This window comes from Candoia aspera, chromosome 3 (genome assembly GCF_035149785.1).
Source record: "Candoia aspera isolate rCanAsp1 chromosome 3, rCanAsp1.hap2, whole genome shotgun sequence".
NCBI classification, from domain to species: Eukaryota; Metazoa; Chordata; class Lepidosauria; order Squamata; family Boidae; genus Candoia; species Candoia aspera.
The window spans coordinates 140,877,702-140,949,790 of NC_086155.1; the positions used below are offsets into that span (position 1 = coordinate 140,877,702).

The following is a 72,089-nucleotide window of genomic DNA, read 5'->3' on the forward strand; positions in this document are numbered from 1 at the left end:
GGCAGTCAATCAATCAATTTCTTAGTGTTGAGTAGGTCTCCCTAATTTAGAGCTGTCCTGATAACACTGAGATTTTAATTCCAACAATTCCCACTTGCCCATGCTGGCTGGGAATTTCAGTAGTTGCCTTCCCTACATGTCTGGAAGCAACCAGGATAAGGAAGAACCGATTCAGTTGCTGAATACGAGCTGGCCTGTCCTAACAGCCAGGAACCACACTGAGACAAGGAACAGGTCTCTGTGTTTTATTGCTGCTACATAACAGGAAAATCCTAACAAACTGAAGCAGCGTGGGAAAAACCCAGACATATAAACCCCAAAGGTTAAGGCGGGCCCGATCTGTGTCTCTTGGAATGGCTACCTAATTCCGCAGTGCTACGCATGCGCTTTACAGCCTGGATGGGAGCCCCCTGCTCGCCATCCTTACTCATGACATGGCCTTCTATTTAGATACACCTTTTTTTGCAGATTTCTTGAGCGTCCAGGAAGATTTTTATTATTACAAGTAGCATGATGCAATTAAAGTTGGGCATATAAATTATCTGATTTTTATCAGATGGTAGTTAGGTAAATGCCTGGGTATATTCTGTTGAAATCAGTGGAAACTTGCTGTTCTTTGACAGGATTGTGGCTGGCATCTATGCCTGAAATGTTCCTTTCTTTGAAACTTGCTCTGTTTCCCGTTATGTGCAGTTCAGGGCCTCCACAGTGATTGACACAATGAATTCATCTATTCCAACTGCAACTTTTCCTCCTTGCCAGATGACTGTATTGATGCAATTTTGGGGTGGGGCGAGGTGCGGGGGAAACCATGGTGGTGGTGGTGATCAACACAATAATTATTGCTATCGTCTTCTGGAGAAGTCCAACAGTTGCAAATGTTGTTTAGAATATCCTGAGGCAGCAATCCTCTCTCTTTCACTCATCATGTAACATGAAGATATAGTAATCAGGGAAATATGTGTTAGCTATTTAGCAAAAGGGTCAAATCCATTTAGTTGGCATTCCACTCTTGCCATAATAACAATAGCAGGAAACCTGGGAGAGAGGGGGACTCCTCAGTTGGCTTCTGCCTGCAAGACTCTAGCAGAGGGTTGTTGAAAGAGTTGGCAGGACTTCAGCTGCTTTGTTTCTTTGTGCCGAAATACCGTGATTTGTCCAAATACAATGGTAGACCTGGGGCCTCAAGCCAACTGAAGCAAAATTACAGGAACCTCTTTTTTATGATGAAAAAAATTTGGCCAGGTACACTGCGTGGCTATGTGCCATTACATTCGTCTGCAAAGGAGACACATAAATCTAAGCCTCTCTATTACCTCTGGGAAAACAGGTTCAAAACAAATGCCCAGGTTAAACATCTGCATGAATAGACAGAGGATGTTTCAGACTGTTTGCATTTGCATTAACCTGGGTCAAAGCACCCATGTGTTTTTCTTCAGTTTCTTGAAGTACCTGGTGAAATTATGCACAACATAAAAACTAACAAGTTGCCCAACTGTAAATAGGACTGATGTTTTTTACCATCTTATTCTGTTATTTGGGCCTGGGCATATGCACTAACCAAAGTTAAGTCTCTTATTAATTATTAATTGTTAAATAGGTAAATGGTTAAACAGGTATTTAAAATTATTCCACTAAAACCAATACACTTAAAAGTATTTAACTCTGACTGGATCACACTCATTTTTTTTCTTACCATGCTTCTTAATGCTGTTGTTCTTTCATTTCAGCTAAGAATTTATAAGACATGTATGGCATGAATAGATTCAGGCTGATAACACATCTGTGGGATCTGTTTTACATTGTGCACCAGATCTATTCAGATGGACATCTATGTCCCATTTATACATTTCTTGCCAAAATGCAAGGAAATTGGCATCAAGAAATCATTCTAGACTCCTGACCCTCCCAGTTGGCAGCATCACACAATGAGAGGGGAAAGCATGGAGGATGTTAAAGGGCAGAGCTTGTGCCATAGAGTCTTCCCTGAATTCCCAGCCAACTGCAGAGTTAAAGCAGGATTCAACTGTGGATATCTTGTTCTTTGCTCCAGGCAGTAAAACATTTTCCCTTAGCTCTTGTGCTCATCTCTCTTTGGCTGGGTCAGAGAGAGAGAGGTTCATACGGACCTACAAAACAGCTCATGGCAATATATGTACAAAATCAAAAACTGAAATGGCAAACTCCGACAAAACTGCCTGCAGTTAAGCCAAAAATAAAGTTTGAGAGTGCTTTAAAAAGAACCTGTCTTCCTTCCAACACCTAAAACTTGACATTTTGGCTTTTAAAAAGGAGCTTTGCCAGAGTTCTTCAACACTTTTTATTTTAAAAAGATGGCAACGAGGGCAAGATTAAAAAAAAAAGATGACTTAAAAAAAATCTATTGGGGTGACAATGTACACTCACGTATCATGAAATCCCTCCAATGTATTTTCCCTTTGCTTAGCTTTGCATGCAGTTTGAATTATATGGACTCAGGTGGCTGGAATGAATGTGAAGGAAACCTCTCCAAATAACACAGATGGTGACTGTTTTAAACAGGAAGATGCCTCACATATACAGCATAGTTGTAGGACAATCCTCCTTTTTCCACTGGAAATTAACGTTCAGATTAAAGATGAATGACTTAAGCAAGGCTTGCTTTCTAAAGTGAACATGTCATTCAGAAAGACACGTATTACTTTTGAACAATGCAGTAATCTATTAGTAAATATATGACACAAAGAAGAAATAGAAATATAGTTACGGAATAAAAAAAAGTTTTGCAGATGTTTATTCCAATCTGCAGCAACAATAATAGTTTAAGGTATGGCTTACCAGTAGACTTGCAGATGCATGTTAACATTTGCGTGGGGCATGAATGATTTATTTAAATTAATTACTTATTCAGTTATTATCCCAGATGGAATGAATTTGCTGTATTTGTGTGCTTGAGCAAAAAGAGCAGAATTCTTTAAGTAAAGGAAAGCATTCTAGCTGCCCTTTCCAATTTGATTTTTCTTAGGTAAAACTTTTATTTATAACTTCCCACCGATTTTTATTTTTCATTCCTCCACCCCTTTCCTTGAATAATTGTCCCTAGCATTTTTAAAAACTAACTTCGTATGCGAGTTAAGATGCATAATAGCCTCCATATAAAGTACCACCCTGCTCTAGAAGCTGTTTTGTTTTCAAGAGTTGTCGCTGAGCCAGGAGTGGGAGCATACACAGTAGTACCAAATATTGGTTTTGGCACTTCTTTGAGGCACGCACAAGGGCCATTGTTCACTTACTGGCAACAAGGAAGAGCTGAGAATGTGTAGCTGCTTAGAATGGAGGGCATGTTTCTTATCAGAGCATGTCTTACTTTTTGGTCCACATACAGCATGAAAGAAAAGGACCACAAAGTCTAACAAAATTAAGTAGACGATCAGTTAGTAGAATAAAGTTTTTGTTGATTAAATGGCACAGAACAATTTCAATAGATGGGAAAGCACATTCTATCCTCTAGGACTACAAGGTAAGAGATCGCATTTATTTTCTGAGTTTATTCTACACTATATTTAATAACACAGAACAAAACATTGCTCACACCACTGAATTGTCTTTTAATGTCTTGCCTCCTTCACCCTCTTGCATGAATTGCAAATATTTCTCAGATGGTCCTCAACCCTCCAGAACAGGTTCTGGGCGAGAAGCAGAGGAGTTCTGCCGGCAAATGTTGTGATGCAAATAAAACAAAACTACTGGCTACAACAATTTAAAAGCACTTTAAAAGTACTTGCATAGAAATATTGGTCAAATGCACAAAGATTAACATGTTGATGTTTTATTAATGACTTAAACTGCAACTCGGGAAGGTGTCTTATACCAGGGTAGAATAATTCTTCACGGTATTAGTTAGTAGAAACTCCCTACAATCCCAAGCAGAGGATCTTCTCCATTGCTTTGGAACTGGAGAGACCTGGGACTGAGCTGGTCTCCTTCTCTATGCAAATCTTATGCTCAACTGAGAGTTAGTTTGTTTTCTATCCTGCCTTTATTATTTTTTATAAATAACTCAAGGCGGTGAACATATTAAAAATATATCAAAAATAGTAATTAAAAATGCTAACCAAAAGAACTCTATGAATATTAGTCACACTCTGAGAAATAGGTTCCCTTTTAAAGCCTAAATAAAATGAAAGGAGGCAGATTTCCCTATCTATTCTAATGGCACTGCACCTTCCTTCTGGATGTCTATTTGTTTATTTCAATAGATTTCTAGGCTACCTAGAAATGGATCTTTATCTTTCATCCTGCCTGGGACAAGATGGCCCTCCAAAGACAGGGCATCATCAACAAGAGTGTCATGCCTATCTGCAGATGTTTTACGATCTAAGAAGCTGACCGGACTGCAGATTGAATCGTACTTTGGTGCTAACTTTCCCAGCCACACCTGAGAACAGGGAAAGGTTAGCTTAGAAGTTAACAAAAAGTTGCAAAGTTGGCTGTGGGGATACACACATCACTTGGTCACTCAAAGGTCATCACTCCTGCCAGCCCTGCAAAACCTGCTCCATGAGGCGGCCCGTTCCTAATGACAGGGCAAGCCTTGAAGATTGTAACCCTAAAGCAGTTCTATGCTATCTTCAGGCTTGTCAGCAGCATTGTGAAAAAAATATTAAAGTCTAGCCCTGCATCCCCAACTTTCTTCATGAGTTCTTATTTGCTCTAAAATAAATTGTTTCCATGTTACATCATTTTTTAAAAAATTCTATTACATACTGAGGTCTTACAATAGACTAGCCTAGTCATAAGGAAAGGAGGGAAGAAGTGAAGGAGGGGATGTGGCAAACATATATATTTACTATAGATTTGAATACTCTTTAAATAGACATGCAATAATAAAGTGTTACAATCACATTTTGCCTAAGATAGTACTGTAAAAGTATCAGAGCACAAGGACTTTGGCTAGTTTAGCCAAAAATTGGTTTCCTGAACTGTTTAAAAATAGAAAACATACAAGAAATTATTTTACTTTGAGAATAGCTCCAATTTCAGTCTTAGTAGTGGCAGCCCATGATCAGTCTTGCTTGAATCTGGGAAGCTACAGTAAGTAGTGGCAGGCCTGTTTAATAGTTGGATGGGAGACCACTAAGGCATTCCAGGGCTATAGATTAAATGGAGAAGTTGAAAAACATCCTGGAAGAAGAAGACCATGTCACATGGAAAACGACTTCTATGTGGCTGCCAAGAAAACTATATGGATGTGTCCATGAGATTATTAGGAAGTCAACTTTGACTGGAATGAAGTATTTTCTATGATTTAAAGGAAAAGGAACTGAAGTTTTCTAGACATAACTTCTCTTTCCCATGTTCCAACCTTTGCTAGCAGCTACTTGCTCCTGGTTGTGGATACCTGGCTTCAGGATAAATAATCATGTGGTGTAAGCATTGCTAACGATCTGTGGGTTGAATGTCTGCTTGAAAAGTAATGCCAACGTTTTACCAATAGATGATGCTAAACAGTTTCACTTGAATCACTCCTTCCCCATTTCTTAACATAAAGCTTTATGCAGACCATTGACAGAGAGAATAAAATAAGAGATTTTAGACCAGTGAAGAAAGTAAGAAGAATATTTTCATTTACACTGGATTCCTCTTAAGCTTTGTTTCAGCTGGACATTTAACACAACAACAAGCTTCTAAAACTGGAAAGGGTGCAGAAAATGATGGCCAAAATAATCTTAAAGTTTGTATTATTTAGTTTTTCAAAAAACTAAATATTGGGGAGGTGGAGCCATGATATTTATAAATTTAAGGGGTACGTAGAAAATTGTCTGTCGTTCAACTAAATTCCAATGAATAATGATGTTGGTAGCTTCAGGGAAAACATAAGGAAGCTTTGCTCACACATAGCAGAGTCAATCTATAGAATTTGCTCATCATGATAATTATCTGGTTGTTTCTTTAAGGGGACGCAGTGGCACTGCAGCTTAAACCACTGAGCTGCTGAGCTTGCCCATTGGAAAGTTGGCGGTTTGAATCTGTGTGACAGGGTGAGCTCCCATTGCTAGTCCCAGCTCCTGCCAACCTAGCAGTTCGAAAACATGCACATGTGAGTAGATTAATAGGTACCACTTCAGCGGGCAGGTAATGGTGTTCCGCTTAGTCATGTCGGCCACATGACCACGGAAGTGTCTACGGACAAACACCGGCTCTTTGGCTTTGAAATGGAGATGAGCACCACCCCCTAGAGTCGGACACAACTGGACTTAATGTTAAGGGAAACCTTTACCTTTACCTTAAATCAATTCCTGGTGAATGTCTGTGACTGCCATATTGCAATATATCCTACCCAGCATCAGAAATAGGAGTACAGCTCCAGCAAGAGGATAATCAGACATTCCTATCCTGCTTACTGGCATCTGGCTGGTCTAGGAACAAAATGTTTTACTAGGGAGATTTTTGATCTGCTCCAGTTCCTTCAATAACTAAGACACCACAAGACCTGACATTGCAAAGAAGATAGGAATTTGCAGTTATGTGGCAGCTCTTTGGAGTCACATTCAATCTGAAAAACTGCAGACTGACCCCACCCTTCTCTCTGAAAGATGCTCCAATCTCTGTTTTACAGGTAGTCCTCACTTACGACCATCTATGACCTTTGCAGCATTCCTCAGTCACATGATCACCATTAGAGTTAGTACGCATTGTCCTGCGCCTGTGTTTTTTTCTTTTCCCGCCCCTTGCAGAGCAGAGAGATTGGAGAGGAAGGAATTGCAAGGGAGTAAGCTGTTTGCTCTCCTACACATGGAAAGCAATGCAATTGCGACAGCAACCTGGGGCTGGGAACTGCGGGTGTGCTACGCAAACAGCTTACTCACTTGAAATCCCTTCCTCTCCAATCTCTCTGCACTGCGGGAGAGGGGGGGAGAAAAAGTGATTTCTGTAGGCAATCCCTCCTTTGCCTGACCCTTCCCCCCTCCATGCAGAGCAGAGATAATGGAGAGGAAGGGACTGCAAAAGAGTAAACTGTTTGCTCTTCTACACATCAAAAGCAATGCAATCACACTGGCAATGATAAAGGATCAAAATCGCTTGTTTACCCCCAACCCCAGCCTCACAGACAGACTGGAGAGGTTTCAAGAGAGTAAGCTGTTTGCATAGCGTGGTGGCGGTTCCCAGTGTGACTGCATTGCTTTCCATGTGTACAAGAGAGTAAGCAGGCACTCCAGCATTCCAAAGGGCAGGGGAGTGGTTAGGAGGCAAACAAAAGCTGAAGGTGTGAAACTGAGTAGTTGTCATGTATGTAATGACATCATTACAGTAGTCTTGTCAGTTTTGAGCTGGAAAGCACAGTCATGGTCACATGATTTCCCAGCTAGTGGCCACTTTGCTTAGTGGGGGAGTTGCCAGTCTCAGTTAGGGTTGTTAAGCGAGGACTACCTTTATTGTGGAGTTTAGGGTTCAGGCATTAATAGCACACTCAGTCTCCTGTGAATAAAAAATGGATTTCCACAAGAATGGTTGAGGCAAAAGGTAGTTGAGTGCATTCACTGTTATAGGAGCTGCATAAATATGATTTCTTGAAACAAGTTTCGTATGGGAATACAATGCATTGCCCTTCAATCTGATTTTGATTTTTTTCCTATTATAGCTCTTTAATTTTTAAAAGTAGACCTAGCTACAATTTCTTTTCTGTAAATTAACTGAAATTGATCCAGCTCAGGACCTAAAAGTAAACACATAATGTAATAAGAAGCCTCCAGCTTTTATATTCATCCTCCTAGATATGTAAAATACAAGAACAAACTATTCATTAACTTATTTATACCTCATGCATTAATTTTCTGTTGCTAAGTAAGAGATCATTTCAGTTTTATCTTGTTGATTTATACTATATCCCCACCCCAAGTTCTCTGAATTTCTGGATTGTTGGCTCCTTAAAGGATATACAGGTAGGCCTCATTTAATGACCACTCGTTCAGCGACTGTTCAAACTTATGACGGCGCTGAATGAGTGGTAGTTATGACCAGTCCTTGAAGTTCCGGCCCTCGCAGCACCCCCCTGGTCACATGATCATGATCTAGGCGCTTGGCAATCAGCTAGATTTCCAATTGTTGCAGCATCCCCACATGCCGTGATTGCAATTTCCAATCTTCGTTCCCTGCTGGCTTCCCACAAGCAAAGTCAGCGGGGAAGCAGTCAGGAAGTCAGGAATCCTGATCATGTGAGGTCCTTGCTTAACCTGCATTATCCTCACTTAACAACAGCAACTGGGGATTGCTGGGATTGCCATCGCTAAGTGACGCAGTCACATGACATTGTGCTTTATGAGCGCATCACTTAGTGATGGAAATTCTGGTCTCAATTACTGTCATTAAGTGAGGACTTTGTTGTTTATTCGTTTAGTCGCTTCCGACTCTTCGTGACTTCATGGACCAGCCCACGCCAGAGCTTCCTGTCGGCTGTCAACACCCCCAGCTCCCCCAGGGACGAGTCCGTCACCTCTAGAATATCATCCATCCATCTTGCCCTTGGTCGGCCCCTCTTCCTTTTGCCTTCCACTCTTCCTAGCATCAGCATCTTCTCCAGGGTGTCCTGTCTTCTCATTATGTGGCCAAAGTATTTCAGTTTGGCCTTTAATATCATTCCCTCAAGTGAGCAGTCTGGCTTAATTTCCTGGAGGATGGACTGGTTGGATCTTCTTGCAGTCCAAGGCACTCTCAGAATTTTCCTCCAACACCACAGTTCAAAAGCATCGATCTTCCTTCTCTCAGCCTTCCTTATGGTCCAGCTCTCGCAGCCATACGTTACTACGGGGAACACCATTGCTTTAACTATGCGGGCCTTTGTTGTCAGTGTGATGTCTCTGCTCTTAACTATTTTATCGAGATTTGTCATTGCTCTTCTCCCAAGGATTAAGCGTCTTCTGATTTCCTGACTGCAGTCAGCATCTGCAGTAATCTTTGCACCTAGGAATACAAAGTCTTTCACTGCTTCTACATTTTCTCCCTCTATTTGCCAGTTATCAATCAAGCTGGTTGCCATAATCTTGGTTTTTTTGAGGTTTAGCTGCAAGCCAGCTTTTGCACTTTCTTCTTTCACCTTCATCATAAGGCTCCTCAGTTCCTCTTCACTTTCAGCCATCAAAGTGGTATCATCTGCATATCTGAGATTGTTAATGTTTCTTCCAGAGATTTGAACTCCAGCCTTGGATTCCTCAAGCCCAGCTTGTCGCATGATGTGTTCTGCATACAAGTTGAATAGGTAGGGTGAGAGTATACAGCCCTGCCGTACTCCTTTCCCAATCTTAAACCAGTCCGTTGTTCCATGGCCTGTTCTTACTGTTGCTACTTGGTCGTTATACAGATTCTTCAGGAGGCAGACAAGATGACTTGGTATCCCCATACCGCTAAGAACTTGCCACAATTTGTTATGGTCCACACAGTCAAAGGCTTTAGAATAGGTCAATAAAACAGAAATAGATGTTTTTCTGAAACTCCCTGGCTTTTTCCATGATCCAGCGGATATTGGCAATTTGGTCTCTAGTTCCTCTGCCTTTTCTAAACCTGTACACAAACTTCTAAATTATTGTATTTGTAGCTTGGGCTCATCTAAAGAGGTCAGGAGAAGGATCAGATGTTATTCCATTTTATCCTCAAAGTAGTCCTAGTTCATTTCAGCCATTTTTGTGGGTCTCAGCTGCCATACTGGACTCTCATATCTATTATTTAACACTGAGCATTTTATAGTCTCAGATTTTATACTACAGAAAGCCAATTATCATAAAAATACATGACAGACAGTGGAGTGTTTTGTCCAGTTACAGTCTAATAATTTATACAGGCACATGCTGAATAAAGAATATGGCTGGAAATGCATCTAAATAAATTTAGAATTGCAGTTGATTAAAAAAATCAGAATTTAGCCTCATTTGTAAGGCACTTGGGTGGCAAAATCGTATTAGTTGTCTTGTGTTATAAGATTTGTCACTCAATGGTTTTTGATCATCCTACATAACAATCTGAATCTCTGAACAGTGGCAATACTTCCTTGATAGTGGTCCATGTGTTTCCTGGATCGCTGTTCTTCTGCACTGGCAGAACTTTTTCTTCTAAGGAATTCATTTTGGTTTTATACAGAGAGATTTCCATTAGCTATTTTCTTAGTTTCATCATTTGTCTAGATCTTGGGCTGACACTATCAACATTTCATTTGCTTTTCTTCTTGTAAACATCAAGCATGACAACTGTGTCACCTGCACCAAGGGATAAAAGGTAAGTGCAAATAGGAAAAATGAATAATGAAGATTTAAACACAACATAGTTTTGTTGTTTGTCAAAGAAGAGGAGTAACTATCTTAGGAATCAGCAATTGACAGTCACTGAACAAAATTTGGTATCTTCAGTGGTGCTGACTTTCACATGTAATGAAAAAAAGAAGATTGTGGAAATGGGACTTAGGAAATAGAGAGAGATTCTTACCTCTGCTTGCTTCTGAGCATGGTTCATGAATGAAGCTAAGCATAATGTTGTTAATTTGTTTTGGCTTAGTATGATGTGTGAATCTACTCATTATGTCTAGGGATTATCCGTAAACAAGACCAGCATGGTTTGCTCAACAAATCCTGGCTTAGTATTATAGAGAATTGAACCTGCAGCAAAACTAACTATTTGCTAGGAAAGGGACCTTTAGTAACCACAAACAGGCAACTTTTGGCTGAGGACGAAGACACTTTCCCAGAGCATCTCTGTTGGTGGGACACACCAGGAGACTCCAATCTAGGTCTCATAACATTCTAGTTTTATGCCGATTAGCCCACTTATTCAGCCTGGCAAAGTCTTATTTTCATACACTTGGTAACATACACCAGTATGTTCTTGTTCTTGTTCCTGTTCTTGAAGATAATATTTATCATGTCACATAGGCATATACCTACTAATTTCATTTACTAGTTTTTTTTTTAGTCTCATTTTCTAATTAAAATTCTGAATAGTGGAATGAATGTACCCTATCAGGAAAAGGAAAAAGGAAAAAGTTGGGCAAGGTAAATGAATGCACAAATCAATTCATACCTGAAAAACAATGACAAATGGACAGAAGCCTACCAATTAACATTACCTTGATTTCCCAAAGAGGATGCCCTACCTTGAAGTAGCCAGTAGAAAGCTGAGAGAGATCATTTTATTTTGTTAGCTAATATGCCACAAATGACTAAAACATAAACAAACAAACAAACAAACGTGCACTGATAACTTAAAAGGATTTCTTTGCAAGACTCACCCCAAATCATGAGGTGGAGAAATCTTCCTATCATGTAGCAAAAGAAAAGGATGATAGCAGCAATCCCTCCAAACACTATCTTGCTGAGAGGACTTAGAATCTCGAAGACAGGATATACCCACTTCTCTGTTTTAGCATAAATATACAGGATCCTAGAAAAGGAATTAATTTATTTTATTTAGGATATCTCATCATGAAACAAACATGATTGATTGGACTGAAGTTTAATTACAGTTAGAATACACAGTCTTCCTAAGAATGATTAACTCAAGGATTCAGTATATCAACTGTCCAAGCCCATGCAAGTGTCATCTGTCTGTCCGTCCATCCATCCATCCATCCATCCATCCATCCATCCATCCATTATATACAGCATTTATATTCCTACTTTTCAGCCAGAAAGGCTCCCAAAGAGGCACTCATCTCACTAAGATTCTTATAGCGGCTATCTATCTTCAAAATGGGCTACTATCAGTTCAAATACAGATCTTGATGAGTTTTCCCAAAATAACTTGGTGATCTGGTGACCTTCCTGTAAGCAGCTTTACATAAGACCTGATGTGGCCTGGTAGAATCTGCAAGTAAGACTAAAGGAGGGGTGGGGTAATGCTCTTCTTCCTACCAGGGCCATTAGATCTGCTGGCCTCTTTGAGGGGGGCATAGCTCAGCTGACAAAAAAAAAGCAGTAAAAGGAGACACCAGTTCCCCACCTGCAGTATATTGTCTACCTCACAGGACAGCTAGAATATAACAGACAAAGGTGAAATTACTTATAACAGTAATAAGACCATTTTACATAGAAATGTTTTAAAGAAATATTCCTGCATTTTTCCCCCAAAGGTCCAGATTCTTGTGGGATCTTTTGGTGCCTGTAGAAACAAGTCAGTTTAAGGAATCCTATGAATATGGTTGAATGCATACTGTTTTCCATGGGAGCCTCAACTCTGTGGGATGTGTGATCCCATGGAAACCTTTGATACACTAAGCCTTCCTCAGTACAGACATCCACACTGTACATACAAAGGCCTGTCATTCAATGTCGTCACTCACGCAACATCATGCCACATCCTTCCTATCACAGCTCAGTGCTAGCGGGGAGTTCTAGTTAATGTATTGCCTGAATAGAAAATATTCAGGAAATAAGTTTCACAGATAAATACAAAGAAATAATAATTTTAAAAAACTGTACAGAAGCATCATGGTCACAGGAAATGGGAAAAAAACAAAATACAAATATCTCTGATAAGTTTAAAATTGCGTATCAAGTTAACAGTGCAATCCTGTGCATGTTTAGAGCCCAGATGGGTCTTGTGCTTGCAGAAAGAGGTAGAGCGCTCTTGCCCATTGCACATAAACCCTTTTAGGACATTGCACTGAAATGCCAATGCAAGCATGGGCCTTCCACTGTGGGAAAAAGGCAGTTAGATCCCTTGAAAAGTTTTTGTTTTTTAAATGAAGGGCATGGTTTATGTCATGGATCCAGATTTTTCAGTCTGCAATTCTTTTTTTGAGTGGTAAGTAGGAAAGCCCAGGACAAAGCATGGGGAGGGGCCAATTCATTTTAATTTTGGTTAAATTACAATGGAAATGAATTAAATAAAACGAACACATGCACATTAGAGAGAGGCAACATGATGCTTCCAGGCATCAACGTGCTCCCAGAAGCTTCCCTTGACATACGACAGCCCCACCCCAACCTCACTTTTTAATGTATTCATTCAATAACATGAAAGTTAAATAGGAAGCTGTCATCCTGCAAAGCAAAGCATTAGCTTCTAGCTTAATATGTATTTACAGGAATGCCTTTGAGTGCCATAACAATCCCATCAAGATGACAAAGGGGATTCTGGTAGACTAGGTGCCCATCTGATTAATGAGTGTATTGGGACCATAATGCCAGTTATTTTGCTAGTGACCCCACCATGCACCCCCAGAATTCCTAAAGTGCCCCTTACCACCAAAGCTTGCCTACATTTGCATTTCACAACTTGTGTGTTTACATACTCAATCGTTTTCCCTTTCTCTTACATTTTTTTTTTATAATTCAGGGGTAACTTTTGGAAATATTCTATGGTGCTGTCCCAAAGGTTCTCTTGTGGGGTATGCACTGCATTAAAAGTTGTCCATGGGATGTTGGAAGGATATGTAAGGCTCTCAGATATCAAAACACATCTGGCTGATCTTGGATGTCTTTTCCTTATATCTGGAGAATCAAAAAAGAAATACACGTAGTCCTTGTTTAGTAAATTGGGACTGGCACCTGGGTCGTTAAGCAAAGTGGTCGCTAAGTAAAACTATGACTGTGCTTATGATCTTACTTCAGCTTTCCTTTGCTTTACAGACCTGTGAAGGTCGTAAATGTGAGATTGGTCGTAAAATTATTTTTTCATTACTGTCATAACCACAAATGGTTGCTAAACAAGGCAGTCACTAAACAAGGGCCACCTGTAGTGGAGAAGATGGACAACTCTGATTCAGTATTTCTCTTTGGAGACTTCTGATGGTAAGGCTGAGGAGTATTAAATCTTCTAATACTGAAAATATTGTTGACTGAGGCCAGGGACATCCATGGACGGTAAAAAAAAAAAAAGTCAAGATGGAGGCCATGGCTGCTCATTTTTGCTTTTCCAAAACTTTTTTCTCAAGATGGCAGTGCCTCATCTGGCTGCGGCTGCGTTGGTTCTCAATAGTTCAGCAGTTGAGCAGCATTATGACTGGCAACACATACTGGAATTGCAGACGTACAACAGGCGTCCTGCTGTTTTGGGGAAACTACGTGGCCTTGGGTTGCTGCGTCGGCAAGGTCTGGAGACATACTGGACAGCGGGGCCTCTTACCAGCACTGGCTGCTTTTGGAGGAGATGGAGGAGACAGAGGAGGAGGAGGAGGTGGTGGTGTGAGAGAAAGCGAAGGCGGGGGAGCCAGGGAGGACTAACGGCTAGGCTGAAGGCTAATCCACATACAGCGCCACTTCCATCCATTTTGTTTACTAATGTCCGCTCTCTGGAGAACAAAATGGATTATCTGAAGTTGGATTGTGCAACAAGATGTGAGGTGAGAGGCTGTTGTGTTGTAGTGCTGATGGAGATGTGGTTAGTCATCTGTTCCTGAGGAGGCTGTTGGCATGGAGGGGCTAACACTGTTCCGGCAGGATAGGAGTCACGCTCTTAGTGGTAAAACTCGAGGTGGTGGTGTATGTATTTATATCAATAGTAGATGGTGTAAGAACTCAAAGGTGGTTTCAACTCATCGTTCACCTGATGCAGAGTTTTTGACTATCGAATGTAGACCTTTTTATCTGCCCAGGGAATTTACTGTTATTATTATTACAACTTTGTATATACCCCCCTCTGCAAAGACAAAGGAGATCTTGAAGGTCCTTTATCACACCATCAGTGACTTGCAAATCATCCACCCGGAGGACGTTTTTATTGGAGACTTTAATCAGGCTAACTTGAAAACAGTCCTCCCTCATTTCCATTAATATGCGGATTTTGCAACCAGGAGTAGGAACACATTGGACCTAGCCTGTTCTAACATCATGAATGCATTTAAGGCTTTTCCCCGCCCCAGTCTTGGTTCCTTGGACCATCTTACTATAATGCTAATTCCAGCATACAGGCCTTTGTTAACTAGAGAAAAACCAATGGTAAAGCAGGTAAGAGTTTCGCCTGAGGGAGCAATGGAAGCATTATGAGGCTGTTTTGAGTGTACAGACTGGGACATATTTAAAGACGCCACAACGAATAATCAGCATATTAACAAGGAGGAATACGTTTCATCTGTATCTGCATATATTCAGAAGTGTATAGAGGATGCCAGTGTTACTAAGATCATCATCGTACAGGCAAATCAGAAATCTTGGATAACTCATGAAGTAGATGTGAAGCTGAAAGTGAGGAAAGCTGCTTTTAGATTTGGTGATATGGGAGCACTCAGAACAGCTAGAGCTGATCTGAACTGGGCTATAAGAACAGCAAAGTGGGTTTATAGTAGGAAAGTTCAGAATTTTTTTTACGATCCTACAAATACCAGGCACATGTGGCAGGGTGTTCAGACTATTACAGATTATAAGGCTACTCCAACATCATGTGAGGAGAATATAGATTTTCTTAACAAACTTAATAGGTTTTTGGTAGGTTTGAAGCACTTAACAATACTCCTGTGAGGAAGGTTGTATCCCATCCTGACAAGCAAGCACCGACCCTTGATATAGTCGATGTTCAGAGGCCCCTGAGAAAAATATTTGGAAAGCAGCCAGCCCAGATGATATCCCAGGCGGGGACTGAGGGACTGTGCTGAGCAGCTGGCCAGCGTCTTCACAGACATATTTAATATTTCTTTGCATTAGGCTGTGGTCCTGGTATGCTTTAAGACTGCAACCATTATACTTGTGCCTAAAAAAATCTACAATCACGTGTCCCAATGATTATCATCCGATAGCACTTGTTCCCATTGTGATGAAATGTTTTGAGAGACTAATAAAGGACTATATTGTTTCCAGACTTCCTCCATAGTTCGATCCATTTCAGTTTGCTTATTGGCGGAACCGCTCTGTAGAGGATGCAATCTCCTCTGTTCTTCATTCGAGTATGGTACATCTGGAGGAGGAGAACAATTATGTGCGATTGCTGTTTGTTGATTTCAGCTCAGCATTCAATACGATTGTTCCCCAGCGTTGGGTGGACAAACTGGGTTCTCTGGGCTTCAGTACTCATTTGTGTAATTGCCTACTTGACTTCCTTACTGAGAGGTCTCAGTTGGTGCAAGTTGGAAATAATATCTCCAAGCCTATTTCTTTGAGCATCGGCTCCCCACAGGGCTGTGTCCTGAGCCCACTGTTGTTCACCCTGATGACCCACGACTGCTGTGCCAGATTTACCACCAATTCCGTTTGAAGTATGCGGATGATACAACAGTGGTGGGTCTTACAAAGGATGACAATGAGTGGGCTTATAGGGAGGAAGTGATGGGTTTGGTAGAATGGTGTAATATAAACAGCTTGGTTCTAAATATGGAAAAAACTAAGGAGATGATTATTGACTTTAGGAAGAACCGCCTTAGCCGCACTCCACTCTTTATTAATGACATAGCTGTGGAGTCAGTTAACAGCATCTGATTCCTGGGGATGCAGATAACGAATAGTCTGACTTGGTCTCTTAACACCGCATTTTTGGTAAAACGAGCACAGCAATGTCTGCATCTTCTGCACCGGATGAGGAAAGTGCATCTTCCATCTCCCATCTCTCCTCCTTACTTTCTATAGAGGCACTATAGAGAGTGTATTGACCAACTGTATTTCCATCTGGTTTGGAGGCTGTAGTGCCTCGGATAGGAAGTCTGTGCAGAGGGTGGTGAGGGCAGCAGAGAAGATAATTGGGATCTCACTGCCTCTCATCCAGGATATAGTATATGCACTCTGTCTGTCCAGAGCTCTAGTGACTCCTGCCATCCTCATCATGGCTTGTTTTCTTTGTTACCCTCTGGGAAAAGGTTCTGCTGCATCTGATGTAGAACAGGCAGATTGGGTAATAGCTTTGTCCCCCAGGCTATTAGACTCCCGAATACTCAATAAGTTTTTAAAGTGGAATGTGGAATGTGTAAAGGATGTATATTTTATTATGGTATTTTTCTTTTAGTGTCTGGTTGTGTTTGTGAGCCAACTGCAATGAAATTTCATTTTATTATGCACTTGGTGTATAGTGTATAGTGTATAGTGGAATGACAATAAAGCTATTCTATTCTATTCTATTCTACTCTACTCTACTCTACTCTACTCTACTCTACTCTACTCTACTCTATTCATTCCATTCCATTCCATTCCATTCCATTCCATTCCATTTCATTTGAAGCTCTGTTCCTTGTTTACATGCACCAAGTGTGTATCTTCAATTGGATGGTTAAGGCTACCTTTTTGACTTTCACTCCCTTGTTCATGCCTCTGCCTGGGACTCAGAAATAACAGCAAAAATAGGGCTGTCCTAATATATCCGATATCAAAGAAAAAGGATAAGATGATGTCCGCACCTAATTTCATATTCAGAAGCCAACTGGTATTTCAAATCTGGCAGTGACTCAACATACCTGAGGAGATGCAAAGCAGGCTGGGGATAAGACACAGCTCTACCACCTATCACTTCATGTTATTTCCACCATCCAGCATCTGTGGCCTGAAGTGGCCAGTTCATTTGGCTAATTATTAGGCTGGCCTAAGGCACCAGATATCTAAATAAATAACTATCATTATTAGGCCAGCCTCTTCTTCCTCCTCCTACACCTGGTTCAGAGACATTCTCCAATACATGTAGAAAAAAACCCTTTAAAATAAACGTCCCTAGCTAGCATTCTCTGTGTTGGACTACAAGTCCTATGATTCAGGAGTCTAAGGGAGTTGTAGTTCAACATGCCTGGTGGATACTAAGTTGAAGAAAAGTCATGTAAACTTCATATGGGCTGGGCACATGCTACCATCCACAAATTACAACTCCCATCATTAGCTGTATTTGCTGTAGCTGCTAGGTGCTACAATTCAGCAACATCAGGAGGGCCAGGAGGTGTTTCCCTCCTCTGATTTAAAACAGAAGTTTTGAGGAAAGTTCAAATCACCAAAACTTGTAGAGACAGTGACTAGAGCAAATGGGTATTATGCGACAGCAATTTGATACCCAGCATGAATAATCTGATTAAGTTTAGGAGTTGATTAGACCACAAATTCTCTCATGTGGCTTAGGTATGGACTGTATAATGCAGTTCCAAAGTCTCGCAAGGTCAGATCAGAGTTCACCTCTAGCTCAGTGTTTTTCAGCCTCTGCAACGTGAAGATGTGTGGACTTCAACTCCCAGAATTCCCCAGCCAGCCAGCCAGCCAGCCAGCATTGAAGTCCACACATCTTCACATTGCCAAGGTTGAGAAACTGCTCTAGCTGCATTTGAGGATTTTTTTTCCCCCCTGCAGGATTGAGAGAAGGAAGTTGTTTCCACTGAGGACACTGAGGTTGGATGTTTAATTAGGTGAGAAAAAGAATTCTTTCTTGCCAAAACATGTGAAAAACAAAAAACCCCCTTTATTTATATATTTTTTAAAAACTTACCAAACTTGATAGCACAATGCAGCTGCTCCTAGAATGACGAGGCTTTTACCCATTGATGGATAACGTTGAGGGGTAACAAAGATCTCCAACAGGACCAAAGGCAATATAACAGTGTGCTGGAAAAAAGATAGTGCTTCACACAAAACTGAATTTCTGATGCAAAAAAGGAGGAGGATAATGCGCCTAGTAACACAGAGTTATATATTTGATTTAAGTGGCAAGGATATAGGGAAGTGGCTAACACAATAGGCAGTAAAGTTCTTCTACAGAACCTGGAGAGGTACCAATAAAAAAATGTGCAGCTCTTCCATCTTTTCCTCTTTAATGTGGCTTTTTCATTTAATGGAAAACTAAAGGAAGTTGGGAGAGTTACAAATGGAAGCGTGGTCCTCTGGATTCTATGGATAATTCTATGAATGGGGCAGGGCAATTGCAGAATAAAAGTCCTTCTGGAAGAACCAATGTATCTTTTAAAAACACTATAATTCTTCTGTGCCAAACCTCCAGATGGCAGCAACTGACCAGGCTTGTCTTGATTCAGAAGCAAAGTCATGTTGAGCCTGGTTAGTACTTGGATGAGAGACCACCAGGGAATCTCAGGGAGGTTAAATCAACCCAGAAGGAGGAAACAGCAAACCATCACTGTTGCCAAGAAAAGTGAGTCTACAAAGTGAGTCTACAAAGTCACCAGAAGAGTAAAGACCATCTTTCTTTCTAAATTCTACCGTCCCTCCTTTATTTTTGAATTCACTTTGACAAATCATATTGTTTCTAGAACCATCATATATGTGATGTATTATTACTGCACGTATGCATAAGGGGCATCTGAAGTGGCTGAATGGGAAGTCACAAAACAAAATAAGCGAAGGGTTTCTGGATGATAAAGCTGAGCTGGGCAAGGATTTCAAAAAAATCATTTAAGTTTGCCTCATTTCAGTTTTATCCATTCATAACAGTATACAGTGAAAGAACAATGGAGTTTACAACAGCAAATTAGTTCACAGTGATTAACGTTGATAAAGCCAAAGACCACAATCATCGCATGACTGGCCACTTATTGCAAAGTTTTCCATTTGCCAATGGCTTTTAATTAGCTCTCCGAATGAATTCCTTTTGCTAGACAATAGAAAGCTGGCTGTAGAGATGACATTAGTAATGGACCATATACTGCAGCTTAAAGCTAGTCAAAAGCCCTTTAAATGCATTTTGTTTTCTTCTCTGGAAACTGGTCCCCACTCATAGCAATTTTTAATATAACTCTAGTCAAATTGCACACCATGAGCCATTAAAAGCAATTAAACTTCATTTCCACTATAACATATTGTTTAATTTACCATTCATTCAGATAAATGCAAGCTTTGTATTTTGAGCAAATTAAAAAAAAACTGTTTAAAAAGCAAATCTTCATAATTATGCCTCAACTGACATCAATCTTTGAGGGTTGACAAAAATGGGATGGTGACTCATTTTTACAGTTTTCATTATCAGTTTTCTTTTTCATTTACTTGTAACAAATAAAAAACCAACAAGGGAAATGATTATCATACCAGGAAACTCCTCCTTCTGTAATAAAAGAGGGAAGGGAAAACCTGATCTGAACAAGGCATCTGGCTGTAAATAAACAAAATGCATGAAGAAATTTAGTCTGGTTGCCCACAGACACTTTCTTTCAGATGAATTCTGTATTATTTTGTTCTTATTTATTTATCATTACAGAGGTTTTATTTGTCTGTTTGTTTGTTTTTAAAAAGGTTTGCTTTATTCTGGAAACATATTGGTCTGCTGCTCTTACTGAGATTGCATGAAATGGTACTAGCTGATTCAATTTATATGCAGCAAAATACTGAACAGAAGACTTAACATTTTCTTCAAAGAGGGAATGCCATGTTACTCCTAGGGGAACACTTTACAGTTTGATTTGTTTGCAATGGTGGTACAGGTAGTCCACATTTAGCGACTGCATCATTTAGCGACTGTTTGCAGTTATGACAGTGATGAAAAAGTAACTTTGTGACCAATTCTCGCATTTATGATCTTTGCAGATCTGTAAAGCAAAGGAAAGCCGAAGTAAGATCGTAAGCACAGTCATGGTTTCACCTAAGCAACCACTTCACTGGTCGCTAAATGAGGACTACCTGTATCTGCTTGTCTGTCATAGTGCTGCAGGTTATTTTAGGATGCACATCTAGGTCCTTTCTCATTTCCACTTGTACCTAATGCCCTGGCAATATTTGTTTTCTGCCATGACCCTGTGAGGTTGCCTCCATCTCAACTCAAGCCCGTAAGTGAGAAGGGCTTAAATTATCCTTACCTGTGCCCATGTTAAAGTAGTGTTTTCTTCCTTATTCTGGCATTATCCGAGAGCAGTTTCAAGGAGTACAAATTCTATTAGACTTTGTCACCAATTATCTTGGAGAAAATAGGTGAGTGCAGTGACTGGAAACAGAGGCAACAGAGGAATTGGTGACAGGGACAGCATAATCCAAGTGGATTTAGCTTTTTGCCAGTTGAAGGATGGGGTGAAGAACAGTTCAACTCGGCAATCAGGAAAGGCTTTAAGTGAATGTGCAGCACTGTCCAGCCTTGTTGGACATCACCATCAAACCTCCAACAGAGTGCTGCATTTCACAATAAACCTCCCAATTCCTAGCAGGACTTGCCCTAGAATTAGATACAGCAAGGTTATCATCCCAGATACCTGCTTGTGTATGACGTAAAAAGGCAGCAATAACAGAGTACAAAGAATGACAAAAAAAGAATCACATCTTTGATGTCTTGTCATTGGTTTACGAGTTTCCCAATCTAAACTGTCCAATTCAAGCTGTGTCCAATCTACTACACCAGCACTGTATCTGATTACTTGTATCAATTGTTGTTGTTGTTGTTGTTGTTATTAGTAGTACTAGTAGTGATAGTATTTTGTTGTATTTTTACCTTCTGGGCAGGAGAGAAGTGTTTCTGAGATTGTCTATCACAGGTTTCCAACAGCTTAAACGGTCTGGGATATCTATGGTTGCCATTGCAGAGGAAAAGGGGCACTAGTTGGTGCTTCATCTTTACCATATATTGGGCTAGATTGGGCTGACTTGCAATTTGGCATTTCTGGAGAAAATGGATGATACTCAATCTTAACTTTAATTATTTTCAAGGTGCTCCTAAGGCTCCACAGAGTTTTCTGGAACATAGTTTGATAAACTTGGCTTCAAGCCACATTTCTAATTTATTATGTTAGCCTCATTCAATCTGGTACCCCCACAGCTGGTGGATTGTGGGAACTTGACATTCAACACATTTAGCAGGCATTATATTTCTATATTAAATGTGTAGAAATCACTGGTTTACAAAAAATATCTTATACCTTATCAACTAGAAAAGGATAATAAAATACTAAAAATACTACTCTATTGTTGTAAAATATCATGAAATCTATACCAATGAACATATTGTTTAATTTTCTGATTATATATATACATACATACAGGTGGACGCATCATCATCTTCTGATTATATATATACAATATATATATGTACAGGTGGATGCATCAGAAGTAACAATAGGGGGGTTATTATTGTAGCTGGACCCAGAGGAGAAACTTAGACCCTGTGCCTATTTTTCCTGGAAATTTAATGAAACAGAGCACAGATGGCATGTTTGGGAAAAGGAGGAGTTGCCGTTCAATGGGCATTAGAAAATTGGAGGCACCTTTTAGAAGGGGCACAACAGCCATTTGAGGTGTGGACTGATCACAAAAATCTGGAAGCATTGCAAACCTCAAGAAATCTGAACCCTAAACAGGTCAGGTGGGCTCAATTTTTCAGCCATTTCAATTTCACACTAAAATACTAACGGGGGAAAAACTTCCTGGCAGATGCATTGTTGCACCTCCCGCAACACAACAGCCAGAGGGAGGAGGTGATAAACTCAATCATCCCCACCAAGCAGAGGGGGGCGGGCAGTGGTAACCTGGAGGCAGAAGAACAAGCCTAACTTAGACACAGCGGAGGGTGTGTGGTGGGAACTCAGTGAGGCACAGAGAGCCGACGCTTGGCTACAAGTCAACAAAGACAACTTAGTGGAAAAGCAAGGACTTTGGTGGCAGGGGGATAGGCTGTACATCCCGGACCCCATGAGGAAGAAAATTTTAGAAAGGTGCCATGATGCAAAATCAGCTGGCCATTTCAGGTTCTTAAAAACCATGCACCTATTGAGGAGGCAGTTCTCAATTATATATTGAGTGGCCAACACTACACAAAGACATTGACAGTTACGTGGCCAGTTGCCCGACATGCCACATGGCCAAGATGGTGGGGGGAAAACCAAAGGGGCTATTACAAGAGGTGGCTAACCCTTCGCAACCCTGGAAGCAAATCTCCATGGATTTTGTTGTAGATTTACCAGAGAGCCACAAAAAGATGGTGATCTGAGTGGTAACTGGTCTATTTTCTAAGCAGGCTCACTTCATACCTTGTGCCAGCATCCCAACAGCAGGGCAGCTAGCCAGATTATTCATACAGCATGTCTATAGGCTCTATGGGGCCCCTGAGCGAGTAATCACAGATCGCCGGGTCCAGTTCACCTCCAAATTTTGGAGGGCATTCTTAAAAATGATCGGGGTGGAGCAGGGTCTGAGTTCAAGTCATCATGCAGCCACAAATGGTGGTTGTGAACGATCCAACCAACCACTAGAACAGTACCTTAGGTGCTATGTAAATCACCAGCAGGACAACTGGGCAGACCTGCTCCCCTTTGCTGAAGTAGCTTTTAACAATGTGGTACATCTAAGTACGAGATTTACCCCGTTTAAGATTGTAAACGGCCAGGATTTTGTAGCACTCCCAGAATTGCCTACGCCTGACCCCATGGTAGTCCCACTGAAAGAATGGGTAAATCACATAGTTGAAGGGTGGCGAGTAATACAGAGGGCACTGGAACATGCAAAAGAGACATACAAAAACCATGCTGACCGCAAGAGAGCCCCTGAATGGAAACTGAAGGTGGGGAACAAAGTGTATTTACCCACAAAATTTTTAAAGTCCTCACAACCCTCCAAAAAGCTAGAACCAAGATTCATAGGGCCCTTCCAAATCACTAAAGTAATTGAAGATATGGCTGTGCAGCTGCAATTACCAAAAAACCTTGATAAAATCCACCCCGTTTTTCACTGCAGCCTGCATCCAGTCAAGGAATCAGAAGGTGCCGGCACCAATCATGACAGATGGGGAAAGTCACTTTGAAGTACAGGAAATATTAGACTCCAGATATCATAGGGGGAAACTGCAATATTTAGTGCAATGGAGCCATTTTCCTAAATCACAGAGTGAGTGGGTGTACAGCCAAGACATTCGAGCGCCTCAGCTAGTAAAAGAATTCCACAGAAAGTTTCCGGCAAAACCGACGGGGGGGGGGCCTGTTCTTTGGAAGGGCAGAATGTCATGAATAGCCCCTGGCCAGGTGCTATTCTGACATGGCGCCAATAGAGAATGATTGTTAAACAACCCAATAACAGCAATAACCGGCGGATGTGCAGACTGAGAGGAGCCGATGGTGATTCAGCACCTTGGACCAACAGCGCAAAGTCAGACAGGAGAGGTGAGAGACAAGAGACGCCCCCAGATGAAAGGAACTTTGGGGAGGAGGCGGAAAACGAATGTACAGTATTTATGCTGACAATCAAAAACGAATCATTCAGATCTTTGGTTTGCTTTTGTATCACTGCTCAATAAAATCCTTCTATCTATTCCTAACTAGTCTGGGTCAGAAGTGCTGATTATTGGCAAGGGATCAGGGCCATGACAGTTACCCCCAATCACCCAGTAAGCTTTCGGAATACGTGATTTAAATCTCATTCTATTATTAGTACCAGTAATACTTCAGCTGCCAAAGTACACCGCCTAGCAAAACTGCTAAAGCTACAGCAGGGTCCCAACCAGTCCAATTTCCGAGGTCAAAATGAGGGTTTTAGTGTGCTGCACATTCCTTACTATCTTCTTCCTCAGAGCCAACTTACTAGCTGTGTAATTTGGGTAAAACACCAGTGCAGAATCTGGGCAGGGGGAGGTCATTGCACTCATTGTTGTCACTTGACAGCATCATCCTGAGTTAAGAATCAATAGCCATGGCAGAGAAGATTTTAAAAATCCAGGTATGATTCTTTCTGCTGGGGTGGCTTTTATGACTCAGGATCACATCAAACCTTTCCTGACACTGACCCCCAAAGGTCATAAGTACAGCACATACCTATAGCTCCTGTTTTGCCGGCAGCATTGTTGCCTTTGACCAGCAAATAATCTGTCTACAAATTGTTCCTGGTTGGCTTTGTTTGACAACATACCAATTTAAACAGTAAATTTAGAATATCAGACACATACAGTAAAAACCGTTAGCCATCACTCAGTATCTTCATTTGATGCTGCTACAGACCATAGTTGGCAAGCATCTACACTATAGTTTTTGGATTGTTTCATTCCTTCCCAAATATTGCCAAACAGTCATTTGTATTTCCTGTCTTTCTGTATTTATATAACCTCTGTTTACAGCAAAGCCTTTTCTGTAGAAACTGCAATAAAACCTAGTCAGATCTCTATGCCCTCATGTAATGACTTCACATCTTTCCATCGATTTAAATTTGACAAGCAGTGATCCACTAACATTTCCTCCAGTGTTTCATGGATTCTTTGGCAATTCGTGTACCCACTTTTTGCATATGTTAGTATGTATAGTTAAAGAGAGAAAATGAACACTACAAATGAAAAATTGTGAAGTCTGGCCATGATCCAGCCACTCTGAAGCTCTTCTCATTAATTTCTTGTAGCAGATTAAGTGTGTGATTGATTTTTCTATTGAAATAAATGAAGCTAAATGTGAATAATTAGCTGGATCGTTCTCCATTTGCATAGCTTATGCAATGACTCTTTGTTCCATTCAGTTTTTTTTTTCTTTTTACTCACCATTCCATAATTCATCCATTTAGGAATAAACGGTTCCACATATGTGGGGTAAACAAGCTCCCGATCATAGAAGTATATTCCCCAAAAGAAAGCAAACACAAACTGAAATAAAGCAAAAAAGGAAAATGTTGATTGATTGTGTTTATGATGAATATTTATCTATCTACAGTATCTATCTATCAATCTATCAATCAATCAATCAATCAATCATTCATCTATCTCCCTCCCTCCCTCCCCCCCAAAGCAGCCCACAGTGGTTATCAAGCAATAATAAATAGCAAAACAATCTACATTTCCCCCACAAAGGATACGGGGACAAGTTTTTAAAATGGCAACTTCTTGGATCAATTATTTTTGAAATGAGAGGGTGATGGATTTACTTAGACAGGGGTTTTAGACCTTATACAGGTAGTCCTCAGTTAACAACAGTATTTGGGACTGGGAACTCAGTTGCTAAGCAACAGCATGTGACCTCACCAACTTATGACTGCAGTTCTGATTGCTGTTGTTAGGCGAATCCCATGCGGTAGTTAGGTGTGATGCCAAGTGATTGCCATTTGCAACCTCCTGCCAGCTTTCCCATTGACTTTTGCGTTTCAGAAGCCAGCAGTGAAGGTCAAAAATGGTGATCACGTGACTGCGAGATGCTACAACAGCATAATTGTGAGCCAGTTACCAAGCGCCTGAATCACAATCATGTGACAACAGGGATGCTGCAATGGCCACAACTACGAGGATCAGTCATCAGTCTCCTTGTTCAGCACCACTGTAACTTCAAACAGTTGCTGAATGAGTAGTTGCCTAAAGAGGACTACCTGTAATAACAATGTCTACTTTAATGTTAAAAAAATCTTATAAAAGCAGTCTAGATCTAGATGTCAGTCAACAGTCATTTAATTTGTAAAGAAACAAGATACAAGGCAGGAAGGGGCAACCAGTGACTCTAAGGTCACATGAGGTCCTCAAATCCCTTTTTTGTGGTTCTTGAAGGTTCTCCGACCACATTTGATGAAAACACAGTTTCTTGCTATTCTGAGTTGGGAAAGCAGATGAAAGCTGTAATATGTGGCCTCAAAGGTACATCACAGGTAAAAACCAAAGATGCTTCCCTAGGAACAAGCCCCATCCACATGTATATTTTGCCCACCAGCTTTGCCCCCAGTTGAAGTTTCCATTAATTCCACTTCTCATTGTAATGCTTAATTTCTTCACTAAATCAAGATCACCCTCAGCTTTTGATCAGGTGAGCATCTCTCTAGATCTAATTTACATTTGTGCCCAAATACTGCCATCAATAAAGATTCTCTAAGGGATCAGGCCTTTCAATATTTTCTAGTAACATCTATCAATATTTCCCCCAGTGTCCTTCCTTGTCCTGTTTATCCAGGAATGACCATATCCTCTCAATTCTCTCTGTTCCACTGCTTGCTTTTATACCCACTATATCTTTGCTTTTATTCACAACGAGGAACTCTAATTCCACATCACCACTACCAATCTTGGCTAGGAGGCATCTCGCATTGGCACAGAAAATCCTATCATGTTCTTTTTCAAATGTTGTTGACATTAGCCTTTTTCACAGCCTTTTTATCTCCTGCCTAAATCTAAACTCCTCTGAGACACTGTTGTCTCATACATGCACTGAAACCGCTGAACTACTCTGGTCCTGCACATGGAGCAGGTAGCATTTTTGAGAATGCTATCTTGGTACTCCTTAATCTCTGTCTTATTACCTAGCAGCCCAAATTTGGCTCCTCAGACAATTCTTCCAATGTCACAACTGTTGCCTCCTCCCCGGTGCTATCCAGCACCTTGTAGTACCTATAACCTACATACCAGACAAATAAGTCACTATAACATCTATATTCTGTTTGTAATTATCAAATCATCCACACCTAAAAGACCTCCATTCCCAGAGGAGTATCCTCAGTATGAGAGGATGTGGGTTCATCGCTCAAGAATTAGGTTCTGCCTACAGTAACATCTCTTTTATCCTCGAAATGATGTATTCCTTCCCAAGACCCCTATAGAAGCTTGGGAAGATTATACTAAATTGGACATCTAGCTATAATTCTTCTCCTGCTATAATACTAAAAATTATCTTAAAATCAAATTATTTTTTTTCCAAACCATTATTTATCTAATTCATAAAACATATAATTAATCTTGTTTTGATAAATATTAGTGCAACTTACTGTGGATGTTGGAAAAGCCAAGCTACCAAAGATCAAGTCTCTATAGGGGATCATGATCTTGGCAATTCTTCATTTCTTCATTAGTATAAATGCATCAATCATGAAGGAGACCGCATAGAAAATAGCCTGCAAAACCTAAATTAATTACAGCTAATGAGAAGTTTATCAACTAGTTTTAAGTTGTACAGACCTCACCAAACTGTACGCTTATGCTTTAGAGAATAGTTTTCAGGATAAACAATGAATCATGATTGTGGAAATTGCCACTGGCTAAATGTATTTTACTTACTGAAAATATTTTAATGAATTAGTTTGGGTGATAAACTTTAACACTGCCTCATTTAATGAATTTAAATAAGAGAAGGCAACTTTGGCTTGAATGTGCAAAGATCCAGTCATTGAAGGAGGAAAATCACCTCAAAAGCAGTAATATGGTTTCTACCCAAGGAGGAATTTTAGTACAAAAAGGTTATTTCATAGTATCTAAGCCCATGTGCAGAGTACTACTCTGATTAGCAGCACTGTTTTGCTCCAGAAAATCAGATTGCTTGGATCTGAGGCATCAGAACAACCCAATCCAGTACTCTGATCCAATCTGAAAACCAGATTGAATCCTCAAAGCAGGGCAATTCAATACACAAAAGATAATCAAAGAGAACAAATTAAGGTGAGTTGCTGCTTCAGTCTTGCATTCCATTTCAGTGGGATGACTCAATTGAAGCCTTGATTGATGATGACTTCCAATGGGAATATGGCAGACTGAGCAGCTGTGCCCATGAGCTCTGTGGGCAGAACTGGTATTGTGGCAGTTTTTCTGGGCTCAGGCTGGTTTCTCCTGTAGCCCAGAACACTTTTCCAGATTAAGGAAAATGCTTGGAATCAAACCATTCATCCTCCGGATGGCGAGTTGCAGCCAGGAGATCATGGACAGTGTGCACGATCGACAGGTAAGACTTTGCTGGGAGGCTGGGATTTCACCATTTCTGAGCTGCACTGCAGCCCTTAAAGGGACATTAAGTCCAGCCACCCAATTTCTAAAGCACCCAATTTATTGTTTTTTTTAAGCTTTTGTACTCTAAGAGAGGCTTTCTACAGTAAGTAGCAGCAGACTCTCTTTGTGCTTATCATTATTTCTGGATTAAATTTTTAATTTTTTTAAAGTTTTGACTTGTTTTCTCATTTAAAGTTTAAGGAGGACTGAGAATAAATAATTGCCTTCCTGCTATAATTTTTGTACTGAATTTGAAGGATTGAATATTTTCCTACACTTGAATTTGCTGTTTTGAATCTTCAGCTTTCTATTCACTTTCCCTGGGACCTGCTTGTTAGTACACTTTCTCTTGTTCCAGTTTCACTTGGCTGTTTTTCATTAACTCCTATCTGTGTGGGTCAAGTATCTAGGGGGCACCATAATCTACTTCCTGAAACATAGAGGATTTCAAGGAGGATTTTTCAGAGTTTTGTTGTGAGTTTAAGCAGACCTTCAAAGAGATCTTTTCAGATTGCTGTCAGGCTATTCCGCAGAATATTCGGGACAACAGGGAGGAAGTTATTTCTAAAGTGTCATCTGGCTGAAGACGTTATGGAAGAAGATGAAGATTTTGACAAGGGGAAATCTTTCTACTGACAGCGAAACTGATGAAATGCCAGACGAAGACTACATTTTGGTGCTGAAGGGATTAAACTGACAGTCTGAGCTGCAGATTACAAGGAGAGTTGTTTTTCTTAGGGAATGTTATGGCTTTCTGAGGGAATATTATGGGAGAGAAGATAATCTGCTTTGTAGGAATTTTTTTGCTGAGAAGTTTGAGTTTTTAAGGGAGGCAGTTGGGCTGTTTCATTTTTGCAAGAAAAATGCCTTGGGATTTTTCTTGCAAAATCCCAAGGCATTGTTGGGATTTATGTAATAGTCTTACTATGTCTTACATATTTATATATGTATAAATATGTATATTTTGAAGTAGGGTAAAAATTTAAGAATGTGTAATTGGATTGATAATGAGGCTATTATGATTTCATTTCTCTTTAATGATTTGGATTAAGATTTACCAGATTTTTTAAGGTTTGATTTGTAAGATTTATAAGGTATCTATAAGGTATAATAATAATTGCTTGGTTTTTAGGTTTATTAGGGTTAAGATTGCTACAGTATTAATTATAAAATAGTCACTTTATATATTTTTGTGGAGTCCTTGGTGCTCTCTGGGCCTTGTTTTCTTGCAGACATTTCATTGCCAGACTAGGCAACATCTTCAGTGCGAAGAGGGAGTGGGCCTTGCTCTCTGTTTATGTACTGTGGTTTGTCCAGCTTGTGTTGGTGGAGGTGTTGTTCTCTCCTTGGGAGTTTGTTGATTGGAACTGCTGTTGTTTGCTGCTTAGTTGATTGACTGAGTTAATTGTTCCTTGATTAAGGTGTATTGTGCTGTTTGATTGTTCATCTGGTGTTAATCCTGGTGTTAATCTTTGCATATCTCTGTGTTGATTGCTGGCAAGGAGGTGTTCTGGTCTTTTGGCTTTTCTATTGTCTCTTTTGAATGGTATGTAAATGTTGTTTACCTCTATGTGCCTGTTGATGGCTGCTTTGTTTGAGTGCCAAGCTTCCAGGAATTCTCCTGAATCGCACAACACGTGGACAGACTCAACCACAGTTTCAACTGGGAAACTGAGCATCCTAAACCAAGCCAAATCCAAAAATGCTACAGAATTCCTGGAAGCTTGGCACTCAGACAAAGCAGCCATCAACAAGGCTCAGAGAGCACCAAAGACTCCATAGTTCAACCCTGAGCTACAAATATTCGCTTATATGTTTTTATAATTTGATTTTTATTATAGTGGACAGAAATATATAGAATAGTGGTAGGAAGGAAATAATTAAATAAATGTTGTTTTATGGGGAAGTTGATTTAGAAATTTATATATATGTGTGTGTGTGTTTGTGTGTACGTATGTACGTATGTGAATATATATATAAGGGGAAGAAGCAATTGCATTAGTGATTTGTATATGTGCTAATGGAAGGATTTATAGAAATAATGTGATCTTGGTTTGATATAGAGTAAGGGACTGATTATGGAAATAGCTGTATATTCTTGCTGTTGAATGTTGGAAGTCACTTCTTTATGTAATCTTCAAAAATTCTTTTTTCTTATGTTTCACACTTTAGTTTTTCTTTTTTCTTTTTTGTAGTTTTTTTCTTTTCTGTAGTTTTTATCTGTGTTTCAAACTCAATAAAATTCTTTAAAAAATTGAAGCCCTGATGATTTGAATCATCCCCATGGAAATGCATAACAAAACATTGTACAAAGTCGAGCCTGCATTTGATGGGATGATGCAACTGCTTGAGATGCCAGATCCGATCAGGGAGGAGAGGTAACTTCTCATTGGATTCTCTTGAGCCCCCTTGGCCGTTCCCTTCTACTGGATTGAACTTGCCACAGGATTTGCCCTGCATTACAAATTTGTCTACTTCCTTCAACAATCTCTACAGCATTGAAGTAATATTCAATGGACAGTCCAATTATCCTACTACAAGCCCAGTGGAGGATAGGAGAGTACCATCTTGTTCTCTGCCTCAAGCAGTAGAATGTCTAGGCCAGCTCTACAACTGCATTACAGATACTGTACCAAAAGTACCAATTTGATATAGATACATTAAGGAATAAAGCATTATGTAAGCTGCTGGGAAAACAGTCATAACTTTATTGTATTAGTTTTACTTTCCCTCATATAACAGGAATAGGCAACCTTTGGGGACCAGTGGGTAGTTTTGGAGTCCTGAGTACATAACGGACACTCTTACAAAAAAAAGCTGTCACAGGGGAGACTTTCTCTTTACAGAACAAGTGGATGGAGTTGGCCACAGAATATCTACTTACCAGAAGGCAAACCGGTCAGATCCCTGCCACCCTGTCTAGAAAGGTAGGGGCAAGGGGCAGGGAATATGATGACCACTTTAAATCATCACATCATATCACCAGCCCCAGCTATGTAAGAGTTCCAGTAGGGCACAGCTAGGGCCAAGCACTCAGGCACAGGCCCATAATCTTGCAGGCCAAAGAGGTTATCATGAGTCCCATCATCTTCACCAACCATTCCTCCACTGTAATTATATGCAGCATGACCATTCTTGAGAAACCACAAATCATAGCTGTTTAGCTATTTATGAAATTTATCTGAAATTTCAACTGATTTCAAAGAAGATTTGCTACACACCCTCCATTATGGAAATTTCCCACCCACTGTTTGGCTGGTGCTGACAGATTTCGTTGTGGTGCAAGGTTAAAACCTGGTTATCTCCATATAGCTTAGTGCACTTATTTACTTTTCAAAATTATTAATGCTGAATTGTTCCACAGATTGTACCTTAGATGGCCATGAAGTCATCTTCATGGGATGGATTATAAATATGATAAATAAAAAGTTCTGTAGACTGCTATTTGAGGAACTTTAATCCAGAGTTTCCTTCAGTTTGTAGAACTAGTTGCACGGTCCTTTCTTTCCATTGAATGCCTGTCATATAAGGTATGGTGAGTCCGAACTTAATAATTGCTTATTTTTTAAACTTTTTAAACACCTAAATGTAATTATTTTTATTAATATGTCTCTTTCCTTAGCACCATCAACATATTTGGGATTTTTTATGTAAAAAAGGGCAAGATCTCTGCCCCTGATGTTCATGACACAAATGTCAGAACAAGAAAAACAAAATTCAGAGCAATGGGAGAGATAAATGTTGCAGTATGACAACTGCTGAGATAAGGTACATAGATTTAAGATGAAAATAAACCCAGGTGCAGAATTTGGACTGGTTCCAGAGGGCTCCTCTACTATCCATCAAAGACATTACATGATTATGTCTTTCTTTAATCAAAAATTTTCTGTAAACAAGATAGAAGAGGTGATTAAACAAAAAATAATAAGACCATGAAGATGTTGAAGCATAACTATCGAAGCATTCTAGGCATCTTTTCAGTCCATCAACAGAACAATTTTCATGACAGAGAAGCCTTATTTTTCTCTCCTGGCATGATGCCAAATTATAAAAAAGGATTTTTAAATCTCACAATATTACTGCAGTTATTATTGGATCAAGAACTTCATCCACACTTTGCAAATCCATGGGGGCAGCTTATTTATTGTGTATAAGGGATTTCTCCCTATGTCCCCCAACTCACTGCATCTTCAACATTTCATTTCCATGTCAACCTGGAGCATTCTACCATCTGCAATATTCTCTCTCACCCAATAGCAGTATCATGGAATTTTCATTATCTTAACATTTGTCATCACCCACCATCACTCAGAAGGATTTTTATAATGCACTCTTAATATACACCACCACATTCACAGCCAGTTGAAAGAGCTTCTGTTATGTTGCCATGCCACCATGATCAAACTGCTCAGAAACAGCTATGTGCAGTTCTACTCCTGTGTCATCCTGGCCATGGAACTGCTACAAATATTGGAAAACAGATACAAAGCCTGGATGAAGAGGGGATGCTAACAACCTATATTATTAGTTTATGGAGACGAGCATGATGAATTTTCTGTTGGTTAACCCCAACATTCACTGGAAGGAAAGGGGCTGGACCTGTAGGTGAACACAAGCTCTAAATGTATTTTTAAAATGCCCTTGACTATGTTTATTCATTTAGTCACTTCCGACTCTTCGTGACTTCATGGACCAGCCCACGCCACAGCTTCCTGTCAGTCGTCAACACCCCCAGCTCCCCCAGGGATGAATCCATCACCTCTAGAATATCATCCAGCCACCTTGCCCTTGGTCGGCCCCTCTTCCTTTTGCCCTCCACTCTCCCTAGCATCAGCATCTTCTCCAGGGTGTCCTGTCTTCTCATTATGTGGCCAAAGTATTTCAGTTTGGCCTTTAATATCATTCCCTCAAGTGAGCAGTCTGGCTTTATTTCCTGGAGGATGGACTGGTTTGATCTTCTTGCAGTCCAAGGCACTCTCAGAATTTTCCTCCAACACCACAGTTCAAAAGCATCTATCTTCCTTCACTCAGCCTTCCTTATGGTCCAGCTCTCGCAGCCATATGTTACTATGGGGAACACCATTGCTTTAACTATGCGGACCTTTGTTGTCAGTGTGATGTCTCTGCTCTTAACTATTTTATCAAGATTGGTCATTGCTCTTCTCTCAAGGATTAAGCGTCTTCTGATTTCCTGACTGCAGTCAGCATCTGCAGTAACCTTCGGACCTAGAAATACAAAGTCTTTCACTGCTTCTACATTTTCTCCCTCTATTTGCCAGTTATCAATCAAGCTGGTTGCCATAATCTTGGTTTTTTTGAGGTTTAGCTGCAAGCCAGCTTTTGCATTTTCTTCTTTCACCTTCATCATAAGGGTCCTCAGTTCCTCTTTGCTTTCAGCCATCAAAGTGGTATCATCTGCATATCTGAGATTGTTAATGTTTCTTCCAGCAATTTTAACTCCAGGCTTGGATTCCTCAAGCCCAGCATGTCGCATGATGTCTTCTGTGTACAAGTTGAATAGGTAGGGTGAGAGTATACAGCCCTGCCGTACTCCTTTCCCAATCTTAAACCAGTCCGTTGTTCCGTGGTCTGTTCTTACTGTTGCTACTTGGTCATTATACAGATTCTTCAGGAGGCAGACAAGATGACTTGGTATCCCCATACTGCCAAGAACCTGCCTCAATTTGTTATGGTCCACACAGTCAAAGGCTTTAGAATAGTCAATAAAACAGAAATAGATGTTTTTCTGAAACTCCCTGGCTTTTTCCATTATCCAGCGGATATTGGCAATTTGGTCCCGAGTTCCTCTGCCTTTTCTAAACCCAGCTTGTACATCTGGCAATTCTCGCTCCATGAATTGCAGGATCTTGAACATTACCTTACTGGCATGTGAAATGAGTGCCACTGTTTGATAGTTTGAACGTTCTTTCGTGTTTCCCTTTTTTGGTATGGGGATATAAGTTGATTTTTTCCAATCTGATGGCCATTCTTGTGTTTTCCAAATTTGCTGGCATATAGCATGCATTACCTTGACAGCATCATCTTGCAAGATTTTGAACAGTTCAGCTGGGATGCCATCGTCTCCTGCTGCCTTGTTATTAGCAATGCTTCTTAAGGCCCATTCAACCTCACTCTTCAGGATGTCTGGCTCTAGCTCACTGACCACACCGTCAAAGGTATCCCCGATATTGTTATCCTTCCTATACAGGTCTTCCGTATATTCTTGCCACCTTTTCTTGATCTCTTCTTCTTCTGTTAGGTCCTTGCCATCTTTGTTTTTGATCATGCCCATTTTTGCCTGGAATTTACCTCCGATGTTTCTAATTTTCTGGAAGAGGTCTCTTGTCCTTCCTATTCTGTTGTCTTCTTCCACTTCCACGCATTGCTTGTTTAAAAATAATTCCTTATCTCTTCTGGCTAACCTCTGGAATTTTGCATTTAATTGGGCATATCTCCCCCTATCACTGTTGCCTTTTGCTTTCCTTCTTTCTTGGGCTACTTCTAGGGTCTCAGCAGACAGCCATTTTGCCTTCTTGGTTTTCTCTTTCTTTGGGATGTATTTTGTTGCCGCCTCCTGAACAATGCTGTGAACTTCTGTCCATTGTTCTTCCAGGACCCTATCTACTAAGTCCAGTCCCTTAAATCGATTCTTCACTTCCACTGCGTATTCCTTAGGAATATTAGTGAGCTCATATCTAGCTGATCTGTGGGTCTTCCCTAATCTCTTTAGTCTGATCCTAAATTGTGCAAGAAGAAGTTCATGATCGGAACTACAGTCAGCTCCAGGTCTTGTTTTTACCGACTGTATAGATGTCCGCCACCTTTGGCTGCAAAGGATGTAGTCAATCTGATTTCGGTGTTGTCCATCTGGTGAAGTCCATGTATAAAGCCATCTCTTAGGTTGTTGGAAGAGAGTGTTTGTTATGCAGAGTGAATTGTCTTGGCAAAATTCTATCAGCCTGTGTCCTGCTTTGTTTTGTTCTCCCAGGCCATGTTTACCTGTAAATCCAGGTGTCATTTGACTGCCCACCTTAGCATTCCAGTCTCCCGTGATGAAAATAACATCTCTTTTAGGCGTGTTGTCCAGTAGGTGCTGCAGATCCTCATAGAACTGCTCTACTTCAGCTTCTTCAGCATCTGTGGTTGGGGCGTATATTTGGATCACTGTGATGTTAGATGGCTTGCCCTGAATTCGAATTGAGATCATTCTATCGTTTTTTGGATTGTATCCAAGCTCTGCTTTAGCCACTTGACTATTAATTATGAAGGCTACTCCATTTCTTCTGTGGTCCTCTTGTCCACAGTAGTAGATCTGGTGGTCATTTGATGTGAAGTGGCCCATTCCAGTCCATTTCAGTTCACTGATGACCTTAATGTCTATCTTTAATCTTGACATCTCACCAATAACCACATCCAATTTGCCCTCGCTCATAGATCTTACATTCCAGGTTCCAATGATGTGTTGTTCCTTAGAACATCGGATTTGCCGTTCACCACCAGCACCATCGGCCGCTAGCCGTCCTTTCGGCTTTGAGCTAGTTGCATCATCACGTCTGGGGCTAGTTGAGCTCATCCTCTGTTCCTCCCCAGTAGCATTTTGACCATCTTCCGACCTGGGGGTCTCATCTTCCGATGGTATACTAACATATCTCTGGTTGTACTGATCCATTGAGTTTTCACGGCAAGAATACTGGGGTGGGTTGCCATTACCTTCCCCAGGGATCGCATTTAGTCTGACCTCTCTGTCACAACCTTCCCGTCTTGAGTGGCCCTTCATGGTTTAGCTCATGGCATCATTGAGGTGCTCAAGCTCCAGCACCACGACAAGGTAACGATCCTTTGCTGAAGGCCCTTGATTATAGCACTAGGAATATCACCCGGATGCAGGAACACTCTGGATTCATTTAAAGGTGCACTGTAAAATTTGGGAAAGGGAAAGCATGTTTCTGTAGAAAGTTTTCTGGACATCTGAACCTCCCATAAAACTTAAGTCATTGGGACAGAGCCATTTCTTCATATATGTTTCACACTCTTGGGTTTCTATAGGACCCCTACAAATTGCCTGTGCATATCCTGCCCCCCCAACACTCACAAAGAGACATATATTGATAAAGGTATATAAACTCATATAAATGCGTACTAGGTTTTAAAAATATTATCATTATCATTATTTGCCTGACATTGATCCTGCAATCAAGTCCCACACAAATGCTTGCGTTTGTTTTTCAGCCATTTGGGGTTGAAAAGCGTGAGCTTTTGGAGAAGAGTTGATCTCTGACGTCTCCCTATCCGTCCTGAGCATTCAATGCTCCCTTTATCTTACAATTTTAACTGGTGGGGGGCAAAAGCAGCCCCGCTCCCTTTTCTCTCTCGCTGGCTGCCTTAAGGCTTACAGAGGCTTTAAGTCACATTTCTACCTGCCCACACCTGGCCTGGCTTTAGCGTGCCAAAAACACTCAGCTCGCAGCTCCTGCAGATTCCCGCCACGCCGGGCTTCTTCGCAGCAGGAAGTACAAGCACGCGCCTTCTTTCTTAAGGCGCAGATGGCAGAGCGTCGCTCCAACCGGTAGGGGAGCGAGACATGCATTACCACACTTACTGGATTGAGAAAAGTCAAATATTTCCACAGATTGCCATAAAATAGGTTGATGTGGTGTGAGCCTGCACGAGGCTTTTCCATTTTGGCCAACGCGTTGGAGACGGCATAGCAAAGAAACACATACCAGGCGAGAGCCAAGCCGTGGTGGACGAGGCAGGCTAAGGGTTGCATGGCCTGGCTGGGAGCGAGCGGGCCAGGTGAGTCATTCTATTCCCTTCTATCGTCTAAGGAGCCCCTCTCGCTGCAGGAGTACTTACGACACCAGCGAGAACTACGGGCGGCTTTACACAGATGGTGCAGACCGTGAATTTCTCTTTCCTTTTTCTTTCCCCCACCCGTTGTTATCGGGCAGTGCTTCCAAAATTCGGTTAGTCAGATGGATATATCTGTACTCGAGGTTGCTGCAGATTAGCTACCTATTGGCCCTTGCTTTGACTTTTTATACCAAGGGAGGGGAGAGTGGTACGGTATGCATAAAGTAATCATTGATGCCAGAAGAGAAACCAGTCTCTCATCAAAGAGATGTGCTAAAGGTTACCCCATAATTGTTTGAACATCTCGATCCCATTACATTGAGATAAAAGGATAAAGTTATTACTGTTTCTCTAGTCCTCCTCCTCTCTCCTTGATATAGGTGAGGAAGGAAAACCAGAGTATTAAGCCCTATCAGTTGGAGCTTTTGCTTCCATATATATCGCAGGATTTGATGTTTTGATTTGCACCTGTGTGCATTTTCCTATAGTTAATCCTAGACAATATGTACACATTAAATTGCATTGTGATGGAAATGGTGTGGAGAAATCATGGGAAATCAGTGGCTTTTGTTTGCAAAGCTAACACATTATATTAACACATTTTCAAACCTGCTGAGCAAATGAAAGGACAAAAGATATACGGAAGGGGCAAAGGCCGTAGATAATAGAGCTTACTTTTCCCAGTAACGGAGCTGTTACTTCCATGCATGTTTTTTAAACACATTTATTTTCCTATGCAAGATTTCCCAACGGAAAGGAATAAAAGTAATCAGTTACTGGTAGGAATGGATACAAAATGGTCTAGAAAATACCTTTGCATAGTATATGAGAAATATATAGACATTTCCAAATGCAGAGTTTCCAGGCTCAGGAGAGTTCTGCTCTAGAAATTCCTGTTTGTGTTATGCAGTCTCACCATCCAATCTATGAAAATCTATCCCACACAAACGAGAGCCAGCTTGGTCTAGTGATTAAGGCAACAGGCTAGAAACCAGGAGACAGAGAGTTCTAGTCCTGCCTTAGGCATGAAAGCTGGCTGGGTGACTTTGGGCAATTCACTCTCTCTTAGTCCTAGGAAGCAGGCAATGGCAAACCACTTCTGAAAAACCTTGTCAAGAAATCTGCAGGGACTAGTCCAGGCAGTCACTGAGGATTGGACATGATTGAACAGCAAAAATAATAATAAAATCCCATGGGAATACTACCCTTTCCTATGCGCTCAGTAGATGTACTGTTTTGAGGGTGATTTGTTAACATGAAATTTGACTCCTAATGACATTTTAAAAGTTCCAGTTTAAGAGTTTTCTAGTCAGGAACAAAAAGCTACTGATAAACTAAATGTGAGCTTTCCATCTTTGTTAAGAAGTTTGATAATGTCCTCAATGAATCAGTGAGGGCCAAGAGCCTTTCTATATATGACTAGCAAGTAATGTTCTTTAGGCTGTTGCTGAAACAATTCTCTCCCCAGCAGAAAGTATGAAGGGGAATTCCTCTTTTCATTCTTGCCAATGAAGCACACAGCACAGTCTCATTAGGTCCAGTCGGGCTTTCCTTCTAATAAATGTGTTTAGACTTAAGTATGTTTATGTAGAAGTTAAATACCTTGATGACATCTAGCTCCATTTCTCCATCAATCAGAAGAGACTGTAAATTCCTAAGTATTTAACATTTTTTTCAATAATATTAAATCCCATTTGTAAGTACTAGTATTGCTTTCCTTCTGTCCCCATATTTGAGGTTTCTCTTTATTAATCCAATAACCTGACACAAGACCACATTGCTGTTTACATTCCATTAGCAGTATTAGACCCAGATCTCTGGAGAAGGCTCTAATGCTGGGAAAGATGGAAGGAAAGAGAAGAAGAGGATGACCAGCAGCAAGGTGGATGGACTCAATTACAATGGCAATGGGTGCACTGTTGGAAGACCTGAAGGACCAGGCTAGGGACAGATCATCATGGAGAAAATCTATCTATGTTGTCACTAAGAGCTGACAATGGCTTGATGGCATGTAATCATCAACTGTTCAGTAAAGAAACAGATCTATATCATTCTCGTTAGTCAAGTCTTTTCCTTTATAAATCAAAGAGACAGAGACTGTCTTCTATGATAAAAGAAGTTCTTCACCTTCCTGAATTAATTACTTGAGTTAATGATGTAATCGACATTTCGTTAAAAGTCTTATGACACTGCCAGTGGGGGATTGGCAACTTGAGATGTGTCTCCGCAGGCTCCGTGGTTGACCTGGTAATACAGACTTTTTTGGGCTCAGGCAGAATTTCCTGAGCCCAGAAAAGCTCAGAATTTCCTGAGCCCACTTCTGAGCCCAGAAGTGTTATCCAGATTAAGGAGAACCCCAGGAATTACCCCATTTGTCCTCCAGATGGCTGGAAGCAGCCAGAAGACAGCAAAACAGCATTTTGCGATCAACTGGTAAGCTAGCAGCTGGGAGACAGGGATTGCCATCATTTCCTAAGCCATGTTGAAGCCTTAAACAGACTCAAAAGCTGCCTTTCATTTCTAAAACACCATTTTTTTTCTTTTTAAATTATTACTAAGGAGAGGCTCTCTGCAACAAGAAAGACAGAATCTCTTGGTGGTTTTCATTACTTTTGGAAGTTATTAATTTGTTAATTTGGCTTTTATATATATATTCTCTTTTTTCTTTTTAAATTGCATTGTTGGATTTAAAGACTTTTGCCTGTTTACTGTTACTTCTTTCAAAATCTGAAGGATTACAAAAGAATTACCTACTTCATTGAATTTGCGGAGCTCAGCTTGGATCTATCTGCTCTCCCATGAGAAATGGCTTTGCTTACCTTTATTTTTCCACTCCTGCTGATTAACACTTTCTTTCTGAAAGTTATATTAGACCTTTTGTCTAATATCCTGAGGCACTAGAGGGCACGATAATGTTCTGTGGAGGGATATGGAATATTTTAAAGATATTTTTAAGGAGCTGTACCTCAAGGTTACTTGTATGCTTTGGACCATCTCTTAGAAAGTTATTTGGAAAATAAGGTCCCGGGTCTCAAAGAAAAAAATGAGGTGTAACACCCCAAAGCCAAAAAGTGAAGGGAAGAAGATTCACTTCTGGAATGTTAATTTTGAAAAAGGAAAAGCTTTGGGTGTAAAAGGAAAGGAAATGGCTGAATCCTTGGAATATTGAGATCAAAGACAAGATTTAAGCCTCAGGGGACAGAAGGTCCTTGAAGATGAGTTGGACTTTTTGCTTTTGGGATAATGAATTTACCTTGAGTAAAGGGATATTAATAAGGTTATTGTTTAAATATGTAATGGTGGAAATATAATGTTTAACTATATAAATGCTTTGGTTAGGAGTAAAATTGAAATGAAGAAGGATAATATTTATCTGTCTGTTAAGGGGGGATTTCTTTTTTAATGTTATCCAAATGTTTTTTATATATACAGTAGACTCTCAGTTAACCAGAACTCAAGCAACCAGCACTCTCAAGCAACTGGCACAAAAATCGAACCAGAAAAAAAAACGGCACTCGCAAGCAACCGGCAAAAAAAATCTGTCTCTCTCTGCTGCCATCTAGTGGGTATTAGGGTTTAATAGTGACTCTCAAGCAACCAGACACTACATTGATCTGGCATCTACCAATCCCCATGGGTGCCGGTCAACTGAGAGTCTACTGTATATTCATTTCAAGGGGAAAATAGTGTTTTAGAGGAATTGTTATATTGAGAATAGAAATGTTTTATAGAAGTAATGCTCATTCCAGTTTGAACTGGAGTAAGAGACTGATATTGACTTAATTATATCTGTGTTGTAGAAAGTCAGAAGTTAGTATGTATGTATTATGTAGTATGTAGTAAAGGTAAAGGTTTCCCTTGACGTAAAGTCCAGTCGAATCTGACTCTAGGGGGCGGTGCTCATCTCCGTTTCTAAGCCTTGGAGCTGGTGTTGTCATAGACACTTCCGGGTCATGTGGCCAGCATGACGACTCGGAACGCCGTTACCTTCCCGCCGAAGCGGTACCTATTGATCTACTCACATTTGCATGTTTTCGAACTGCTAGGTGAGCAGGAGCTGGGATTAACAATGGGAGCTCACCCCGCCGCGCGGTTTCGAACCGCCGACCTTCCGATCGACAGCTCAGCGGTTTAACCCGCAGCGCCACCGCATCCCTTTATGTAGTATGTAGTAGTCTTTTTTTTTGTATTTTCATGCTTTTAGTTCCTTTTTTCTCTTATAGTACACTTTATTTCATTTCTTGTAGTTCTATGTATTTGTTGAAAAACTTAATAAAGCTCTATTTAAAAAAAGTGAAAAGTCTTATGACATATTACAAAATATTGTCAAGTCCTGGAGCTCTATTCAATCTCAATTTTTTAACTGACTCTCTGATCTTGTCTTCGGTTATAGATAGTTGATACATACATTTTGTAAGTAATAGAAATTACTTAATACAATATTCTTCAATCTTTTCTGGATCAATTGTCTGTTTTCTATATAATCTGGAATAGTAATGCACAATTTGTTGCATCGTCTCTTTCACTGTAGAAATACATTTGCTTCTATCCCAGATAGAAGTAATAGTGCTTTGATCTTGCGCAATATCCCAGCAGTTTATCTGACTTGTTGCCTTTTTCAAAATATATTTTTGATAAAATTCAGGTTCCTGTAGGTCTCTCTTACTTCTAATAAATCTAGTTGGCTCCATTTTGTTTTTATCTTTCGTTCTAAATCCAAGATTGGATTAAGTTTTTATTTATTTATTCAATTTATATGGCCACCTATCTCAAACATATGACTCTGGGTGACTAACAGAAAATAAAAACAAGATAAAACATCATAAAAACAATAAATAACAGATACAGGAGCTGAGCTAATACCAACTGACATAATCAATATAACCAAAATATGGGCTCAGCCACACAACCCGGGTCCCAAGCTCAGTAACAAAGCCAGTTTTATAAGGCCTTGCAGAAAGCCAGTAGGAGTGGGGCAAGCCTTATTTACTTATTTATTTGTCTTATTTATTTATTTATTTGTCATATTTACCACCCATCTCATGTACGACTCTGGGCGGTTTACAGACAATAAAACAGCATCACTAAAATAATACAGAATAAATATGAGTATAAATCTATATAAATATGAATATAAATATAAATATAAATATAACAATACAAAATTTAAAATTTAAAATTCAAGATGGCAAGTAAGGATCTTCTCGTTGGCCCCATTAAGGAGCCAACCACCCCCATGAATGGCTATCCCCCCTCCCATCCCAAGCAAGGTGGCACAACCAGGTCTTCAACCCCTTCCAGAAGGCCGGGAGAGTGGGAGCCTGCCTTACCTCCAGGGGTAGCTCCTTCTGGACCCTGCTAGTTGGCAATCGCTCATGTAACATGCCTTCTCTGCCTGACCGGGTGGGACGGGTCAATAGAACAGGGGTGAGACGGTCCCTCAGGTAACCTGGACCCATGCCATGTAGGGCCTTAAAGGTGATAACTGACGCCTCAAATTGGATCCAGAAGCAAACTGGCACCCAATGCAGCTTGCGTAACAATGGTGTTATATGTGCCTTTACTGGGGCTCCCAAAACTGCTTGAGCAGCCGCATTCTGAACCAGCTGTAGCTTCTGGATACTCTTCAAGGATAGCACCATGTAGAGCACATTGCAGTAGTCTATACGGGAGATGACTAGGGCATGAGTGACTGACCAGAGGGACTTCCAGTCCAGGAAAGGGCAGAGCTGGCGCACAACATGGAGCTGTGCAAAGGCTCCCCTGGCCATGGCTGCCACCTGCTCTTTGAGCAGGAGGAGTGAGTCCAGGAGAACCCCCAGGTTCTGCACCAGATCTGTCTGGGGCACTGTGAGCCCCAGATGGTAAATTCCTTGATACCTGGGAGGCCCTAATCCACAGCCACTCCATTTTACCAGGGCTCAGCTGAAGCCTGTTGTTCCCCATCCAGGCCCCCACAGCTTCTAGGCACCAAGAGAGGGTTGTCACAGCACCACTTAAGTCACCCGGGATGGAGATATATAATTGGGTATCATCAGCATATTGATAATACCTCATCCTGTGGTGATGGATGATCTCACCCAGTGGTTTCATGTAGATGTTAAAGAGGAACGGGGAGAATACTGAACCCTGTAGCACCCCACAAAGGAGGGGCTGCGGGCTGGATCCCTTGCTTCCTATCAGCACTGATTGGGATCGGCACTGGGGTGAGGAGGTGAACCAGCACAAGACCATGCCACCCACCCCCAACTCCTTGAGTTGACCCAAAAGGATACTATGATCGATGGTATTGAAAGCCGCTGAGAGGTCAAGAAGAGCCAGGATGGATGCACTGCCCCCATCCTGCTCCTGCCAGAGATCATCCATAAGTGTGACCAAAGCTGTTTCTGTCCCATATCTGGGCCTGAAACCCGACTGAAAAGGGTCTAGATAATCCATTTCATCCAGGATCCTCTGGAGCTGCAATGTCATCACTTTCTCAATCACCTTCCCTAAAAAGTGGAGGTGGAAGACTAGATGAAAGTTGTCCAGAATGGTGGGATCCAGTGATGGTTTCTTGAGGAGGGGGCTCATTGCCTGGACCCACCCACCCATCACCTCCTGAGCTGCCTTCACCAGCCAGGAGGGACAGGGATCTGATTGACAAGTAGTGGCGTTTACAGACCTGAGAACCCTGTCCACTTCCTCAGACCCAACAGGATCAAACTCTTCCCACATAACCGGGCAAGAACACTCCCCAGGCATCTCCCCAGACCCTGCTACACACTTGACATCCAACTTGGAATGAATCCAAGCGATTTTATGCTCCAGATGCTCAGAAAACTCGTCAGCCCAGCCCTGTAGATGAGTTTCTGACCCCCCTTTCCCCAGAAGGGATTGGGTGATCTTAAACAGGGCCGTCGGGCAGCATTCTGCAGATGCAATAAGAGCAGAGAAATATTGACATTTTGCTGCTCTTACTGCCACAAGGTAGGCCTTAACTGTGGCTCTAGCTTGTGTTCGGTCGGGTTCAGTCTTTGTCTTTCTCCAGCAGCACTCTAGACGTCTCTTTATCCTCTTCAGAACCCTCAACTTCTCCATGAACCACGGTGTCATGTTCACTGTTTCTATGTATCTTAAACATTGTAACATTTCCCATGCCACGGCACTGACGTGTGTTTCTGTTTGGGAGAGAGCTGCTGTGAAACCTTGTACCAAGGTCTGTATGTGGAATCGGGAATGGAATGTGTTTGGGTTATTTTCTCTGTTCAAGTACTTTTCCCGCAGACCATCAGGAACCATTAGGAGCACCTGTGGATATGGACTTGAGAAGATTCTAAGGGGGAGGGATTTCGTTTTCACTGAGGGTTTTTAGTTTGAATTTGCCCATGCTTTTAGCATTCTCAGGTTTCTTTGTGATCCTGCATGCTGTTCTTTAATAAATCAGATATCCTTAAACTTCTGCTTGTGAGTCTGATAATGTTTTAGAATAGGCAATCATTACACACGGAGAGTGTCGGGTCTGATCGGACAAGAGAGGTCGCATGGGTGCGATCCTGTCCAAGGCCCTGGCCACCTCCCTAATCCAGGCAGCAGCCAGGGCCTCTGCTGGACCGTGCAGGGGAGATGATATTCTAGAGCATGGGCACCACCACAGAAAAGACTCTCTGGGACTATGACCCTCCCTAGCAGACAGGATCCAGAGCATGCCTGTCCTATTGGATCTTACAGGACAGGTAGATACAACTGGGGAGAGACAGTCCCCCAAGTAACCCAGTCCCTTGCCATGAAGGGCTTTATAGCACTTTGAATTTAACCCGGATGGCTTGATTCTAATTGTTTCAAATTATTTAGTACCATACCCTCTGTTATTGCATGGCTTTTTTTCTATTTGAATTCACAGAGATAAACAAACCTGTCATAAATGCTTTATTTCAAATCATAAATCAGATTCACTTCAGAAAATGTTTGAGGAATTGGGCAATAAGTTAGCTGAATCACTTGATACTAAATTGACAGCTTTTGAAAAAAGAATGGATGAATGACTTGTAAAGATGAAGAAGAGATGAAAGAAGTTAAGAAGATGGAAAGCTCTGTAAAACAAGTGTCTGGAGATGTAAAACAAATTAATGACAAAGTGGAAATTCTGGACAGTAAGACAGAAGTTATAGAGTTTGGAATGAGAATTAGATAATCTGGCTATATTGGAATTGAGAGAGAATAAATTTTATGTGAGATTTAGAGCAACGTGGAGTCCTTGGTGCTCTCTGAGCCTTGTTGTTTTCTTGCAGACATTTCATTGCCAGACTAGGCAACATCTTCAGTGCACAGAGGGAGTGGGCCTTGCTCTCAGTTTATATACTGTGGTTTGTCTAGCTTGTGTTGGTGGAAGTGTTGTTCTCTCCTTGGGAGTTTGTTGATTGGAACTGTTGTTGTTTGCTGCTTGGTTGATTGACTGAGTTAATAGTTCCTTGATTAGGATATATTGTGCTGTTTGATTGTTCCTCTGATGTTAATCCTAGTGTTAATCTTTGCATATGTGGGTGTTGATTGCTGGCAAGGAGGTGTTCTGGTCTTTTGGCTTTTCTATTGTCTCTTTTGAATGGTATGTAAATATTGTTTACTTCTGTGTATCTGTTGATGGCTGCTTTGTCTTGAGTGCCAAGCTTCCAGGAATTCTCTAGTGTTTTTGGATTTGGCCTGGCCTAGGATGCTCACAGTTTCCCAGTTGAAAGTATGGTCAAGTCCATCCATGTGTTGTGAGATTAAGGAGTTCATTGTGTCTTCTAACTGCTAGTTGGTGTTCATGGATGCACTCTGCTAGTCTTCTGCCTGTCTGTCCTACATAGTGGCTGTTACAGTCTTTGCACTATATGTTGTGCATAGATAACTTCTGATTTTTTCTTCTTGGGCTACTGGGTCTTTTGGGTTACTTAAGATGTTTTGAAGAGTTTTAGTTGGTTTACGTGCTACGGTGATGCCATGTGGTTGTAACAGTCTGTTGGTAGTTTCTGAGATGTTTCTGATGTATGGCAGTGTTATCCTTTTCATAGCTTCTGTTGGTTGGGTTGTAGTGGGTTGAGTGGTGAGGCGGTTTTTGATAAAGTTGCATTGGTATCCATTTTGCTGGAAGATGCTGTACAGATGATCTGTTTCCTTTTTCTGGTGTTCTGGGTTGCTGCAGTGTGTTAGTGCACATCTGAATAATGTTCTTACACAGCTCCTCTTGTGGGAGTTTGGGTTGTTACTTTGGTGATGGAGCACTTGGTTAGTGTGGTAGCTTTCCAGTAGACTTGTGTTTCTAACTTGCCATCATTTCCTCTACTGATGAGGATATCCAAGAAGGGCAATTTAGACCAATCCCAGAGGATTCTGGGGAAGATACTAGAGAAAAGGTTATTCAAGCTGTAGCAAATTTTTTGAATTGGGATGAGGAGGAAACAGAGGCAGAAATCGATAAAGTGTATAGAATAAATATAAGATTTGCAATAAGAAATGTTCTAAGGGATGGGGTTTTTTAAAGATTTGTTTCCCCACCTTTATTATTTCTATAAATAACTCAAGGTGGCGAACATACCTAATACTCCTTCTCCTCCTATTTTCCCCACAACAACAACCCTGTGAGGTGAGTTGGGCTGAGAGAGAGTGACTGGCCCAAGGTCACCCAGCCAGCTTTCAGGCCTAAGGAGGGACTAGAACTCACAGTCTCCTGGTATCTAGCCTAGCACCTTAACCACTAGACCAAACTGGCTCTCCATGTTTTGGTGCACTTTGGCAGGAAAAGACAAGGGATTAAGTTTTGCAGCAGCATTTTAATACAAGACTGAAGATTGAAAATACAGATGTAATTGTTCTTAAAGAAATTCCTATTAGAATCTTGTTTAAGAGAAAAGAGTATTCTTTTTTGACTGAGAGATTAACACAGAAAAAGATTCCATTTTAATGGGACAAATTGGGAGGTGTGATTTTTACTTTCAAACTGCTGAGGTTTCAACTGAGTTCAGTCCAGAAGGTGAGAGAATTTCTAGAAAAAACTAAAGAGGAATTGGAGGAGATTCAAATGGAGATGTCAGATGAGACTACACAAAAACTTCAACAGGTGCAACAGGAAACTGAAAGGGATGATACTGAACTAGGCGCTACAGGTATTGATTTTTTTCTAACTTTTTGGCTTGATTATAGATTACAAATGCTTAATGTGGAATATAAATGGAGCAAATGCTCCTCAAAAGAGATTTTAAAAAATCATTATTTGAAAAAATTGAAACAAGATATAATTAGCCTATAAGAGACACATATTAGAAAAAGGACATAAACATTTTTTAATAAAAATTTGGGTAAAGAATTTATTTCAGCAGAAACTAAAAAAAGAATTGGAGTTGTTTTATATATAAATCCCCAACTAAAACCAAAACTTGTACTGAGAGATGAGCATGGCAAATTTGTTGGGGTGGAAGTTAATTTGCATGGCACTAAGACTTTGATATTGGGCATTTATGCCACAAATGAGGATAAAGTACTGTTCTATAAAGCTCTTATGGAGAGACTAATAGGTTTCTCTTACGAAAATTGGTGTTTGATGGGGGATTGGAATGGAGTGGTCTTGTCCTAACAGTCAGGAACCAAGCTGAGATGAGGAATAGGTCTCCAGTGTTTATTACTGCTACATAAGACAGAAAATCCTAACAAACTGAAGAAGCGTGGGAAAACCCAGACAGATAAACCCCAAAAGTCAAGGCGGGTCTGATCTGTGTCTCTTTGAATGGCTGCTTAACTCCTCAGTACTACGCATGCGTTTTCCCCCCTGGATAGGGTCCCCCTCCTGCTCACCATCAGTGCTCATGATAGGTCTCCCTAAAACTGGATAGAATCTCTGAAAAAAATATTAAAATTACTCAAGGCAAATTACCAAAAGCTTTTTTTTAATTTGATGGACAATTTAGGGTTAGTTGATACATGGAGACAGAAAAATGGCAATTCAAGAGAGTATACCTACTTTTCTGAAACACATAGATCCTTTTTAAGAATGGATATGATTTGGATTTCAAAGAATTTGGCTACTGAGGTTTCTAAAGTAGAGATATTACAAAATACTTTTTCAGATCACAATCCTGCGTATAAAAGGAAATCTAGTTCTTTTAGATGGAGACTAAATGAAATGTTGCTACAGAAAGAAGCAATAGTGGAGGATTGTAAAAAGAAATTAAAATAATTTTTTGAAAATAATTTAGATAAAGGTATTGATTTAAGAACAATTTGGGATGCAAGTAAAGCTTTCATTAGAGGTTCTTTTATACAATATAATAGTGAACTCAAAAAGAACAGTCAAGAAAATACAAGCTAATTGGATGAGATAAAGAGAAAAGAAGATGAACTAAAGTAATTTCCAGAGAAGATAAGTACTGTATTTCTCAACAAATTAAGCTTTTACAATGACAGTTACCTATGTTAACAGTAAGAGAAATGGAAATAAAAATGAACTATGTAAAGGAAAAAAAATGTTGAATTTGCAAACCAGGGAAGTGGTTGGTATATAAATTATGAAAAAAAGAAAGAAAATAATATTGGAATTTTAAAGGGAGATGATATATTAATGGATAACGTCAACATACAAAAAGCATCTCTTCAATATTATTCCAACTTGTATAAAGGAGGTGACATATCTGGAAAAAACAGATATATATCTAAAGAAACAAAATTTACCAAGGATTACAGAGAAACAGAGATAGATTATAAATGGACCTATAACAATAAGGGAAGTTTCTGAAGCTATAAAAAAGATTAAACCAGGAAAGGTGCCTGGACCAGATGGATTATCAGGTTCTTATTATAAATGTGTTGAGGATGAACTTTTACAACCTTTACAAAACATGATGAAATCTATTTTACAGAGGAGAAAGAGGCCAGAGAGTTAGAAAGAGGCCAACATAGCACTAATACCTAAAGAGGGACACGGTTTGATTTTAACAAGAAACTATAAGCCAATATCATTATTGAATAATAACTACAAGTTGTTTACAACGATTCTAGCTGATAGACTGAAAATAATTTTGCAAGAATTTATTCTTGAGAATCAATGTGGGTTCTTACCTAAAAGACAGTTAAAGGACAATGTTAGATATGTGTTAGACATTTTGGAATATTTAGAGCAACATAATAAAAAACAAGCCACATTGATTTTCTCAGATGCAGAGAAGGCCTTTGACAATTTGAACTGGACTTTCTTGTTCAAAGTTAGGAATTTTGGAAAGAATTTTATAAAATGAGTAAGATCAAACATTTCACAGAAAGCACAAATAATAGTTAATGGAGATCTAACAAAACCCTGAAAGCTACAAAAGGGAACAAGACAGGAATGCCCACTGTCTCCACTCTTGTTTATTTTGGTTCATGAAATACTGAATAGAGATATAAGACAAGATGAGAGGATTATGGCAGTAAAGATTAAAAAAAAAACTTAAAAGTTAAGGGCTTTTTCAGATGACTTGGTGTTGGTTTTGGAAGATCCTTTAAAGGAAATTGAAACATTAATGGGCAAATTAAAAGAATTTGGCACATTAGCAGGTTTCAAGATTAATAAAGAGAAGATAAAGATGTTAAAAAATATGAAAATAGAAAATCAAACAGTTGATGAATAAAACTGGTTTTAAGATTCAGAAGAAGGTAAAATATTTGGGTATCACTATGACAAATATGAAAGCCTCGTGTGGTGCAGAGTGGTAGGCAGCGGTATTGTAACTGAAACTCTTCCCATGACCCGAGTTCGATCCCAGTGGAAGCCGGATTCTCAGGTAGCCGGCTCAGGTCGACTTGGCCTTCCATCCTTCCAAGATCAGTAAAATGAGGACCCAGCTTGCTGGGGAAGGTGACGACTGGGGAAGGCAATGGAAACCACCCTGCTATCGTCTGCCAAGAAAACATCGCAAAAGCGGCGTCCCCCCAAAGGTCAGACATGACTCAGTGTTTGCACAGGAGACCTTTCACCTTTCACATGACAAATATGAACTGTATGTTATTTCAAAATCACTACATTGGGACATGGAATGAAGTTAAAACAGACATGTCACGATGGGAGAAACTACAGTTGTCATTGCTGGAAGAATTTCTGTGATAAAAATGAATGTCTTGCCTAGAATGTTTTTGTTTCAGACAATACCTGTTTTGACAACTGATGCACCATTTAAACAGTGGCAGAAGGATATTTCTAAATTTGTGTGGTAGGGGAAAAAACCACAAGTTAAATACAGTATAAGGTGTTACAAGACACAAAGGAAAAAGGAGGATTGGGTCTACCTGATTTAATTTTTTTTTCAAAATATTTTGAACGAATTTGAATGAATTGAAAAAATTTGAATGAAAATATTTTGCAGCTTGTTGTTTGGTTTGGATGAAAGAGGGGTGCTGCTGAGAAATAAAAGATTCTTGGAATTAGAAGGACATGACTTGAGATTTGGGTGGCATGGATATTTATGGCATGACAAAGTCAAGGTTAATGCAGATTTTAAAAATCAGTATGTTAAACGTGCCATATTGAGAATACGGAATAGATACAAACCCAGGTTGTACCCAAAAACACCTTTGTACCTCTCAGCACAGAAGCATTTTATGGATGAGAAATAATAGGCAAACACAAATGGCTAACTTATTGTGAGATACTAGAATTCTGTCAAGGGGAATATAAAATAAAATCAAGAGAAGAACTGGTGGCAGAGGGATATAGTTGTCAATGGTTTTCTTATCTACAGTTATTACAAAGATTTAAAGTAGACAAAAGACTTTCTGGTTTTGAACATTGTAAGACTGAATTGAAATAGAATTGTGTACAAATGATGAACATGTAATTGCTAAAATGTATAAACTTTTACTGAAATTTGAAACAGAAGAACAAGTGAAAGAATTGTATGATAAAGTGGGCTAAAAGTTTTGGTTGTAATATACAGATGGAACAATGGGAAAATATGTGGTTGAAAGGATTGAAATTTACACAATGTTATAACCTTAAAGATAATTTTTATAACATGATGTACCATTGGTATATGTCACCAGAGAACCTGTCTAGAATGTATAAAGGCACTTCAAATTTATGTTGGAAATGTGACAACAAGAAGGGACATTTTATCATGCTTGGTGGATGTGTAAAAAAGCTAGAAAATTTTGGATTCAGATATACACACTGATTCAGAGGATTTTAAAGATTAATATACAATTGAGACCAGAGGTTTTTCTTTTGGGATTAATGGACAAACAGTTGGAAAAATGTCATGTAACTTTGTTTTTATACATGATAACTGCAGCAAGATTATTGTATGCACAAAGATGGAAAGATTTGGCATTACCCACAATGGAGGAACAGTTGGTGAAGGTAATGGAACTTGCTGAGATGGCTAAATTGACTTCTTTGATCGGAGAAAAGGCAATATCTATGTTTATTGCTGACTGGAAACCCCTTATGGACTTTTTGCATAAAACAAAAAAATGAAGTTATGATTTATGGTTTTGATGATTCGACAGGATAGATTATAGAAAGAAGAGAGACATGTTGTAACCATAGAATAAGAGGTAAGTTTATAATTGTACTTATAACTGCTGTAAAGAAGATAAGAAGTCACTTCTTTGTATTTTTTTTCTTTCTTTTCTATTTTTCTTTTACTTTTTTCCCTTTCTTGCTCTTTTAGCTTTCTCTTTAATTTGGTTCTTTTTCTCTTCTTTTTCTTACTTTATATTAGTTTGTATTGGTTTTTATTTTCCTTTTAAATTTTTTAAAATAAAATTATATATATATAAAAGAAAAATATTTCATAAAACTTAATTTTGTTATCATTTGGAGTATAAGTTCAAGCAATTGTTATTTTTCCAGGTTTGGTCTGAAAGTGTAATATTATGGGCTTGTTTCTCTAGAATCCATCATAAATTTTTCAGATACATAGCTACTTCATTTCTGAGTGGGAGGTTTACATTCCAGAAGACTTACACTAACATTTTTATAATGGCATATAATAAGTGCCTTTCCCTTTTTTAACTTACAAAACATTTTTCCCTTTTAAATGAGCTATTCAGCCCATTAATATTAGTGGAAAATATTTTCATTTCATCCATGATAACGATTCTTAAATTAACTTATGAAGAAGTACTCAGTGCCCAGACAGGTTTTGATTTTCTGTTTGTTCTTGATCAGTATTCCCTGAAGTGCCAGCTGCTTGATCCAATTTTCAGTCTGCCTGTTCTCAGTCTTTATTCCCCTGTCCTTTTACAGATAAAGATTAAAGCATTCTGTTAGAATTGTCAACAGAGCACACAAAAGCTTTGCCTGGATCCATGAAGACCTCCAGTCAAAAAGAAGTACTGCATCTATATTTATCTAGTATATTTATCCTGAAGAATAGTTGTAAAAAAATCTCATATTTCTCCTCTTTTTAAGTATAACTATGATTTCTAATGGGGTAAATTCAGCCACTGTTATTGGTAAGTGGTTAAAGAAAGTGAAGCAGAAGATTGTAATAAATGAAGACAATACATGGTTGGCTACCCTAACATATCTGTGGTGGGATTGTGTGATTGCTCTGAAATAATGCAGAGCATTTACATGTAATTGCAAAATTGCAGGTGATTGTGCAGTTGCTCTTAATTGATGTGGCTAGGCCTGAATCTTGAGTCAAAAATCCAACATTTACTGATGGTTGCCTCATATGGCAATAACTAACCAGAAAAGAGACCTTGAAACAGGATGCAAAACTAGTTGAATATTTGGTCTAATTCAACAGAAGTGTTACATTTCTGACTAATCTTAAAAGGAACAATCCGTGTATTAAATAAAGGATAGGTATAAGATAACCACTTACACATTGTCAAAAAAGAAGAAATGCATCACTCTGAATACAGATCATAGTGGGAAAGACTGACAGGTGAGTTATTTATGTTTTTAGCCTGCTGTATTAACTAATGATGGTCCTCTTCATCTTTCAAGGCCTCTTTTCTCTGTTCTAATGGCCCTTTATCCTTCAATCAACTTGGATTTGGACTGACTCAAATCATAACTATAGTAACACAAGATACAGGGCCACGTTATTGGCAGGCAGGCAGGCAGGCAGGCGTGTTAAAAGGGCACTGTACTCACCTGATCTATGGTAAAGGTGCAGCTGCACCTGGAGACTAATGAAATCCCAGATTTGTTCATTTACAAGCGCTTTATCCACAGTTTTAGATACAAAGACAGGAAATTAGACAAAAATATTCTGTATTCAATTCTGTAATATGTTCTCATTTCTCTCTTAACACATAAACTGCACCATAGCCATGTATATTACAAATGCCTATGAATAAAATATTAATACTTCCAAATACTGCTCAGCAGCCTCATGGTGTAATCTGTTTAACAGACACAGTAAGTCCTCCATATTTCAATGAGGTACCATAATTTCCTTCAGTCTGTTCTTGAACACAATTTCCAGCAGAGTCTATTGTTGCTTGGGTATTTTATCATTTTTAAGCTACAATACGTTCAGATCCATGTTTATAACGGAACCCATATTTTGACTTTATATTGGGGAAGAGAGATTTTAAAAATTAGATTACACGAAGAACTAACACATTTTCCTCATTTTTTTTCAAAGCTTTGTGGCAATGCTGGTAGAGCTACCATTCTCTTGGCAATCTTTGCCCTTGCGCCTAAGAACAGCATAATTTACCATCTCATCCACATAACATTGACCCGTCCCACCCGGTCATGCAGAGAGGGCATGCTACAGATCCTATCGGCAAGGGAGTTTCACTTGGCAGGGTCCAGGAGGTGGGCCTTCTCTGCAGTGGCACCCACCCTTTGGAACATTCTGCCCCCTGAAGTGAGGCAGGCCCCTTCGCTCCTGACCTTCCGGAAGGGTTTGAAGACCTGGTTCTGCCACGTTGCCTGGGATGGGAAGGGAAACAGCCCTTCCTGGGGGTGGCTGGAGGCATAGAGTTCTCCCTACCGAATGTAAATTCTCCCACTTGGATTTTATATTTATTATTTTAGTATTTTGGATGTTGACTTTATATGTTGAGGTTTTAAAGGGATAATTTTATTGTAAACTGCCCAGAGTCCCCCTCTTTGGGGGGAGATGGACGGTAAGAGAAACTTGAATAATAAATAAATAATTTACCACACACATTAGCAGTGATACTAACACTTACCTCCATCCAATTGATAATTTTACTGTCAATTTGTGTAAATCAAGCAATTGCTAAATGTATAGTCACAGGTAGTCTATCTTTTTCTGATCATTTGGCAATGCCTGCCTTTTGATGGCCATGTCATTGGTGATAATTGTGGGCCTTTTAAACTGGGAACACAACTCTTTTTCTCTTGCATTTTCCTCTCTCTTCTGAATAGCACCATGAGTGCTCTAAGCCACATTCAAGGATTCTGAGATTTCTAATCATTTACTTCAGATTCCTTCCAAAACTCCAAGCTGTCCTTATAAATTTTTATTTACTGAATTAATCATCAAAGGAAAAAGCCTATTCAAGGCCACCAAATACTGTATGCTCAATCCTTCAGAATTCTCCCATTTTTTTCTGATTTAAACAACCTGTCTCTTCATTTATTCAAACACTTTTTAAGCATCTTACTTGTTGTTCTTAATAAACGATGGCCTAAAAGCAACTTCCCCCACAACCTTAGAAGAAAATGCCACAGACCTCAACAGAAATCAACAAGATTTCAGGCTCAGTCAATTTGTTGACGTTTATAGGTGGCAAACCTATATTTAAGAGTAGAGCGCAATTTAGTACAGAAGGCATGAATTTAAATTAATTTGCCTATGCACAAATAAAGACACAATTTGAAAAGAATGTAAAATGAGGTATAGGAAGAAGTAGGACTGAATCTGAAATAGAATTATGTAAAGATAAACATAATTGCAAGGATTTATAAATTGCTGTTAAAATATGGTACAGAAGTTGAACAAATTAAAGAATGTAATATTAGATGGATGCTAAATTTTGGGCACAGTGTTGGCATGGATATTTGGGAAAAGTGGACTAAAACGATTAAATTTACTCTGTGCAATAATTTAAGAGAATTTTTAAATAAAATGCTGAATAGATGGCTGACAGCTAGTTTGGTCTAGTGGTTAAGGCTCCAAGGCTAGAAACCAGGAGACCAGGAGTTCTAGTCCTGCCTTAGGCATGAAAGCCATCTGGGTACTTTGAGTCAGTCACTCTTTCAGCCCACAACATCAGGCTTGAGCGATGAGCGGGTTGGTTAATTCCTGTTGCAACCAACAGATCAACATTCAGCTGATCTGGAAAAAAAAGTGGATCCTGCACATGTGGGAAAAATGCTAGGAATTAAAAAAAAAAGTATAGATGGCATTTGACACCTGTGAAACTATCAAAAATGTTTACGAATGTTTCAAGCTAATGTTGGAAATGTGGAAAAGAAGATTGAACCTATTATATGTGGTGGACTTGTGAAGTGGCCAAAAATTTTTGGTCCATAGGACATTGGTGAAAATAATAGGAATCCCTGTTGTTGTTTATTCGTTTAGTCGCTTCCGACTCTTCGTGACTTCATGGACCAGCCCACGCCAGAGCTTCCTGTCGGTCGTCAACACCCCCAGCTCCCCCAGGGACGAGTCTGTCACCTCTAGAATATCATCCATCCACCTTGCCCTTGGTCAGCCCCTCTTCCTTTTGCCTTCCACTCTCCCTAGCATCAGCATCTTCTCCAGGGTGTCCTGTCTTCTCATTATGTGGCCAAAGTATTTCAGTTTTGCCTTTAATATCATTCCCTCAAGCGAGCAGTCTGGCTTTATTTCCTGGAGGATGGACTGGTTTGATCTTCTTGCAGTCCAAGGCACTCTCAGAATTTTCCTCCAACACCACAGTTCAAAAGCATCTATCTTCCTTCGCTCAGCCTTCCTTATGGTCCAGCTCTCGCAGCCATATGTTACTACAGGGAACACCATTGCTTTAACTATGCGGACCATTGTTGTCAGTGTGATGTCTCTGCTCTTAACTATTTTATCGAGATTTGTCATTGCTCTTCTCCCAAGGATTAAGCGTCTTCTGATTTCCTGACTGCAGTCAGCATCTGCAGTAATCTTTGCACCTAGGAATACAAAGTCTTTCGCTGCTTCTACATTTTCTCCCTCTATTTGCCAGTTATCAATCAAGTTGGTTGCCATAATCTTGGTGTTTTTGAGGTTTAGCTGCAAGGCAGCTTTTGCACTTTCTTCTTTCACCTTCATCATAAGGCTCCTCAGTTCCTCTTCACTTTCAGCCATCAAAGTGGTATCATCTGCATATCTGAGATTGTTAATGTTTCTTCCAGAGATTTGAACTCCAGCCTTGGATTCCTCAAGGCCAGCTTGTCGCATGATGTGTTCTGCATACAAGTTGAATAGGTAGGGTGAGAGTATACAGCCCTGCCGTACTCCTTTCCCAATCTTAAACCAGTCCGTTGTTCCGTGGTCTGTTCTTACTGTTGCTACTTGGTCGTTATACAGATTCTTCAGGAGGCATACAAGATGACTTGGTATCCCCATACCACTAAGAACTTGCCACAATTTGTTATGATCCACACAGTCAAAGGCTTTAGAATAGTCAAGAAAACAGAAATAGATGTTTTTCTGAAACTTCCTGGCTTTTTCCATTATCCATCGGATATTGGCAATTTGGTCTCTAGTTCCTCTGCCTTTTCTAAACCCAGCTTGTACATCTGGCAATTCTCGCTCCATGAACTGCTGAAGTCTACCTTGCAGGATCTTGAGCATTACCTTACTGGCATGTGAAATGAGTGCCACTGTTCGATAGTTTGAACATTCTTTAGTGTTTCCCTTTTTTGGTATGGGGATATAAGTTGATTTTTTCCAATCTGATGGCCATTCTTGTGTTTTCCAAATTTGCTGGCATATAGCATGCATTACCTTGACAGCATCATCTTGCAAGATTTTGAACAGTTCAGCTGGGATGCCGTCGTCTCCTGCTGCCTTGTTATTAGCAATGCTTCTTAAGGCCCACTCAACCTCACTCTTCAGGAATCCCTAGAACTGAGTAAAAAGCACAGTGTCTTACTGTTGTATATGATCTTATAGAGGACTTAAAATGCTTTCTGGAGAAGACTTTTGGGTTCAGTTCCATTCCATATCATGAGGATACTGAAAGAATCAATGAATTTCAGCTAGGTTGGACAAGCTGTGGGCTATTACTGTTATCTTTATTATCACAGTTATTTTTATCTTCTGTGCTATGCAAGCAGTAGCTATTTAAGGATCTCCTTTTATGAAAGAAAATTTGTATGTATGTATGAACAAATGAACAAACAAACTATGGACTTGGGTACCATCAGACTTGGGTACCAAAATCAGGTTTTCAAAAGGGATTGCACAAATTAATGGAGGATTTGGCTATCAATCTTGATGGCTGAATAATTGTACAGACATTGTCCAGACAAGTTCAGACCTCAGGACTGTATGAATATACCCAACCAGTTTTGGTTTGCCACTTCTTTCTTCTGGGATGTTATTCAACTCTTAATCTAGCCTACATCCCTGATGGCCTCCCATATAAGTACTAACCAGACCTGGTCTTGCTTAGTTTCCAAGCCCAATTCCAGTTGCTAGGCTGTAGCAGTGGAAGAGGCCTGTAGCTGTCTGCACTTGGGAATTTTCTGAATACATCTAGTTGGCCAATGTATATGAATGCTGGACTGCTGGCCTTTATGTGATAAAGAGGAGAAGGGCTCTTATGTTCTTTGGTTATATTATTCCTCCCACCCTCCCCCAGTATTTTGTGTTTTCAACCAGCATAGGGAAAGTGTTTTGTGGGGGTATCAAAATAGGCAAATCGAGCCTTTCCATCCAAGAAGCAACTCTGGACCAATTGGGGCTCATCTTTACATGGAGTTGAAATACAGCTATCATAGCATCTAGATAACTATAGCATGGGGAGGCACTTCAGTTGCAGATGACAGAGGGTACAATGGGCAAACAGTGAGGTTGTGGGGCATGTCCCTTCAATCTTCCTCATGCCTTCTTTCAGGACATGGCTCAGTCTCACATTCAGTCTCACACAGAGTGTTTTTATCACTCATTTCCAGAAACTGGGGACTTTACTGATACCAAACCAGCCAGACAATCCACCCCAATATTCCCGAAATTTGATACGTTTGAAACCCACAAATGGAAAAAGTGAAGGTATGAACCACAGGCAGGACAGTGGAAGCTTTTTCAAGTTACCAGCATTCCCAACCCTTCTTCCGAGTATCTATGTGAATGTGTGTATAGATTATATTCTTTCTAGAAAGATGCTCTTAAAAAATAGCCTTGACACAAATTGTCAGGGCAATAACAGACAAGTTGCCTAAAAAGTCTGACACCTATCTGTCAAACCATTCTCTCAGCTGTATAATGGGATGCAGGGAGATTCACAGCAAATGGCTACCATGTGGAGACACTCAAAATTGCTGAACAAGACATTTATGTGCAGTGGCTTGCTGGCATGGTAGTTTCCCCTCTTTGTCACATAAAGCCTCCATCCCACCTCCTTCCTGGCCTCCCAAATCTTACACAGTCTGGCAGAGTGAGCAGAATGGACTGCTCAATTTGTATGACTACTTGCAGCTTGGTTAGCCTCAAGGCTGTGCTGTTGTTTAGTTCACCCTTGCATTTATTTCATTATTATATCCTTGAAGATGCTATGAAATGAATGCAACTTTTGGTCTTGATCACTTGTAATTAGCTGAACTGCTGGTTCCCTCATGTGGTATTTTCTTGAACAAAGCAGCCTTTTCCTGCTTGACATGCTATAACATGGAGGCAATTAAGAGAGGGGGTAGGAGGGATACATTTTGCCATGGTTCAGTGAATTTTGCAATCATCACAGAGATTTTATCCCATTTGAATGTTACTTTCTGATGTCATCAAGTCCCAACAATTTCTTCCAGGGTCTATTGCCTGGCATGCTTTCTGCAAATAAGAATAATCTCAATAATGGCCTCTTCTATAGGGGGAGAGCTATTCTGTAAGCAATGATTCTCCACACCCACCCAAATCACTACATACCAAGGGGAAAAGATTGGCATTAGCTCCCCCAGCTCATTGTATTTACATGGGACAAAGCTTTCTGGTACATGGCTTTCAACTTGCTACATTGCTTTTAAAGAGATGTGGAGTTTCTTTTTCAAAGTTCATCAGTGTGCAGTAAAGTTCATGTTTCAGCTGCCTTGGTTTTAAAAATGTTTCAGTCCTCATCAAAGACAGTGCTTGCAGAAGAGAGAGGGCCTGCAGTTTTCTGACTTGCAGACTAATTTGGACATACTGTGAGACTTTTGCTGCAAAAGGGCAGGATGTGTTTTGTCCCCATTTACCTTAGGGAGCAATAATAACAATTATGATGATGATGATATTATGGAGTTATAATGAAGAAGCAATTGTAGGAAGAGAAAGTTTAAAGAAGTAAAAGCCAATGCTTGACAATACAACTGTGAAATATGTGTGAAGAACTCACAAAGCCAAGGGATTATACCATCTTCTGACAGAGATAGTGGGATATTGGTTTTCTTGCATATTCTGTTTCACTTCCTTACAATAATCCCAATCTGGGTTGGGAGGAAGGGGGTTTGCAGCTGCTGTTTGTAAACAAAGATGAGGAATGTTTTCTATTCACAAAAATACAATCAGAGAGAAGTAGCCTCTTTTAAAGAAGGGACAGGAATTAACCCATCAACCCTTCCCCCATCAGCCAATCAAATAAGCAGGCAGCAGAATGGCAGTAAAATGAAATTCGGATGTTCTAGATTCCATATGCTTTAAACAGTGTAGGGTGATACTATTTTATTCTGCAGTAACCAAAATTCACCAATATCGTTTTGGATGACTGAGACCTTATCCTTTGTAAAATCAACTAAAGGATAGCTGACAAATGTTATATTTTTGCATGCATACATGGCCCACTGCATTCCCCTTCTTTGTTTAGATAATAACCTCTGTGATTGTATTTTGATGAACAGAAAATATTCCCCATCTTTGTTTTCTGCTGCTGAACTATTTGGCAAAATCATCCACAAGGGGGCTCTGAGCAAGCTAGAACCACCTCTTCTGTACATGCATGTAACATCAAGACATATATAAAAGGGGCAGGACATGCATTGTGATGCCACGTCTCTCATCTTCAACCCTTCCCCTCCAACAAGAATGCTATTTCATATAATAAGAATTAGATTTATAGATTACAGACCACCACATCTGGATCAGATTTAAGAAGTCTATCCTAAGATGCAGTGAATAAGTCTGAATAGACAGCGTGCAGCAAAGTAGGTATCTCATCTCAACCCAGGTACTTTAAATCAGATCTTGTCAACTGTTCCTAAAAATGGCAATAAGTAATGTTGCAGAACTTCAGCAAGGCTGTGCAAGACTTAGCACCTTTGCATAGGTTGCATTTGCATCAATCTAGGATCAACACTGTGCCCCAGTTTTCTCCCAACGTTGGACCTTTTTTGCAGTTCTGATTAACTTCCAGCACAGTTTCAGCACAGGAGGAAATGCTGTAGGAATCAGCATCAGTGGAGCTCAAGAAAGCAGTTTCCAACTGGGGAGAACTTTCGTTTGCCCCACCTTCATTCTCTTCATTCCCCACTAAAGTCCAGACACCAGAGCACCTTCCATTGCGTTTCTTAAAAAAAAATGCTCCCTCGCTGCAAAAACAAATGCAGCAAGGCAGTGGCAAAGACAGGGGCAAGGTTCTGTTTTGGTCTCTCCTGCTGCTCAGCAGGTTGGATGGCTTATGGGGAATACTGAGCATTGTGAGGATGACCACAGTGAGGACATTCAGAGCACAGTATCAGAGCGCTGCTGAGGGATAAAGTTAATAGTTGTGTGGAAATGTCCTTAGAGCAGCCTTCCCAGCCTGATGCCCTGGAAATGCATTGGGACTTCAGTTTTCAAAATTCTCAGCCAGCAGTGTCAACATAGCTGGATGGTGCCAGCCTATTTTGCTAACTACTTGGCCTTCCAAAAAGTCCTATTTTGCTGTAAGGTCCCCCCACCCCCCATGGGGAGTGGTAAATTAGTTTCATAGCTAAGCTGTGTCACATTTTATTGCTGTTTCTCTCATTCTTCCTGCTCTTTCTCAAGGGAAAAATAAACCATGGGGCATTTGGCAAATCATTGTTTTCAGATTTCACTCTAAAAACTGAAAGTTGGTCTCAACTGTCTGCTTCTTGGCTGTTCTAGGGAACTGGGTTTCTAAAAGTAGTGGCTTCGAGGAAGGCATGTGACTATAATTGATTTGCCAGTTTCATAGCACTTTCTTGGCTTTTGAATTTCTGACCTTTTTCTTCCCAACTATCTTAAACCAAAGTTAATATAGAGAAGAAAATATAGGCAGTGATCGTTGCAGCTGTGTTACAGTACAGGTTGGGAAAAAGGTTCACCACTATTCTTTGTAATCTATGTAGAATGCAAACTTCTCACAAGAGGTCCCTTGAAAACTTATACTTCCTCAGCAGGGTTATATCAGGGTATTAGGCATGCTGGGGTTGGAAAGCTATGATCCTCAGATTTAGCTGAGTTTAAACTCCCAGCATCTCTAAATATTGGCCATGTTGATTGAGAATGCTGGAAGTTTTAATTCAGCAGCATCTAGAAGGCCACAGATTTGCCATCTCTGGTATAGAGGATCTTCCGAGGATCTTCCTGAGTGGCTGTCCTGTCAAAATCACTCCAATAGCACAGCATAAAATTGTCCCAGAAGTTACAAAGAACCTTATAACAACAACCAAGGGTATGAAGGACATTGTTGTCTTGGCTACAGTTTGTATTCACGATTGTCCCCTCAAAACAGTGCTGTGTAAAACTGGCATTCAGGGGAGAGTAGCAAGGTAGAAACCATAGATGAGGAAGAAAATACTGTTTATCTTATGTTTGCCAAAAAGCATCAGAATGATCCTCCAGATTTCTGAAGGAATATTCTATAGACGAGTCGAAAATTTGTCAGAAACCAAACATTGATGCCATAATAAGAACCTCTTACCAGTTATCAAACTTGGAAGTGGTAACATCATTTGGAGGATGCTCTGCTGCCTAAATATTTGGACAACTCGCCATTATTGAAGGAAGCATGAATTCTTACTGTATCAATTCTTTAGGAGAATATCAGGCCATCTGTTCACTAGCTGAAGCTGAAACACGGGTGTGGGTCATGCACCAAGACAATTACCCAAACACATACAAACAAGCATACAAGAGAATGAAAGAATGTTGTTTTGGAGTGGCCAAATCAAAAATGCCATAGAAATGTTCTAAAATGAGTAGGTCCTAAGATGAAGCACTTTGTAATGGAAGAATGGGCTACACAGCAATGTGACAGACGGATCACTTCTTACAGAAAACATTTGGTTATAATTATCTCAGCTGAAAGTGGTATAACTACTTACTGAATTTAGGGGGGCAAATACTGACACATCACATATTGGATGACCTTAGCAATCTGTGTTGCTTGTTCTATCAGCTGGCTTTATGAATCACTAGGACCCACACAAAGCTCTGATACTAACATTAATTTCAGTAGCAAAACTATGGAAAAATCCAAAAGGGGGTAATACTTTTTTCAAAGAACTGAAGTTGAGTTGGTTTATTTTTTAAACTAATTTAATTCCACAGACCTAAAATGTAGATTCTGAATATGACATGATTGTTAATTACATTTGTAACATCAGTTTTCCTCTGAGAAGCTTAAAGCATCATTTTAGCATCACAGAAATCCAATGAGATATTGGAAAGATACTGATTTGCCAAAGGCTAATCTGTCAGCTTCGTGGTTAAACAGAAATTTCTGGGCTTTTCCACATGAGAATTCTGCACCTATTCAAAAGCAACTCTGGAACTCTGATCCTACAAAGCTGGCTGTATTCATAAACTGTGTTATTTTATTTCTGGCTCAGCTGTGGTGTATTTGAGGTCACAGTAAATTTAGTCTTTTTAGTGGTTTTTAAAAAAACAGTACAACTCTGTGAATCTTGTGGATAGTCTGTTTCTCTGTTTGCAGGAACCATGCCTCCTGGATTCCTGATCTTTCAAGGAGAAAGGGGGCTTGATGCTCCTTCAGGTCCCTTTGAAATAACTGTTGGGACTGCTTCCTTCCTCTCTCTCTTTTTCTACTTGCCTATGGCCAAACAAATGTACACAGCACAAAGTGTAGGAGTGGGAGTGTAAGCAATTTATTGTATTAATTAATTTTCTCCTTCGTATGGAATAGCATGAGACCATTTTTGTTACAAAACCTGTCCTTGTTCTCAGGGCTTTAAGACCATATGCTGGAAGACAATCATAGGTGTTCTTCAGTCTGCTTTGGGAGGATTAAGGAATGGAAATGGTGATGGTATGGAAGTACACTCTGTTTCAGTACACCCTCCCACCTTCAAAAATGATGGCCAATATTTGTTTAAAAGAGGAGAACGCTCCTTGAAGAAAATCTGAGTAACCATGTTTTATTCGATTTTCTGTTCACATGATGCTCTGAATCATAAATTAACCAGTCTGGGTTTGTACACCATCCAGACTCAAACGTAGCTGACAGGGTTTTTTGGAAAATGCAGCAACTGAATAGTTAGTTTCTGAGGCATTTTTTTTAATCAATAGGACACTGGCTTCTACATGAATGCAAACTTATTAAAGTATTTTTCTTTCCATGTAAATAATCCAAATTAGTACAAACTTAAAATGGTTTTCTTCCTATAGAGCTGTCAGGGCTTCCCCCAAAGCATCCTGGGTGTTATGATTTGGTGAAGGTGCTGAGCTCTCTTGGATTTTCCTCCTATCATTCCCAGAGTTCCTAAGAGGGAAGTCATGAAGTGATTACATCAGTTTAAATCTGGCAATGTTGTTCCTACTCTTACTCCAGCAAACACTAAATGCCTTTGCACAGAGTTTTATTCCTCCTGTTCCCCCACATACCAAATTTATTTTTATAGACAAAGGGAAACCCAAGTAGGTGCATTCAGCATGCAGAGTTGTTTGATTATTTTTCCCCATAAAGGTACGAAACAGTGATAAGAATGTTATTATTGCATGCCACAAACTCCCATTTAAATCAGCAGGTACCAAGTGACTGAGAATGGTGAGAAGCCATTTGATCGTTTATTACTAATTTGCAAATTTATGAAGCAAATCCCCCGTACATGGTGATTAGTCCCTTCAGCAGCAATTCCCATGCCATGAAAATAGAGGCAAAAACATACACATGCTGTAGCTTTCTCTGCATGAGCGCTGAGCTTTCTGAGTCACAGGCCAAAAATAATGCACTGCATTGAAACCACGCTAGCTCTGTGATGTAAACTGACAAAAGCCAGCAAAATTTCAAGTGTCCAAGTCAAACACAGTCTAAAATTAAACCTGCTAGCTAGCTATGGGCTTTTGATGAGAGGGGAACATGATCACATCCTTTCAGGCATGTCCTTACACTTAGGCAATCCTCTACAAAATCACAAACTGTCAGGAGGGCTAAGAGAATTCATCCAGTCTCATGAAATGGAACCTAAGATTGTGATGTCCCACTAGCTTTAGGGAAGCCAGAAAGAAAGAACATTTATGGGCACACCCGTAAATGATTGCTAATTTGCATCACACCTGTGATCAGAACTGGCAACACCTGTGAATCAACACAAGCAAGGACACAGTTGCTGTACTTTTGTCACTGAAGGCCAAGGTCAAGGCTATGCCTTTGTGTTATGCAGAAGCAGCATACTTGGTTTTGCTCACAGAATTCATTAAGTTGAGACTGTCCACTTTCATTAGAAGAAGATACATTTTCTGAACATTAGGCCTACAAAGTACAATCTTTTTAGTCAAAGGGTAACTCAGAATTCATGCATGGGTCAAGGAAATGAACTTCTAATTTTTGTGTGCCTTTGGGGAATAGCCCATTTAGACAAATCCTCATTCTTCCAAAAATGTTTGGTACCCTTTCCCCCCCCCAGTAGGTCTCACATATTTTTGCAGAGTTCTGTATTCATTCTTCGTCCTCATTGGTTTTGGCCTCATGGGCCCAATCAGCCATCCAATCCATCTGGCTAGATAGATCAAACTGACTTTTTCCTAGAGTTCACGGTATGCCTAAGCAAGTTTTATGGATCATCAAAGCAATTACAGTCAAATAGCAGCCAAGGAACAAGATATTAGAAGAGGAGGGGAAAGGAGGTTGAAACAGTATTATAGATGTGCTAAATTGCAATAATGATGGAGTACCATCAAAAACTGGTAGCATATTTAGATATTCATAAAATGGGTGTGTGATATGGTGTGATATATGTGATATGGTTTAGCCCTAGGCTTTTGTGCCTTTCCCAAATGAATATAAACAAATTTAAATATTTGTGAAGGTACATGTATGTAAATATAGTTAATGTATATGTAGTTTGCAGGATTTTATTAGAGTGGTGTCTCTCTCTCTCTCTCCCCCACCCTCCTTTCCCCCCTTCCCTTTACAGAGAGACACACAAACCAGACTGTAATGGAAGATGTGCATTACTCTAAGAAGCAACTACTGGTGGGGGTGTCTATAGAGATATAATTGTCCTATCTCTGGAACTTCTGTTGTGCTTTGCTGGCATTTTATCACTTTTCAAATACAGAACAGGAAGGAGGTACCATTTTGTACTGTCAGCAGCCTTCAGGATGTGTTCCCTATGGGGGAAAAAGGGAATCGTCTTAATTTGATTGCTCACTCATTTACAAATTTATGATGCAAAACCTCCATACCTGCTGATTACACAATTTCAAGACACAATTCTATTGTTAGGAAAAGAGAGGCAATAGCATACACAGTCTATTACACCCCTCCTCTGAAGGCTTTTCCCCACTTGCATGAAACCACGGTGCAAATATCCGCTGGCAACATCACTGCTCTGCTGTGTCTCCATGGAACTGCTTTCATCTTGTTCCTGGCCTGTAAGTGAGACAGATTAAGTTGTCTATAGTTATACCAATATGTTTTCTTTTTTCCTTATTCCAATATTCTCCAGGTGCAGCCTCAAGGTACATAAAATCTGTTAGGCATAGACCCCATAACATTGGAAACAAGTCAGATGATTTCAGTGGCTTGAAACAACAGCAACAAAGGCAGGGTAGGGATCAGTGATTTCACATGCTGGTGTAATTTACTGCCAAGTGAAGGATAGATGAAGAACACTTCAAGTTAACAGTGGAGAAAGGTCCTAGGTCACAACTAAAAAGAATACAAAATATATTTTATGAAACTCTGTTGGAAATGGCTAGAAAATGCAGCTTTAGAGCTTCCAATGAAATCTCGCCCATGATACCAAACCATAGAGGCAATGCCATATTTAGATAGCCCCCAAAGAAGAGGAGTCTTTTTAACATGCAAATCCACTATACAAAGAATCATTCTATCTCAGCCCTTCCCCCCATTTATTCAGTGGAAGTGCATTATTTAGTTCCTTCCACTCTATCCCTTTTTTCCTGCAAAACTTTATTTAGCACAATGCTGCAAAATAAACATATTCCTTTGTTGTTTCATGGTAGAAAGAAGAAAGAAATATGTAAATAAGTAACAGAGTGACATTGTAAAAAATCTATTTGAAATGGTAAAACAATAGCAAAGTGTTACCTGATAAGGTAACAGAAGTATAAAGCTAATAATAGCTGATTAATTTAACTATTGCTTAAAATAGGTAGCCATTATTAAAGCAGCTAACAAGAGAAATCAAAGAAATATCTGGGCAAGGAGTTTTGAATTTATGGAGGCAATACCCATGATGGTGGTTCCCCAGGGAGTTTCTGTCCACTTAAAGGTACCTCTATAAAAAATGCCCACTTCTATACCACGATAAAATGTCATCAACAGGGTGTGGTACAGGCAGCAGGAAATCCCCTCTAGAAAGCAAGATAAGAATCAAACCGATACAGCAGCAGGTGGTTCCACATATGCCTTTGTCCAATGATACTAGAAGTCTGCCATATATACAAAAAGTGGTATCTTGCAAATACCTAGCTACACTGATATCCAAAAGTTTGAATCTTCCTTCCTAATGCACAGAAATGAACAAATCTTGTGTCAATGCTATAAGAGATAGCTATGTAACCATACAGTCTTGCACATGGGGAGATTTTAATGAGAAAGTCCCTATAAAACTAATGATGCCACAACTCTAGATATAAACAGTTTATTAGAAAAGGGAATTATAAAAAAACAAAGGAAGACTGTAATCAAATAGAATTCTAAATGAAATCAATACAACCAGCCTAGCTAAATTAATTACTTATTACCTCCTTGAATAAACTTTTGGCTTTCAGCATATTCACATTACAGAAAGGATGGCTGGCAACAGCTTTTGGGCCTTGTGCAAGCCCTTCTTGTTTCGTCTTTTTGCTTTGTTCTTATTCTGTTTTATGGAAAGTACAGGATTAGTCAAAGCCAGGCTTTTGGGGAAACTGGCTGTTGCTTTGTTCAATCTAGGACGCAGCTCCATCTATTATATCTTGGGTCTAGCCAGTAAGTTAGGAATTATCTAAGGGTTCAGCTGCCTTCCAAATGCTCCTTGGTGTAATGTCTGCAACACTCTATCACCATTAAATCCAATTAACACGTAAATACAGTAGAAATCTCTTTAATGGAAGAAGCGTACAGAATGGCAAAAAAGTTGAGAATGAAAGTTCCCGCATTTTCCCTAACTTAAACAGTCCAATGAGTGCATGATTCCCCCTCCCTCGCTCTGGTATGCAACCCCCCTTTTCCCAGTTTGTGCCAGTCTCTTGACTCCCTGCAGGTGACTTCAACAGCTCAGCCAGTTGACCTTGGGTATGAGAGATAGTCCAAACATGATGAATTCTCACTCCTGAATGTTCCCCCTCCCACTCTACCGACTTGCAACTCTTGACTTACCCACTCTTGACATGTGTTGACTTCATTCATGCATGCGAGTCCAATCAGATGTTCTGGGAACGTTTGATCGGGGAGCATGACACTTGGTGGCATTATATGAGGACTGGGCCTTCTGTAACAGTTATCAAAGTTCTCCATCTAGATATGTGGAGAATGTACAGAAATATGGCAAATATTCTGGGATAAATCTACTATTTTGCAAAATGGCAACTATTTTTCTATGGAAACATGTAAAAAATGGGGTTTTATCTTCTGTGCAGATTCTGTTAAGCATTTGGGGATAATTATTCCTAGGAAATAATGATATAATCAATCAATAATCTGTAATATAATAAATATAATTGATTATATTATAATCATATAATAATAATAAACATGATCAATCAATTCCTAGGAATATATCCTTCTTAGTAGATATGAACATTTCAAATTGTAGATTAATGGTGACATTAATAGATGGATGAAAATACCTATGAGTCTTTGGGGAAAATAAAGTGTGAAAATGAGTATCACCTCCAGATTGGTAAATATTGTAAGAGAGATGTCTATGTCAAGTCCATGTAAATATTTTTTAAAAATTGTGGGCCAGCCCCAGTCACTGGCAGCCATAACAGTTTTTAATTAAGGTGTGATAAAATATAAATTCACTGATAAATTGATAACTTTTTAATGGAATTATCAAACTTCAAGGCTCTCCCTTTCCCCATGAAAATCGGGGGAGGGGTTGATTTCCCAGAGTTTTAGTTATCATTGGGCATATTTGTTAACCTCTGTATTATACTGGAACAAAAATGCTACTGATGGTGCACTGTTACAGGCCCAGTTGGAAAGTTATTATCTGGCAGCTCTGAAATCTTGCCAAGTTCTAAGTACTGTACAATAGGAACTCCACTGAATTGCTAACACTGAAAGTAGTCAGACTTATCTGGACGACATTGGGTAAGAAATTAAAATTTGCTTTTCATTCCAATCAGAAATGGACCCTTTGGAATAATCTTTTTTTAAAAAAACCTCGGGTAACTTAAAACAAACAAACATATAGCCTGAAATTGGATAGTTACTCTTAATCCGTTAATGATACTTTAAAACCTTTTGAAAGATTATAAAAACAGCTGAATGGCAGTATGTGCAGTAAAAGATTTTGTTTTGCTCTTTGGACCAATGGAACCATCTGCCTAGGAAACCTCTATGATTTTGAATATATTCAGGAAGTTCTAGCAAAGGCTAAACCAACAATTACATTTAATGGACCATTCTAAAGCTTTACTAAAATAAATACTGTATATATAAGAAATCTGGAGTAAACATTGGCATCTCCCATATTATCATTGTTTAAAAATTGAGCTGTAGCAACTTTTATATGGACATAATCGCCATTATATTATATAGTCATACAGGTAGGCCTCATTCAGCAACTGCCTTGTTTAGCGACCATTCGCATTTACAATGGTGATGAAAAAGTACCTTTGTGACCAATCATTGCATTTAGGACCTTTGGAGGTCTGTAAAGGAAAGGAAAGCTGAAGTAAGAACATATGCAGAGTTGCAGTTTCACTTAGCGACTGCTTTGCTTAACAACAGATTTGCTGGTCCCAATTGTGGTTGCTAAACAAGGACTACCTGTAATCACACTGTATTTACATTTTTTCTCATTAGTACTTGTTGTTACTGTTTTATTTGTACTCACGTTTTGGAGGGCCAATACATAAAAGTTCTGTATGAGCTGAGATTGTGCCCCTGTGGACAAGGGCTATTGAAACTACAGCTCATGTCCTGCTACACTGCACCTTCTATAAGGACTCACGGACCCATTTTATAACTCCTTGTTTGATAAAATAACCAGGAAATTCTGATCTTTTTTATGTACAGTTGTTGCTATCTGATCAGTATGATTCAGTTTCTTTGAATGTAGCTAAATTTTATTATACTGTCTGTAAAATTAGGCAGATTTTGATTGCTTGCTGATGATCCCACCATTAATATTATCATGTTTTGTTTTATTCTAATATATTTTTATTTCTATTGATACAAATTTGTATTTTATTTGTAATTCTGGTCTGTGACCGTCATAAAATATTGATTGATTGATGAGGTCCAAAGATATTATTGTAATCAAGGATGAAATCATAGGCTGGCTTTTTCCTTTGAAACGTTTTAGCAGGTCCACATTCTATTTTTAACAATTAAAATACTCATTAAAAATTAAGACAGGACATCTAGTGGGCACCAAAGGAAGTGTCTGTAGGAACCACATTACATTTCTGGTCTATTCCAGTTGACAGCAGCAATCCAGGATTTCAGAGGTCCTAACAATGAGATATAAATATATCCCGTAGCCCAGCATGGTAGACTAGATCGTATTTGGTAGTTTCTGATACAAGAGATGATTTTTCTTATAGTCTAATGATGTTTTATGTTCATATGACCTGCTGATTTCCTATAACTTCTTGCTTGCTGGTCGTGAACTGTCACTAGAAGTGTTTTAATTCAAACTCTTATTTTCATGGCACTTTCTTTTAGCAGTATTTTAAGAAATACTATATTTAGAAATGCTGTATTTCTTATTTCAGTGCTGTCTTCTTTTCTGTCTTTATTATACTGTCTTTAATTCCCATTATTAAAGCTGAAAAATGAAAATAAATGCTGAATGGCATCCTTTTATGTAGGCTGTTTATTCTGAGAACTTGGCTGAGCTGAAGCATTTAGCTGATCTTGGTTAATCTTAAAAAATACCTAAGCAGGGTCAGACTTGGTTACAACCTAGATTCCCCAGTATGCTGGCTGGGGAATTCTGGGAGTTGAAGTCCACACATTTTTAAATGGTTAAGGTTGAGAAACAGTGACCCAGATGGAAGATCATTCGGAAATCCCAAGGAGTAATCTGCACTAGGAAGTTAAACAAAAAAATCCTCCCTGAAACTAGAAGAAAGCTATAGAAAATTTTTCCCATATTGTTGCCAAGAAAACTACAGTGACAGAAAACATGACCATTGTTTTGAGAGCATGAAGCAAAAGATCTGTCACACTTGCTACTCGATCATATTAGCAGAAAGGGCAAAATGGAAGCATCCAGAGGGCTGTCTGCTATAGATTCTAGAGCTGATAAAGTTTATTTGCTGTCATGGAGTGCAAAAGGAAGAAAAGGTGTATTAAAAAAAAATAGTAGTAGAAAAAGAGGAGGAAATGCCCTGGCCTTTTGCCCTCATAGATTATACTCTTCGTGCAATTCCTCTGTCAAAGGTGCTGCCATAAATGTTCCCATATCTGCCCCATAAGAGATTTATTGATATTGTTAGAGCACAACTTTTGATGCACACCCAGAGACACTGCAGTGGAATCTGTCAAGTGCCCTGAATTTTTCAGCTTCATACAGCTGGCAAACTCTGAGGCTTCTCACAGCACACCACAGGGCAGAGCATATCCTGGTCTCAGTTACACTGAACATTCCTCTTTCTGACATGCACACAGCATTCTGGTTTAATACCTACTGGGTTTTCACACCAATGAGCAAAGAGGGGATTTCCACTGGTGTTGTGTTTCCCTCTAGTGACGGCACTTGACCAAAGTTCACAGTGTTGGGCCAAAGGCAGTTCCTTTTTATGTTGAAGCAAAGGGAAGCTTCACCTGTTTGTAATAAGAGATTTTCCTTGGCTCTTTGCCCTTACTCAGTGCTAGTATTTGTCACTTGTGTTTGATTTTAGCAGCCCTGAGCCCACAATAACTAACTAAATAAGAATTATTCTCAATTTCAAAATGAGATAAATGACAATCTGTGCTATTCCTTTATTATTTATTGGGAACATTTAAATTGCCCTCTTAATTCCCAAGCCTTCTTACAGAGTTCAGTCATATCAGCCCTTCGAGGTAGGCCAGGGCAAGAAACAGGAACAGCTGGGATTTCA

At 39.8% G+C, this 72,089-nt stretch overlaps 1 protein-coding gene across 1 annotated transcript; it reads right to left on the reverse strand.

Annotated features, from left to right (window-relative positions):
* Positions 1-9,603: 9,603 nt before the first annotated feature.
* Positions 9,604-37,267, reverse strand: ADTRP (androgen dependent TFPI regulating protein). Its single transcript, XM_063298894.1, has 6 exons — positions 37,076-37,267; positions 27,486-27,620; positions 25,291-25,392; positions 18,343-18,458; positions 11,252-11,403; positions 9,604-10,226 (listed from the first exon to the last, which is right to left on the reverse strand). Exons 2-6 carry the CDS (start codon positions 27,537-27,539, stop codon positions 10,180-10,182), a joined length of 471 nt encoding a protein of 156 aa, XP_063154964.1. The 5' UTR covers positions 27,540-27,620; positions 37,076-37,267; the 3' UTR covers positions 9,604-10,179.
* Positions 37,268-72,089: the final 34,822 nt, after the last annotated feature.

Bases quoted from the DNA above. Each gene is read 5' to 3' on its own strand.
- ADTRP (XM_063298894.1), bottom strand. From the start codon at position 27,539: ATGATCCCCTATAGAGACTTGATCTTTGGTAGCTTGGCTTTTCCAACA. The intron at 18,459-25,290 runs GTGAGTAAAAAG...TCTTTTTTCCAG, and splicing joins AATGGATGAATTATGGAATG to CACACTGTTATATTGCCTTT. The intron at 11,404-18,342 runs GTAAGTTTTTAA...TTCCTTTTCTAG, and splicing joins GCATTGTGCTATCAAGTTTG to GATCCTGTATATTTATGCTA.